This window comes from Triticum dicoccoides, chromosome 1B, assembly GCF_002162155.2.
Source record: "Triticum dicoccoides isolate Atlit2015 ecotype Zavitan chromosome 1B, WEW_v2.0, whole genome shotgun sequence".
Taxonomy (NCBI): Eukaryota; Viridiplantae; Streptophyta; class Magnoliopsida; order Poales; family Poaceae; genus Triticum; species Triticum dicoccoides.
Window position 1 is genome coordinate 466,893,306 of NC_041381.1, and position 72,089 is coordinate 466,965,394.

Below are 72,089 nucleotides of genomic sequence, written 5' to 3' on the forward strand. Positions count from 1 at the left end.
CTCGGGAACATTTTCTTAGATTATCCACGGTAGATCCAAAATTATATTGTGTTGAGGTAATTCTTCTTTCTTCCGACTCGGACCCTGTGTCGGTTCAAAGAACTCGCCGTACAGTCTGGAAAATAAAACAATCTCACCCCCTTGCTCATTTGGATCCAAAATTTTCTTTGAAGAAACGGCAAGCAGAAGAACGTCGCACAACCCGGCATAGTGGTCAACAGATCACTTCGTCCAGTTTAGCTGATACGCCCCCCCGGAAACGCCGTCCAGAGGTGATTTGTTCTCCTAAAAAACAATACCCTTTTAAAGGTTTCTTCCGATGTCCTCTCAATCCGTCTGACCCGAATTACCAGGCTTCTTCTAGCTCGTCTGGCGGTTTGTCGACCACCCAATTACCTCCTCTCAAAGTAGTTATCGGGTAAGTGTTACCTGATTTATAACTTTATTTTGCCGGTTTGTCATACTCTAACCTTTGGTGTTATAGCGCCAAAGCTCGATTAAGTAAGAAGGCCAAGACCAGCGACCCTACTGTTAAAGTTGATCCGGAGAAGACACCCGAGCATCATAATGAAAACCCGGAAGTTGCCATGGACAGCTCTGCTGGGCCAAATCAAGATGGTAATGCTAACCCGCCAGAAGCTGAACCGACTGCAGAGGCTGATACTTTAAATCCTCCTGCTCCCCCGAGCCCAGTAATGGAACAACGGGACTCAATTGCTGATCCACCAAGTCCAGCTAACAAACCGCCAAGCCCTGTTCAGAACCTTGACTCTTCCAGCCCGGCCAAGGATGATGATGTTGTTTTTACAGGCACTGCATATACCGCCCCTGGTAATCCGGTTGCTCTGTCAAAGCATACTGCTAAAGATGATTTTGCTGCCATGAACAAAGGGAAGGGTAAAACTGATTTATCTGCTTATACCGATCTCTCTGCTCAAGACCTTCATTCCGGCTTTCTGAACCGGCTGTATACAAGCCGTGATTATGAAGCCGGTTTAGTAAATCTAATGAAGGATCGCTATGAGGTAAACATTGCACTTTCATTGCATTGTAGCCCCCAAGGGCCGGTTTGTGTTGAGAAAGTCAGACCGGTACTTTATATTCTTCATGCTATAATTTGTGAACTGTTCTTTGTCTTGATCAAATACACATTAGCCCCCAAGTGCCATGATTAAAACTTGTATTAATCCTTGGGACTTGAAGTATGCGCATAAAAACGATCCGCATTAGCCCCCAAGTGCTGAGTGTATAAATGGTTATACGCTTGGGACTTTGAAGAAAGATATTAACATGCTCTCTTACTGTTGCAGAGTGAAATAAATCAACAAACCTCACAAATTGCTGATCTTCGAGCAAACCTTGAGACCCAACAAGCAGAAACCATCAAGGCCAAGGATGAGCTGAGAACCGCTTTGACCACCATGGAGCAACTTAAAGAATGGTTTAAATCCGAGCAGGCCAACTGGGACAGCGAGAAGGCCGGACTGGTGAAGCGGACAGAGACTGCTGAATCGGCTTTTAAACCGGTGGCAGAAGAATTATCTGGACTGAAGCACCAAATCAATGCCATGGCCCCTGCCATATTTGGTAAGTAGTGGTTGCCAAAAGTTGTATCCTTTTGAAATTTCATCGGTTTAACATGTATTTCTTGAACCGATATAGGAAATCGCATCGCTCACCTGGGTTCTGACATGCGGAAGAAGCTTAAAGCAGCATATACACTGATTGAGAAGCTGTATACCGGCGCTCAACGGGTTATATGCGCAACTTCATATGATAATGCGGCACCAACACTTATCAAAGATACGCTGGACCGTCTTTCAATGACGCCAGCACAAATAGAAGAGCTAAAGCGATCCGCTGCTCGGGCCGGCGCTTTGCTGGCGCTAACTCGGGCCAAGGCATGGATAGCTGACCTTGACCCGGCTGATATATCCAAAGGCTTCCCCAGTGCCCAAGAAAATGGCGAAGAATTTGATAATGACGCCCTGAAACGGGTAACAAGGGAGATGCGTCCTTTGGCGAGTCAACTAGCCGAAGAGGCGAACCTGACAGTTCACCGAGCGTTCTATGATGCAGACAACAAATGGGTTGAAGCTGTGATTCCTGAAGTGTAGAGCCTCATTCCACCAATTCGTAAGCATACTTACGCTCCTGACGTTGATCCGGCTGAGCTTATAAGTGAAGAGGCTGTCTTTCAGGCCTTAACCCGGATTGACTGGACCACCAATGACTTCCAGTCAGTGGATGAAGAGGAGGTTGAACCGACGCCAGATGATCCATCTACCTCACATCAACCTGGTGATGAAGCTTAATCCGTCCAGGAGGTTGGTACATCAGGAATGATCAATGAATATTTCCATATTTTGGGCCTTGGAGTGCCGTGTAATAGGATAGCAAAAAACTTATGCTGATCTGCTTCCATCATGCAAGAGATATTTTGCATTGATCCGCCATATCAATATCAATGTTTGTTCCAAGGATCATAATATGTATTTCCTATATGCATAAAAAGACAAAGGGTCCTGGCGGTTTACCGCCGGACGGGTCATAATGCCCAAAATATGTCGGATTGATAATCAAATCATAATAATATGAATTTATACATACCAGTAGCACAAGATCCCTGGCTAGTTGGCGATCCAACTTGAATTGCGATAAGGGTGAAAAACCCAAATCTGAAGTATTTGTATCGCCATCATTTTTTGATGTCGTAGATTAAGTCATGCCGGGTGATGATTCACGCTAGACGATCCAGGCCATTGACAGGAAATCAATGCCAAGCCGGGTTAAGAAAACTCCGGTTTAAAATAAAAGTCTGTCAACGTAAAGTTTGCAAACCACGCCGGTTTAAGAAATGCCGGTCTTAGAAGACGGTTGAATAAGCCAAAAAATCAGTTTAAAATTCAGCCAAAGTTCAAATGAAAACCGTGTAGTCGAGGCTTTTTGAGGGCTGCCAGGCCCAAATGCGAGGCTTTTTGTGGGCTGCCAGGCCACTGAGTTGAACCATTTAACAAAGCCTTTTAAGATAGACCTCCAACTAGCCAGTCATCATTTTAACTTTGACAAGTTCAGGGTCTCAAGGAGAGTAACTGTCAAACGTTTGGAGGGCCGTGCCAGGATGACCTGGATAGGAGTGTGTTACTTGATGAAGGCAGGTTAACCCGGGGTTTTAGGTAAATATACCAAGCTTCCAAGCCGTGGGTCGATACCCAGCTACAAGGGTCCATTCAGACTTCTTGGTATTGGACCAAGGAGCCCCCAAGTAACATGATGACCGGTGCTCATTAGGTGCCTATGTTTGAGTTGTGCATAGCATCGAAACTCACTTTGGCCCTTTGGGTGTGAAGCTCCCAAGCTTTGTGGAGTGATAGCCGGTTCAAGGGATAATACTTCGCTTGGTCAGCTAAAGCCCATGTAACTCAAAGAATGTTTGAGAAAAAACAACAGAGGCCCCGCTTTGAAGCAAGGACGCTGATTTATTGATTGATGATAATATATACATCGTCAAAATATGTACATAAAGAGAGCCTATGGCTCAAGTGTAGTAAGGCCGGAGGAGAGCTATGTTCCAGGGCCGCCGGGTCTCCTCCTCAGATTTGCGTGAGTCATCTCGAATGTCAATGAGGTAGTACGATCCGTTGTGCAGATTCTTATTGACCACAAAAGGTCCTTCCCAAGGCGGGGATAACTTGTGTATACCGGTCTGATCCTGGATAAGCCGGAGCACGAAGTCACCTTCTTGAAAGGCTCTTGTCCTAACCCGACGGCTGTGATAGCGCCGCAGGTCTTGTTGATAAACCGCCGAACGTGCCAAAGCCATATCCCGCTTCTCATCTAGTAAATCCAGTGCCTCTTGGTGAGCCTGCTCATTGTCCACTTCGACATAATTAGCAACCCGGGGGGAATCATGACGTATATCACTTGGGAAAACCGCCTCTGCTCCATAGACCATGAAGAAAGGCGTATATCCTGTTGATCGATTGGGGGTGGTGTTGATACTCCACAACACAGAAGGTAATTCTTCCACCCGACAACCCGGCGTCCATTTCAATGGAATCATGAGACGGGGTTTAAGACCCTTTAAGATTTCTTGATTAGCTCGCTCTGCTTGACCGTTGGATTGAGGGTGCGCTACAGATACTAGATCAAGCCGGATATGCTCTCTTTGACAGAAATCCTCCATCTCACCTTTGGAGAGGTTAGTACCATTATCCGTGATAATGCTATGTGGATAACCAAAGCGGAAAATAATCTTTTTGAGAAATTGAACCGCCGTCGCTGCATCATAGTTGCTGACAGGCTCCGCTTCAACCCACTTGGTGAATTTATCAACTGCCACCAACAGGTGGGTTTTCTTGTCTCGGGAACGCTTAAAAGGCCCCACCATATCAAGCCCCCAAGTAGCAAAAGGCCAAGTGATTGGAATCATCCGTAGCTCCTGAGCCGGAACATGAGCTCTGCGGGAAATTTTTTGACAAGCATCACATCGCTTTACCAAATCCTCCGCATCAGCATGAGCTGTCAACCAGTAAAACCCATGACGAAAAGCTTTTGCAACCAGGGACTTTGAACCGGCGTGATGACCACTATCCCCTTCATGAATTTCCAGGAGGATCGCTTGGACTTCTTCCGGAGGAACACAACGCTGAAATACGCCTGAAACGCTACAGCGGTGTAACTCGCCATTGTGGATAACCATAGATTTAGAACACCGGACTATCTGTCGGGCCAGGACTTGATCATTTGGTAGCTCACCCCGGTTCATATATGCCAGATATGGAATCATCCAATCCGGCACGACGTGTAAAGCAGCCACCAGTTGCGCCTCCGGATCAGGAACAACCAGATCCGCTTCTGTAGGCAATTTAACAGACGGGTTATGCAATATATCCAGAAAGGTGTTAGGGGGTACCGGTTTACATTGAGATCCAAGTTGGCTCAAAGCGTTTGTTGCTTCATTTTTGCGCCGATCAATATGCTCAACCTAGTAACCTTTGAAGTGACCCGCCACCATATCTACCTCACGCCTGTAAGCCGCCATGAGTGGATCCTTAGAATCCCAAGTACCAGAAACTTGTTGAGCCACCAGATCAGAATCGCCGAAGCAACGAACTCGAGTTAAGTTCATCTCCTTAGCCACACGGAGACCATGAAGTAGGGTTTCATATTCAGCTGCATTGTTAGTACAAGGAAACATCAAGCGGAGGATGTAGCAAATTTTATCCCCTCGGGGGGAAGTAAGAACAACTCCAGCCCCCGAGCCTTCCAACTGCCTTGATCCATCGAAATGAATGGTCCAGTACGTATTATCCGGTTTCCCTTCCGGTGCTTGTAACTCGGTCCAGTCATTGATAAAGTCCACAAGAGCCTGCGACTTAATGGCTGTGCGAGGCACATACTTCAAACCATGTGGACCAAGCTCAATTGCCCACTTTGCAACCCGGCCAGTTGCTTCTCTGTTTTGGATGATATCACCCAAGGGAGCCGAACTGACCACTGTGATGGGGTGACCTTGAAAATATTGCTTGAGTTTCCGACTGGCCATAAAAACCCCATATACCAACTTTTGCCAATGTGAATAGCGTTGCTTTGACTCGATTAGGACTTCACTGATGTAATACACTGGACATTGAACCGGATATTCCTTCCCAGCCTCTTTCCGCTCTACAATGATAGCCACACTGACTGCTCGGGCATTAGCAGCCACATATAATAGTAAAGGCTCATGATTAACTGGGGCTGCTAGAACTGGTGGTTCAACCAATTGCCGCTTTAACTCCTCAGGCCGCATTGGCTGCATCACTCCAGACGAAATTATCCCTTTTCTTCAGCATCTGATACAAGGGAATAGCCTTCTCACCCAAACGACTGATGAACCGGCTGAGAGCTGCGATCCGGCCTGCGAGACGCTGAACATCATTGATACATGTCGGTTTGGCCAAGGATGTGATTGCCTTGATCTTTTTTGGATTAGCTTCAATGCCCCTGTTAGACACCAGAAAACCGAGCAGCTTGCTTGCCGGAACACCAAAGACACACTTATCCGGATTAAGCATCATTTTGTAAACCCGGAGGTTGTCAAACGTCTCTTTGAGGTCAGCTATCAATGTCTCCTTTTTCCTGGATTTCACCACAATGTCATCCACATAGGCATGAACGTTACGCCCAATCTGCGTGTGAAGACAATTTTGCACACAACGCTGATAGGTTGCTTGAGCACTCTTGAGCCCAAAGGGATAGAAACATAGCAGAAGGCTCCAAAGGGAGTGATGAAGGCTGTTTTCTCCTGGTCCTTAACTGCCATTTTGATCTAATGGTACCCTGAGTAAGCATCCAAAAAACTCAGGCGCTCACAACCCGCCGTCGCATCAATGATTTGATCAATACACGGGAGAGAAAAAGGATCAGCTGGGCAAGCCTTATTTAAGTCCGTGTAATCCACACACATGCGCCAAGTCCCGTTTTTCTTAAAAACCAGCACAGGATTAGCCAACCATTCAGGATGAAAAACTTCAACGATAAACCCAGCCGCCAACAGCCGGGCTACCTCCTCCCCAATTGCCTTGCGTCTCTCTTCATTAAAGCGACGAAGGAATTGCTTGACTGGTTTGAACTTTGGATCAATGTTAAGGGTGTGCTCAGCGAGTTCCCTCGGTACACCTGGCATGTCAGAAGGCTTCCATGCAAAGATGTCCTGGTTCTCACGGATGAACTCGATGAGCGCGCTTTCCTATTTTGTATCCAGGTTGGTGCTGATGCTGAACTGTTTGGACGAATCGCCAGGCACAAAGTCAACAAGCTTCATCTCATCCGGCGGTTTGAAGTGTTGGGTTGGGTCGTGCTTAGTGGTGGGCTTCTTCAGAGGGGTCATATCTGCCGGATCAACATTTTCCTTGTAAAATTTTAACTCCTCTGTAGCACAAACCGACTCAGCGTAAGCCGCATCACTCTCTTCGCAATCCAAAGCGATTTTCCGACTTCCATGAACTGTGATGGTTCCTTTGTGACCCGGCATCTTGAGCTGCAAGTAAATATAACATGGCCTCGCCATGAATTTTGCATAAGCCGGTCGCCCAAACAGTGTGTGATACGGGCTCTGGATTCTCACCACCTCAAAAGTCAATGTCTCAGACCGGGAATCATGCTCATCTCCAAACACAACTTCCAAAGCAATCTTGCCCACTGGATACGCCGACTTTCCTGGTACTACACCATGAAAAACAGTATTGGACGGTTTAAGATTCTTATAAGTTAGTCCCATGCGACGGAATGTCTCATAATACAGAATATTAATACTGCTTCCTCCATCCATAAGTACTTTGGTGAACTTGTAACCTCCCACCTGAGGTGCCACCACCAGAGCCAGCTGACCCGGATTGTCAACCCGGGGCGGATGATCCTCCCTACTCCACACGATGGGCTGTTCCGACCAGCGCAGATAGCGTGGAACTGCCGGTTCAACCGCGTTAACTGCCCTCTTATGCAGCTTCAGATCTCGCTTGCACAAACTAGTGGTGAATACATGATATTTTCCACCATTCAGCTGCTTTGGGTTACTCTGGTAACCTGACTGCTGTTGATTCCCTTGATTACCCTGCTGGTTATTACCGCTTTGGTTGTTCTGGTTATTCTGATTGTTTTGAAATCCAGAGCCTGAACCGCCGCCACCATGAAAACCTGGACCTGAACCGCCTGATGGGCCCTGATAATATCGGAAGAGATCAGAGTTTTTGAATTGCCTCATAATATTACAATCCTTCCAGAGATGAGTTGCGGGGGCTTCTTTGGTTCCGTGCTTTGGACATGGCTGATTCAACAAATGCTCCAGATTCATCGATCCGCCACGCTGGGGCAGTTTACCTTTACGACGCTGCACATTAGCATTAGCCACAAAATCTGAATCCACTTTACGCTTACCATTATTCCCATGGCCTCCCTGGTTGTGCTGCTGTCCCTTCACACCACCATTCCTCTTTCCCTTCTCCGGTTTCTCATTATTAGAATCGGGATCCTTGGTATTATCAGAATCGGCATATTTTACCAAGGCTGCCATGAGGGTTCCTAGGTCATTGCAGTGACATTTGATTCGTCCCAGCTTCTCCTTCAGTGACTTAAACCGGCAATTACGCTCTAGCGTGATAATCGCTTGGCCGGCATTAATTTGGTCGACCAAGTGCAAAACTTCTGAGACCCGGCGCACCCAACGAGTTGTGGACTCGTTCTCGCCCTGAACACAAGCATCTAGATCTACAATGGACATGGGCTGTTTGCACGTATCCTTAAAATTGGCTATAAACCGGGCCTTCAACTGATCCCATGACTCGATGGAGTTAGCCGGCAGATTCTTCAACCAGGTACGGGCTGTTCCTTCCAACATCATCGTGAAGTATTTTGCACAAGCTGCCTCATCTACATCCAGCATCTCCATTGCCATCTCGTAAGTCTCGACCCACGCCTCAGGAAGCTGATCCGCCGTGTAATTAGGCACCTTGCGCGGACCCTTGAAATCCTTGGGCAGACGCACGTTACAGAGGGCCGGAATGAGGCACGGCACTCCCCAGGAACGGAAAGCAAGCCCGGTGCCTCTGTCAACCGATACTGCTGGCTGAACTGGGGCGGGTTGATGACGACCTAAAACACCATCCCTTCGTGCCCTGCCATGACCCACTACTTCCTGAGCATTGCGACGTCGCGCGCTGCTAGATACTTCCGGTTCATCCATCCGCCTGCTATAACTTGGGCTCGGACGAGGAGTTGAATGAATTCTATCCCGGCTGTATGAATAAGCCTGCTGCTGCATTACGGCGGTTTGAAGGAGGTCTCTTGCTCGCCTCGTCTCAACTGCCTCTATTGAATCTCCTTCCATCAGGATGGTGGCCAGGCGTGAGGCCGCAGCAATCATGTTATCCAGGGGGCTTGAAAAGTGACCCGGCGGCGTAGGCGTATACTGTGGCGGGTTAACCGTCCGTCGGGGTAACTCCATTGCTTGTGGCTGATCCGGGGCGATCCTAGGCGCCTCGTCTCGGTTTACGACAGCCGGATTGCTCGGCCCAGCGCCTAGTGTCTGAAAGAGATTTACCCCTTCGTAAACTGGTGGCAATCGTGACCGATATTTCCTTCACATCACATCCTCTGACGCAGTCCGATCTAACATGAGTCGGTAATTCTGTGCTTGTATCTGCTGTGCTTGAGCATTCAAAGCGTCCTGTTCCTCGGCCATCCTATTGTCCTCAGCTACCAAGCCCTCCTTAGCCTGCGCAATTTGCTCTTTCAGTCTTGCAACCTCTGCATCGTGCTGATTTCGTGTTTCCAGGGTAATTGTCGCAGTTAACAAGGCCTCCCAAGCATCCATTAAACCGGCGAGAACCTGCGCCGGCCGGCGCGCCGAAGTACCTGCCCCGGCCGCTGATCCGGTATCTATTGCCGCGGTAGATGAAGACTGCAAAATGGGCTGTGTGCCGGCCATATAAATAGCAACCCAGCTCGGTGCATCAAGGAGATCCGGAATACTGTTGCCATCGGAATACCCCTCAGGCACGCCGTCGTGAATCCGGTACAAGGACTCAGTTTCACCAGTGGATGATTCGCCATCGGAGTATACCGCCGTCTCGTCCTCAGACACCGGTTCAGATTCGATCCCATGGACACATCCTACGAACGCACGCTTCACGGCGGGCGTAACCTGGACTGGACTCGCACGCTGAGCCGTCTCGACGAGGTCGGTGCAGGTGTCCGGCTCAGGGCCCGGTTCGCCGATCTTGCCAATGAAGACATGAATTCCGCCGAAGGGAACCCGGTACCCGTACTCGATTGAGCCGGCTTCGGGGCCCCATCCTTTGTCGTCGATGTAGAGCTTGCCGCGACGACTTTTGGTCATCCGGCCTATCACGTACCCCTTAAGTCCTTCAGAGCAGCCCTTCAAGAACTCGATACCATCGTGCGATAGCCCCACGGTGGGCGCCAACTGTCGTGGAATTATCACGTCAGATGTCCCTGTGAAAGGACTTAGTCGTGGAGCCATCGCAATGGGTTAGCTTGAAGGGGTTAAACCGGACAAGGGACACAGGAGTTTTATACTAGTTCGGCCCCTTCGATGAAGGTAAAAGCCTACGTCTAGTTGTGATGGGATTATAGGGATCTCGATAACCAGGGAGCAAAACACGCTATGCTTGGATCTCGAGATGTTGTTTCTTGTCCTTGAACCGCGGCCGGGTCGTCCCCTTATATACACGGGTTGACGCCCAGCCGGTTTACAGAGTCCCGAGGCCGACTCATATAAGTGTTCGGCTCGGTCTCTCCTTTCCTTATCTTACAATACAAGCTATATGACTATGGCGGTTTACCACTATGGGCCCTAATCCGCCTTTGGGCTCTGGGCCTCTAAGCTTCATAGTAAAGCGCCACCTTCCGGGTCTTCGTGGGCTTCAATATGGTTGAGTGTGAACCGGCCCCCTCCTGGGGCGGTTTATACTCAGTAGTTATATCCCCAACAGCCCGTTACTGTCATTTTCTGCTTGTGGGCCAAATTCAGCCTGTGGTTACAGTTGGCCCATTTGTGGCCCGTTAATATGTTGGGACGTTTTCATAGCATCATCAAATACGGCCTATTAATGATGGCCCGTTATGGTTGGCCCATGAACGGACGATTCCAACTCTAGCCCATTTACGGCCATAATGCGGTCTGTTATTGGCCCATGTTTGGCCAATCGATCATACGGCCCGTATAAGGCCCATTGATGATACGACCCGTAGAAAGCCCATTGTTTCTACGGCCCGTAAAAGGCCCACTGTTTCTACGGCCCGTAGGAGGCCCAGTGTCACTATAGTAAATATTAGCCCATGGTTATTGTGGCCTAGTTTTAAAAAATAGGTTATTACAACCACTAGCAAACCGCGGAAAAAGAACTGCAATGACTACAAGCAAACAAATAAACAAGACAACAAGGAAATAAATAAGCAAGCAACTTATGCTAGGCTATCACAGCTATCACACATATTACATCCACTGGGCATCAAAGTTTGCCACCAGTTCAAATAAACGCGCCGACAAAAGAATATACAAAACTAAGAGCACTTCATAAGGCACTAGGCCTGGCCAGGTCGGCCCCCCTAAACAGCCGAAGAAGCTGAGTAGACCTCAGTTGTGTCAATGATAGATGCATCAATAGTAGATGTATGGCATGATGGTGCGCACGGCAGTCCTCTGACATCTTCATTGCATCTTTGACTTCAAGTCGGAGCTGAGCTAAAGCAAGCCTTTCCGCTTTAAGTTGAGACTGAAGAAGTCAAACTGATTGAGGCAGCGACTGCACAGAGGTTGTCTCACACCTGCTGGTGAGTAGCTTCAACTCACTGTCTTCATCAAGACAGGACCTTGGGGTCATCTCGCTGTCCTCAAGATGGTTTGGCTCACTATCTTCCCTAAAGTTCTGCCTAGCGTAAAAGATACGACTCTGAAAGAGAAACAAGGAGACACGTAACAGGTTTCACAATTATATAAGCAAATAAATGGATCTGTTCTACATAAGGAACATGTTTTTACAACTACAATTTGAAACTTGTAGTTGTTGCAAACATCCAATCAGATGTAAACAGCAAAGCAAACAGCAGTGGAGGAAATGATGCCTATCCAAATCTATACTAGAACAAAGTTTGAAGGCTTGAGAAGGATGAACTTACATTACATGTTAACACGGGCTGGACAAAGCCCTTCTCCATGTTGATGGAAGGATAATTCAATAAATTTCCCCAAAGAAAATTCTTTATAAGCGTTGCCATTATTCTACATTTTGCAAAGAGTAAATATAGATCAAATAATATTGGAAGAAACAGAGGATAATGAAGCTCAGGTGCAGGCCGGTGATACATAATCAAATAACAATTAATTAAGTACAACGTTACAAGGCAAAAGGGAGAGAGGTAATGACAAGAGCAATGCAGAGTCCAGTATTGTTGTGAGATCGTATGATCCTTTGAGCAAGGAGATTCATCTGAAATTAGTTTTCATACAAGAGAGAAGGTAAGGCACATGCAGAAATTTAGGAGTTCAAATTTTGAATTGATATCATAGACAGTACCTGACGCTGGGCTCTTAGCAGTTCTAGTAGGGGTTTGGCCACTGGAGTAGGGGTAAAGTGTGGTATAGTTGGGCCTGTGTTTCTGTGGCCGCTGATCTATCTGATTTAACAGGTATCACTACCTTTTCCAAATACCTAGTTTGTACTCCTTGACGATCTGCACTCACCCTCTTCCTTTTGGACATCTATTACGAAAGAACAACATTTGACTGGAAAAACATAGTGTGACGACACATGGAATAGGTACAGAAAATGGATAGGTATGGCATATACTCATATATGATGCTTAACTAAGCAGATGGTGTAACAAAGTAGAAGTAATGCAAGAGGTCAGATGCAAAATATGTGCGACCAATACAACTTTGCAAAGTTAGAGCAAGCACCTTGATGGGTGAATAAGATAGGCCATCCTCCACCATGCCAAGTTTTTTAGCCAGTGGATTGTTCCGCCATATTCCTCTCGTGCACCCATTCTCATATTCATTTTGATAATGTTCAATATCTGACAAGCATGACAACATAAAAACAAGTGAGATTTTCTTTGTAATGCAGAAGTGATTCTAATCCAGTACTGCCTCCCTGTAAACCCCTTTGTGCTATCTATGCAATTCTTTTAAGAGATGCCATGCATATTGTAATTTGGTGTGTGCATTAATATAATGTGGCATACTACCCAAAATATGAGAGCTCCACAAGTGATGACACTTTGCAGATGACAACTTCAACATATAGTAAAGAAGAACAAGTTGACCTGACCTGACAGATTCAAAATATACTAAGGGAGAACAACTCGACCTGACAAGTCGACCGCAAGAGAAGAGGATCATCTTAAAGAAGAGCAGAAGAGCAAGCAGATTGAAGATATTACAAGTCTTTCAATACAATGTTGGTTGGCCACCCATGATGAACCAGAGCGCACAGAGAAATACTATTCTTTCCGGTCTCTCCATATGTGGCTCACTTGCATTTCGAAACTAAAGTAGGAACATTTAGCTAACCAATTAAACATCTCTCAGTTTTACTAATATCAGCAATAATATAAGATATTAATTTGTACAACTAAGCTTGTTTAGCTCGATGGGTGGAGCAGTGCTATTACGACACGAACCACGTAGGCTGATTGTGGTCATCATAAAATGGGGAAACCATAAGCATGATGAGTATAGTGTTGACCGTGGCAGTGGGATGGCAGATCTGAAGCTGCAAACCGCGCAAAGGGTAGTTAGCAACCGATGTTTGCTTTGAAATAACAACTAAGATTTGGTATGGACAAGAAAGTACGGTCAACAAGTGACAAAGAAATGCAATTATGCTGTCTCTCTATATGTCGCGACATGCATTTGGAAACTCAAGTGGAACCTTTAGCTAACCAAATAAATGTGTCGGTTAACTAATATCAGTATCATATCACAATCATATTTGAACAACTAAGCTTTCGAGTTCTAAGTGTTGTGTTGTTTAGCTTGAAGGGTGGAGTAATGCTAGTACGACAGAAAGCACCTACGCAGATCATAGTAGAGTAGATAAAAGGGGAAAACCCTAAGCATTAAGAGAAAAATCAGGAAAGTGGAACTAGCTGGACCAGTAGGTGGCGCACATGCTTTTTGAAACGAGTATAGGAACATTAGGTGACTAATTAAACATTCTCTATTTTAGTGATATGAGCATCATATCAGATTCGTATTTCAACACGTAAGCTTTGGGTTGAGGTCTTGAGGAGCAGTCCTAGCACGATACGAAGCACCTACGATGATGGTAATGAATATAAAGGGGGGAAACCATAAGCTTTACGAGTATAGTGCCCGTGCCATGGCGGATCTAAAGGTGCAAATCGGACAAAGCTACTTCGCAACCAATGTTTGCTTTCAACTAGCCACTACGATTTGGTACGCACAAGAAAAGTACAGTAAACAAATTATGATCTATTTTCCGGGTGAGATCAAAAACTTAAACACGTATGGAAGAGTACCACCTCTCTTGCGACGCCGTGTAGGCCTATGCTGATACGTTGAGGGTGTTGCAGGTGTGATGGCTGTCGGGGGCGGGGAAGAAGACTTTAGACAGCAGATGGCCGGGTCGGGGGATAAATGCTGTTGCCGTGGACGAGGCGGTCCTAGGAGCGGCAATGGCAGGGTGGACGACAGTGCCGATGAAGCGAGAGGAGGCGATGAAAGGATCCTGGTCCAGCGTCGTGGATGAGAGACGTCCATATCTTGCAGTGGACGACGGGGTAGGGGTAGCGGCTCCGGCAAGGTGGAGGATGGGGTGGCGGACGAAGTAGGCTGGCTGCAGTGCGGAGGTTGTCGTGCCGCCAACGGTGTATGACTGGGGAAATGGAGGGGAGGGGGATCTCAAACTTTGGGACACGATTCTTTGAAATGTCAGAAAGTTACGAACTTATCCCCCATTTAAAATTTTGAACATCGCGTCGGTTGGGGATAGGATGATAATCTCGCATCTCCCAAATATTTGCCGGTAACTATTTCGGGCGAGGAGAGGGTGTTTTGCCGCCCATGATTGGCGCCCATGGTGTATGAACGGGGCTGACAGGTAAGGCGGTTGTGTCACGTCTGAGGGAAGTTACACATCTGCCCCTATTTAAAATATTAGCCTACATCAATTTCGGACAAGGAGAGTTTGTTTTGCCGCCCACCATGTATGAATGGGGAAATGGAGAAGAGACACATGTCTTTCAGACGAGCTTGAATCAAATGTGTTTTGCCGCCACATTTGGCGCCCACCGTGTCTGAATGGGCTCAGACGTCGTCGTGTCATGTCTGATTGAAGTTACTAGTCTACCCTATCGACAACAGTGTAAATCCGGTTGATAAGGATGTCAATTGTCAGGGGTAGACAATAATTTGCATCTCGCAAGTACTTGCTTTGGGAAGCCCACAAATTATAGTGGGTGTTTAGCCTCTTCGTTCAAAACTTGGGAGAATTAGCATTCACGTTTGCCCTGGGCCCTGGCAAACTAAATTGAAATCCAATTTGTATTCGATTACGAATATCCACAGATAATTCTATGTTTTGTTATTTATTTCTTCAAAACCACAACAAAGATTTATTCCACCTTTATATATGATTATGATTTAGAAATGCCGTGATCTTCGAATTCAGTAGGTTGGATACACTCTGAGTCAAACAGTTATTTCATCCAATACAATATGCTCACACGAAAAACAGTTCACCTTATGTCAATCATACAAGTACTGAGGATTACCTCGCCTAAAAAATTCGGATCATTACAACACATGGACATCATAGGGGGTCTTGCAACATAATCCATTCAGAGACATGACACAACATGGAAGTACAATAATCTAATGACAATTTCAACTGGTATCTAAAGAAGAACCGGGATTACCCTGGGCTTCAGATAGCAGAAACAGCAGGACCTCCTCTGTCTTCAAATGCAACATTCTTACTTCCTCCAATTCTTGGGTTGCTTGCATAATGTGTGCCGCTAATTTCGTAATTTCTAGCCTCAAGATAAAGATTACCTCATTCATGGCAGCCACACCATCTCTTTCTGCCTCTAGTAGAGCCTCAAGCACTATAGTATCTGAGCTCAGACTGCTCTCCAGCGGTGTTGCCTCTGAACTGCTACCAGCTGGTAACATGGATGGCGCACTGCTTCCACAAATAGATTTTGGGGTTGTACATTGTGTCCTAGTGTGAACAGCATCCTGAAAGGTTTCCGCTGGACATAAGTAAGAGATATTTATCGTATGATCCAGGCATAAGCTTACATGGTAAAGGACAGACGACTTATTGCCGAGCATGGCAAGCTATATTTAAATAGTTCAAAGCAGCATCAGCCAAAAAGAAATTAAAATGGTAAGATGACACTAGGGATGTAAGTGGCAAATAAACAACATCCGCTAGTCCCATCGAGTTAGTTTTTGCTAGCTCCCTAGTTCATTTTCCTCAAAAAACAAAAACTCTTTTGAACTATCATACCACTAGTGGACTTTAATCGGGATTAAACGGGACCCATTTGACATCCCTAGTTGAAAGGGAGTGTACCACCGCAATATTTAAGTTGCCAAGGCATCTAAGTAGTTGAAATAATCTAAGAAAGCACTTAACAGTGCGGCCTCATATAAACTACAAAGACAGTCTTGTGATGAAGTTGAGAGGAAAAGTTAAGGACTCAAATGAAATAGGCATGCATTTCTTTACAACAGTACAACAGGCACTGCTGACATATTGGCCAACTCAGGTATAGCGTAACAACGAACAAGCATTCGAATCAAGCAATACAGCAAAGTAGACAACTTAACTATTTGTAATTCGGTAGGATTACAGGTTGAGGGCACAAGCCAAGAAAGCAGCCCACTCGCATTACATTTCAGATGTACTAAAACACACTGGCTTACCATATGTTGATGTGAAGCCTCGCTGATGTTGCAATGTTCTTTGAAGATATCGTCAGCATCCCGTGGTTGCAAATCTAGTTATTGTAGTTTATTCTGCACCCTCTATTTAGGTAAAATTAGTTTTAGTCGCATGCACTGGTCCGAATTGATCATCAATGGTTCATCTAAACTAATGAAAGAAGGGTGTGTGCATACACGACAATATATCTGCTTCCCTCTATTTTTATGCTTGTTCGAGGTGCCAGCCCCAAAAGAACAAATATTTTGCTTGATGGGGTTGGCAGCTCCATAATTTATAGAAGCATCAAATTAGTCATGCAACTTGGGAAGATCAAGAACACACAAACTAGTAATGAATAGAGGCTCGGAGCAGTGATGTAATAGCTAGAATCAGAAAATGTAGGGTAGAACGAACAAAAAGCAGTGGAACCACATGCTAGTTTGCTGATGTGTAATTAAGCATAGAGAACATTAAGCACTCTGATGGAACCAACAGGTGGCATCAGAACAACACCATTATCATAAATATAGCATTCAAGAAATAAAATAGTAGGCAATGATATCTAGGAAGTACAGTAATACTCCCTCCGTTCCGAAATAGATGACTCAACTTTGTACTAACTTCAGTATAAAGTTAGTACAAAGTTGGGTCATCTATTTTGGAACGGAGGGAGTACTTAGGACAAAACTAAAGCATATTAACTATCTGTGCACTGGTATGTAATTTAGCACATGTAACATGTTCACTGCCGGAAGTATGTCCCTACAGGTGCAAGCAGAATAACGCATCTCATGAAAAACTGAATGATGCCCTAAAGAAATTCAAAGGTGCGGTGCTTATGCTAGGAAAGTGAACCTAGGCGCCGACCGTTGGATAATAGTACCTGATTCTCGGCGGCGTATGGGTGTCGTTGTCATACTTGATAGCTAAGGATCGTCGATGGTGCTCGTGTTGTGGTTGAGTTTGGGCCGGCTGTCGCCGTCACTGAAGCGGCTCCGGTGCTACGGTTGCGGCGCCTGTCGACATACAAGAAAGCTCATCTATGGTAAGTGAACAGTTGCACGATAAAGAGAAAAACCGAAGGAGTAAAAATCAAAATAACCTGATGAGGCTACAGCATCAGTAAAGCAGGGCCAGTGGAGTTGAATATGGCATCCGTGGAGCGGGTCCGGTGAAGTGGACGAAGGCTTCGGCGGGCGCGTTGTACAGTGCTTTCGGTGAGGCGGATCTGTTGCAGCGGACGAGGGCTTGTATGAAGGGCCAGCAAAGGGGCGGATGAGGGAGTCAATGAAGGGCCTACACTGTGGTGGACGAGGGCGCCGGTTAAGCAGATCCGATGCAGTGGACCATTATGGCGGTCAAGGAGATCTGGAGCGGTGGACAAGACAGTCCCTGAAGCGGCTCCGATGAAGTGGTGAGTTGGCAGTTGGGGGTTCCACGGTGCGGAAGGTAGATCCAGCGGGGTGTGAGGTCCACCGCTGCGGTGGAGGACTAGATTCAGCGGCTTGCCGTGGTTGGGGGTCGGGGAGGGCAAGGGAAGGGGCTCTGGGGAAGAGTGTTGGGGGCAAAGAGGGGAAAACAGTGGAGTTACCAAAGCAGCCCTTTTCCGTTCATGTGGCAGGGGTAAAAGAGGAATATCGCAGGGTTAAACTTTCGGGTGCGTGATATTTCGATGTGAGCGGGAAGTTTGAAAGCTTTTGGCGCCTAAAATTATAAGTGTTCTGCTCTTGTACGACCGGCTATGATATCATGGCCGACAATTTGTTTGTCTTGCACGCAAAAAAAAGTGCAAGTTTTTAAAATCAATGTCTCCAACTCGAAACTTAGATTGTCCATTCAATTTAAATATGGATCATTGAGCTACTACAAGCAAATACCATCATACGGTCCAATTCAAACAAAATTCCAAATGTGTTTATCCTAAATATGATGACAAAAGCAAAAATGTGTATGTGTATGAATAAAGTGGATGATTATAAAGTTTGAACATGCCCGTATGTGTATATCTCTAGGTTTGATATATGAATTTGAAATCACGAAATCCCGGCTTAAAAAATGTACCTCTGTTTAAATGAATTACAAAATCTAATGATGGAGTCGAATTCCAAAATTCCAATCTTAGGTTTGTAATTCTGGTACATCAAGGTATATCACGCATGTTCAAAAGTATCGTTATCTCATAGTCCAAACTGTGAAACAAATTGATCAACCATGAGTGCACAATATCTCAATTACGCTAAAGTCCCTCAAATATAGACACCTCACTCTTTATCTGAAGCCAACCCCCCGCCCCCCTCGCCCCCCACCACACACACATAGAGAAGTTGTTCTCTCCCCCAAACACCATCACACGAGCACATTAACACCCCTCTCTCTTCTAAAGTCCGGACCCCAATATAGGTCTCTATCACTTTGTCTCTCGGGCATGCACACATCTCTTCCCTCACTCTCTAGGTCTCCCGCTGTCTCTCTTTCCCAAGCACACGGACTATGTAGAGTGTATATTTCCCATACACACAAAACGTCGCCCCCAAACGTCTATCTCCCTAGTTATGTGGTTCTCGCGCACTCACCTCACACACCACCCCCACTGCAAACAAGCACACTTTGTCTCCTTGTGCACCACTCTCCTCTTTCTATCTCTCCAACATGCGGACCCGCCCCAGCTCCTTCCCTGTATACATATATGTAGCGACTCTTTCCATAGCTCCCTAATGTATCATCGTCTCAATTTCGCATATTGTTCTCTACACCATATATTCTAGATCTCTCATGAAGTCCCTATCACACACATGATGACTCGCTTCCCTTGCATCTCCATACATAGGCCAATTTCGAACAACATCAACATTGTCTCCCTATCTATACGCCATTTATGGACACAAACGACCCCTATCGCCCCCTCTCTTCCTCTCTATCTCTCTCTCTGTCGCTAGCTCTCTCTCTCTCTCTTGCGCTCTCACACCCCTCTCCCACACACACACACTCGATGTCTCTTCCAAATAGTCTGCTCCCCCCGCCCGCACCCATGCTATCCCGCTAATACACATGTCACACCATTCCCCCTTCCCTTATACTAGGTTTACATCGTTAGTGGTCTCTCTACTCCACATACACACACTCCCTCTCACACACAAACGCGTGCACAAACACACACAGACACGCACAAACACCCATTTATCTGGATCCCCATCTCTCCCCATGTCCGCATGTGTATCTCACACACTCACTCTCTAATTATGTATATGTGTCTCCACGTTACACAACACAAAGCCACATGTACATGTCTCTCTCTATCCTCCACACACATAGACACAAAGAATCTGTTATCATTGCCTCGATCTCTAACATATCACACACGCACACCGTCTCTTTCTCTTGCAAACACGCTCAACAAGGGTTTCCCTGTGAATAACTTACCGTCTATTCATCAACAGTCGTGGCAGTACGGCCAACACGAGACGTGAAAAAGAATAAATCTACACGTGCTTAGACCACCTAGTATGACTACTAGGACTAGAGCAAGCCAAAAAGCACGCCGCCGTCACCCCCTCCTTATCGGTGATGGGAAAATCTTTGTTTTACACAGTCAAGAAGTCATTGTGCTAAGGCCCCACATGCCGAGGCGTTGAATAGAATGTAGATGCTAGTTTACGGAATCAAGTATCGATAATACGTTTGTATCTCCATACTTATATTTCTTCTCTTCTTAAAAGCCTAGTTGGTGATGATGGTACGTGTGCCATCTTGCAATATAGACCGTCCGATCTATATCCGACGGATGGAAATTAAACTAAAAGATACCTGCATCCCTCTCCACATTTGCAGACCAGGCCTTCCCTCGTTCATCCTTATCTCCAACAAATCTCATTATTGAGCAATTAAGAAAGGAAGCCTCTGGAACAAACTGGCCTGGTAGCCGCTGCCGGCGTTGTCAATCCCCATGCCTCTGCTCAGTCCGACCACCAATCACCACCACACCCCCACTCCTCTTCACCTTATCTCATATTTCTTGAGATATCATTAGTTTTTACACATGGGATTACTCCCGCAAGGGTCAATCACAACAAGTGTTTTATAAAAAAATGCATCTTGATGTTCTGTGCAATGCACAAATCTTGCTAGTACTCCTATAGAAGACTAAGTTGGTGATGATGGTGTGTCTTCCATCCGTCGTTTCTGACCATTAGATCTACATCTAATGATTGTGAGGTAAGTTGTTTCATTTTCTCACCAACATCCCACTTGTCTACTAATTTGCAGAAAAACCCATAATTAGTATCTTAAAACCAACCACATCCCTCCCTGACCTCACCAAAATAGCCCAAGGAATATATTCTAATTGAAACATAATATATCTCTAGTGACATATGTATATCAAAATTAGAGTGTTTTGTATCAAGATTGTGAATAAGTATTATTCTAATTATGATTCATTGCAACGCACATGAACATTGCTAGTATTTCCAACCATGCATTTTTTTAGTATTCCATAGTTTTGAGTTTTCCATCAAGATATTAGTCACTCATGGTTGATATTTACTTTCAATCATGTACACATATGCACTATGTAACTAGCCTTGCTTATTGGCTTCCAAAGCTTAACTTTCACTCCTACTTACAATATGTAGAGTATTTAACAAAAAACTACCACTTTCAACCAGCCCTAGGAAGAATCTATTGTACAAAAAATAGCAAAAATATACCCAAAATTTCTTAATCCACGCCAAAAACTACTACCTAGTACTCCTACCGATTAGGTTCGTTTAAACCCATTTATGACAGGGTTGGCCCACACATCCGTGCTGACGAGGCAGCCTAAACCAACACATTTTGATTGACCGTTGACACGAGGGACCCACATCTGACCTTCTATCCTGTTATTCCCCCTCAAATCATTGTTTTTCCTGAACATTACTTCAAACAGTACTGATGAGCATTCGTCGGTGGCGCCGGTGATGAGCGAGTTGGCCGTCGCTCCGCCGGACGGGCTGGACGCCGCACTGGCCTCCGCACGGGTTGGCAGGCTGGCCCGAGCATGACTCATGAGCGAGCATGCCGCCGCGCTGGCCTTCACTCGAGCCAGATGCCTGGCCTTAGCGCGGCGCGCGCGAGCAAGCCATCGCGCTGCCTTGCCAATCTAGCTAGCAAACCTTGCTGAAAGTGCTAGTTATCGACTAGAGGGGGTGAATAGGCGATTTTTATCAAAGTCTTCAAAACGTGGAAGTTTCGGAGACAAAAATAGAAATGACCTAATTGATATGAAACGGAAGATAAACTACAACAAGCAAGCCATAGTCAAGTATGCAATAGTGTTAATGTACGAAGACTAATAGCAGCTAGGTAGTAAGGATCAGGATGGAAGATAGTATGAAGCCAATCAACAATAGTAGTCAAGCAATGAAGTCAAACAGATAAGACAGATAAGCAATGACTTCACGAAGACAAACTCAAAGTAAAGGAGGGAAGAGATAGAACCAGTCACTTGTTGAAGACACAGGATTTGTTGGACCAGTTCCAGTTGCTGTGACAACTGTACGTCTGGTAAGGGAGGCTGAGATTCAACTCAGAAGACCGCGTCTTCACCTTATTCCCCTTGAGCTAAGGACACACAGTCCTTGCCCAATCACTCTGGTAAGTCTTCAAGGTAGACTTCTGAACCTTCACAGACTTCGTTCATCGGCAGTCCACAATGACTCTTGGATGCTCAGAACGCGACGCCTAACCGGCTGGAGGATACACAGTCCTCAAGTGTAATAAGTCTTCAGGTCACACAGACAGAAAGACTTCAGTGATGCCTAACACTCTTTGGCTCTGGGTGTTTGGGCTTTGTCCTCGCAAGGATTTCTCTCTCAAAGGCTTCGAGGTGGGTTGCTCTCAAAATGACAAAAGCCGTAAACTAACTCTGAGCAGCCACCAATTTATGGTGTAGGGGGTGGGCTATTTATAGCCACAAGGCAACCCGACCTGATATGTCCGAAATGACCCTGGGTCACTAAGGAACTGACACATGTTCCAACAGTCAGATTTCAAACACACACGGCAACTTTACTTGGGCTACAAGCAAAGCTGACTCATCCAACTCTGGATAAGATTTGCTCTCATTGTCTTTGCTCGAAGACATAGGATTTGGGTTGAGCATCACTTCAGTCACTCTGACTTAGTTCACTTGGACCCCACTTAACAGTACGGTGGTTCCTATGACTCAACAAAGAAGAAAAGGAAACTACAAAACAACTCAGTCTTCGCGCTCCATAGTCTTCACACAATGTCTTCTCATGTCATAGACTTCAGTGTGAATATCTTCACACACCACCATTGTCCTCAATGTCTTCATACATTTTTAGGGGTCATCTCCGGTAGGTAAACCGAATCAATAAGGGACACTACCTGCGTTATCCTGCAATTCTCACAAACGCATTAGTCCCTCAACCAACTTTGTCGTTAATACTCCAAAACCAACTAGAGGTGGCACTAGATGCACTTACAATCTCCCCCTTTTTGGTGATTGATGACAAACTGGCTGAAGTTTTCAACGGGAAAGAAGTATGTGAAATTGTAAAGGATAGCGTATTGTCTTCATAAGTGGCAAGGGCTCCCCCTGAAGATGTGCATATAAATAATTTGCTTTTGGAGTGCAAATGCACATGGCAGGTTGTACTTGTGGAGATCCTCTTCAACTTATGAAGATAATTCATCATGCATGAAATGATATAGCTAAGAGAATGACATGCATAATGGAAAATGGACGTCTGCAGAATGATCTAAGTGCGGAAGTTATCATCGCACGTGGAAACGCAAATAAGTAGCAGACGACCATCAAGTTTAAGTGTTACAACTCAAAGAACGAAGTGTATCAAAAGCAAGAGTTGTAAGCACTAGGAAAAAATATAAAGCAACCGCCCTTATGAACTCGCTTGAAGACTATCAACTCATATGCTTCTCCCCCTTTTGTCAGTAATGACCAAAAAGGTTTGAAGACATAGAGCATCTACTCGTCTTCTTGAGGAGTAGGTGAAGCAGCAGGGTTGTCGTTGTTGGTTGGCGGTGCTGACGAACTTGGTGCAGTGTCGATGCGTGCAGAAGTAGGGGGCGATGAAGTTGCATCGTCTTCATCATCGATCACATTGGCATTTACAGTTGCCACGGAGGAAGAATAGTCAGAGTTTTCAAGAGATGGGGTTCTTCGTAGGACAGCATTCCGTGGAGGAGTGGAGTCAAACTTGAATCTTTCAGTGAAGCCATCGTCTTGAAGATCAGCTTCAGCACTGAGCAGGGTCAAACTCTTCCATGATCGCCGACAAGTTTTGTGAGTGACAAATGCATTCTTGGTGGCAAGTTTTCGAATGCGATTTACATCCACCAAGAGGCTTTGCATCTGACGCTTGAGCCAAAAATGATGCTTATCTTGCTTCTGATGCAGGGCCACAAGAATTTCTCGGTCATTCAGGACCCGAGAGCGCTTCCGAGGCCTTTGAGCAATCGTGCTCGCTGTAGCTTCAGTTGGCGCACGATGAGGTAGACGAATGTTACCAGTCATCGGATAGACACGCGTGACAGCTTGGACTCCTTCCATAGGCTGAGTGAAGCTTTGATGTTCAGCATTTTGAAGACAAAGAGGCTTCTTGGCAGGTTCAGGGTATATGGCTTCAACTGACATATCAACCTCGGGTAGAAAGATCACATGATTGCGAGCAGAGGGTTGATAGTTGACAGTAGAATGTTGCTTAATGAGGCGCATGACCCATGGAGCATAGAATTTCAGTCCGAAGAGGTCAGATCCAGATGCAGCCAGTTGCCTGATGAAGAAATCTTGCGCATTGAAGCTGATACCATTGAGGATGTAAAAGACCAATGTCTTCATGGCTCCTTCAAGTTTTGCAGCTGATGAATGTCCTTTGATAGGCCATAGAGTCCGCCTGATGATGTGAGATATGGTGCGCGGCAGATACTCAAGGTCATCAACAAAGAACTCCTTTGGATATTCAGCATCACGTGGCAAATGCTTCATCATGCTCAACATCTGGCTCATATTGGGTTCATGCTTATGGAAGATGCTCTCCAGTGCATTGCGGTGGTTTTGACAACCAGGTTCATATAGCTCTCCGGGAGTGGATAGGCTAGTAAGCTCAATGATGTCAAGAGCTTTGGCTTCATGATGAACATTTCCTGTCATCCACTCGAGAACCCATGTCTTCGTATCTCTGTTATAACCGCGAATGTGGAGCATAGCATAGAATTGAAGCAATAGCTCTTCATTCCAATGTTCTTTGTCTGTCACAAAGCTGAGCAGACCAGCATCATGAAAGCAGTCAAGTGCTTCTTCTAAGCATGGCAGTCCAGCAATGGCTTTAGTGTCTAGGTGCATATGAGGGAAAATGCTCCCTTGATCATACAGAACACAAGAGTAATAGCTTCGCTGCTGATGACTCCAGAGGCCTATGCTCAATGTGATAGTCAAATTGAGGACCAGAGACAATAGGCGGAGGGACCAGAACGGGCCATCTTACTGTGATTAGCTCGCCATGGTTGTATGCTTGCTCAATTGTATAGGGCCTTGGTGGTGGAACAGAAGCAGTGGCAACAACAGTGGCTTCGGGCTGCATAACAGAAGCTGCAGGAGCATTTTCAGCATTGATTTTTGGTACAGTTCTTTGGACAGGCTCCACATTAGCTTCAGCCATGACTATGTCATTGGCTTCATTGGTGTTGGTGGTGGCAGCCTCAAGGTTTTCAACCTCCACTTGCTGAGCTGGAGGGTCAGGCACAGACACGTTCACATCATGAACAACTTCTTCAGGAATGGGGGGAGTAGGGACACGTTCTTCTTGACGTTCGTCATCGGCTGATGCAGCCGGATTGTCTTCAGCAGCTGGTGCTTCAGACTTAGAGACATTCACAGCAGGAGTGGCTTCTGAAAACACTTGACGTGCAACAGGTTGATGGTGCACTTCTCCTTCTGGAATGCTCGGAAGAGGGGCTTGAGGCCTTGGTCCTTTGCGAAGCCTTTGTAGTACAGGAGATGCCTTTGGAGATGGAGTGGGCAGGTCCTCATCCTCTTCAACTTGCACGGATGGTGTCGGGGATATACCCCGCGGTATGGCCCGGCTGGAGTCGTAAACCGGCCGGGACTTGGTAAATCGGCAAGTGTTAAACCCGCAGACAATGTTAAACCGGCACACAATGTTAAACTGGCAGGTGTTGTTAAACCGGCAGACAATGTTAAACCGGCAGACAATGTTAAACCGGCAGACAATGTTAAACCGGCAGACTTTGAGAAGCCCAGGAAAGGAAGTCAAAATAGTTTAAGTTAAAGTCCGAGTTGGACTCCACATGTAACCCGCCCCTTCAACATATATAAGGAGGGGCAGGGCTCCCCAAAGAGGGACAAGCAAGAAACAATCTCTAGGGCTAGACACAACTAGAGGAGAGCCGGTTTACGGCGACTCCTTCATGATGATAATGAGATCTAGCCTCAAACAGCATGTAGGGTTATTACCGGATGATGTTTCCCGGGGCCCGAAGCTGTCTAAATCTTTGTCTTATGTGTTGATCCGACCTGCGTCTCTTGTCCCACTCAACCCCTCTCAAGCTACCACATAGATGCGTTGGCCTCGCGACTAAGTCCTCACACTAAGGACATCTGACGTGTTAATTCCACGACAGTTGGCGCCCACCATGGGGCCTGCGCACGGTGGTGTTGAGTTTTTGGAGGGAGCTCCTTAGGGTTTGAGAAACTCGCGATTGACTAGATGAAGAAGAACGAGACGACGATCGCGCGGGATGACCTAGCCTGAGCAAACTTGGATAGAGCCGGCAGATTCATTGTTTGACGATCAGATCTGTCTAATCCGCCAACCACAAGTTTCACAATCAGTCGGATGTGTTTCCCTGATTGAAGTTGACCACTAAGAGGACACCAGATCAAAAGGGGAGCAAATCTGAGCCGGCTATCTACGTCTGGTTCTTGTCCGGTCTAAAAAAAGGAGAAAGTACCAAGTGACCTGGGCATGGGTTATCCAGTTACCACGACCCGGACGGGGGTTCAGACCAAGCACGACCCGGAGGAGGTCTCGGTCAATCAGAGTCGGCCTCGCATCCACGCGCCGCATCAAGTCATCGCCGCGCCTCCGGGCCATTACAGCCAGCCTGGGCCCTGCCATCGCCGCTGCAGTTTTCACTGCGAGACGAGTTGAACATCTTCTGAATCGCGGACCTGTTCTCTATCGCCTCCTGAGCCGCCGCCTTGTCTTCGCGGAGAGTCGCCGCTACTGAGTCGCCTTCGAGTCAAACCTACCAGCTCCCCTTGCAGGTCCTCCTCCGCTGTGGCCGTGGCCTTGCACAGCGCCTCGCCGGTTCTCCTCGCAGGTCCTCCTTCGTTGTGGTTGTGGCCTTGCGCAGCCGGCGCCCATCCGAGTCACCATCGCTGCTGCATCAGACCATCACCGGCGTGAAGTAGGCATCCCTAAGTTGCCAGCGTGTCGCTCCGCCGTCAGGCGTCGAGTCGCCCTCGCGCTGACCCTCTGCCCGAAGCCTGCAGTGCTGCTGCATCCGCTAGTTCCAAGTGGCTTGCTGCGATGGAGAGAGGGAGCTGGCGGGTAGTATGCTGCCGCCTCCCGCGCGCGTCCTCCACTTGCGCGCGTGGAGATTTCGAATTGATAGTCACGGGTTGTTGCTGCTAGTTTCTGTGTTCATGGATGTTTGCTGCTCCTGAGAAGAAAAAGCACAAGCAAAGCGCACGCCTGTACGACTGCTACATGTCCAAAGATTAGTATTACTACTCTAGATCTCACGGAAATACAAGGATTATCTGACTCCACTTCAATCTGGCCTGCGACCTTGCCGCAGATGAATCGTCCCAGTCACTGAGTCGCCACTGCTGTCGCCCCGAGAATTGCCGCTACATTGCCGCGGTTTGCCTTGCCGACGCTCCTCCGGAGTCGCCGGGTTACGCCTCTGCTGCTTATGCGGCCTGATCCGCGGTTCGCCTCCGCCAGAAGCTGGCTGGCGAGTTGCCAGCGAGCCTCGCCCATGAATCGGCCCTTCAGGTCGCCGGATCACCCCGTCTCCGCTAAATCGCCGGGCGCCTCGAGCTTCCCTTGGTGAGAGCTACAGCGCGCTGAGTCACCCGAGTCCGACTGCCTCTGCCGTGGCCTCTCCCTGCTTGAAATCACCATGGACTCTCTGACCCGCTTCATCTTTGAAACGCTGGGGCGGAGCCACCGCATCATCGCCAGGGGCTGCCACAGAGCCCGCTTCAGCAGCTGCCATAGTAGCTTTCACTACGACCCGACTCTCACCGTCTTGGATTCGCCTATAAATCGGCATGCCGCTTTTACTGTCGCACGCCGGGCCGTTGGAATTTTTTTCTACCGTGGCTCTCTTGCCCGTAAACCACCGAATCACCAGCCTGCCGCCGGTTGAACAGACGCACTGGTCCCGCTTTAAACCGCCGCCTCTGCCTTGGTCGGCCCCAAGACTCCAAGTCGCCACCGCCGCCTCTGCCTTGGTCGGCCCCGTGTCGCCGGTCCGTCCCCTGCCTTGGTCTCGTCTTGAGACGCCACCGCCGCGCTTGGAGCCGGCCGAGCAACCGTGTGCCCTTGACTTGAGCCGGCCAGACTTCCATGAGCCGGCCACGTCTCCACTCCCGCGGCCTCGGTAACCCTCTGCTGCTGCTGTAACCCGCCGTTGGCCCCCACGGCTTAGCACAGGAACGCCAAGACGCCTCCTCGGCAGTCGGCGACAAGCCGCCGTCTCCGCGACCCATTTGGACATCACGGCTTTATCAAAATCGCCATGGACCATCGTGCCGCAACCTTGAGCCGGCCTTGCTATTTTAAACCGGCGCCCCCAAGCTGCCACCTCCAAGTCGCCATGGCCGCGCGCTGTTCCGAGTCACAAGTCGCTTCCCGCATTGAACCGGCCATGGCCGCGCGCCGCTCTGCCGCGAACCTTCCCCTTCTCTGACCCGGCCACGCGCCGGTCTAAACCGCCTCTCGTTCATCTGAGCTCTACAAGCCGGCCTCGTGATAAGATATGGGCTCGTTATGCTGGATTTTAGGCCGAAGAAAATTTTCACCAACTGCTAGACTTGCCAAAGGATCAATAGCGAAAACAGTGTGCGGACTAAGAATGCCATTGGAGATTGAGAAGGAGGTCTCCAGGTCCACTTGATAAGGTGTCATATCAGTGGCAGTATGTTGGATCGATTGACGTGTGGATTCCTCACAGTCTGATGGAAAATTACTAGTACTATTGCATGGCACAGCTCCCAAAGTTTGATGGAAAATTGCTCCCGTTAGAAGACAAAGGTACTAACACGCCAGTTAGTAGTACTATTCAGAACTTTTTGAGTGAAGTCTGAAATCAACCTTGTGGTTGTAGGCGCAGTAGCAAACGAACCCCGACCTCCAAATCCCGGAACTCCGTACCCTGAACTCTCTAATCCTGGACTTTTTTACTCTTAAGCTCATTTAGGCCAAGATCTGCTGATGTGGCACCATTAGAGGGTGGGATTGCAAATTAATAATGCCACCTGTGCTCGGGCAGTTCTCTTTTTAACAGCGGACGGGGGTGAGGAAATTTTCTAGGGTTCGACAGCGAGAGAGGAAAGGGGGCGACTGCGATCCAGAGCAAGGCGGAGAGAGGGCGGAGGTTGTCGGCGGTCGGGGCATGTCATCATCGTCGATTGGTTCCGCCTGTTCATGCGGCGGAGCGATTCAACGGAGAGGCGCTGCAGCGAGGTCGCCGGTGCCGTATCGTGAGCAGCCGATGGAGTACGAGCCGGCGGTTTTCTGCGGCCGCTGCGGGAGGAAGGCGCCACGGTGGATATCATGGAGTGTGGTGAACTGTGGATGATGATATTATTCATGCGTCGAAGCTCAGGTATGCTCTGTTCTTGTCTGTGCTCTGTCCTCCTATGCTCTGCTCAATTTCTCTGTCTTATGAACTTATGTATTTTGAACTACATGGGTTCATACAGTGGCATGACGACCCAACATCTCCATTCCTGCGTGTATTGCTGGGAGATCTTCGAGATAGAGTATGGAAGCTAGAGGATGATGTTGCAGCATTATGTACAGATGGAGATGCAGGTGCTGGTGCATTGCGTGTGGAAATGCAGAAGAGAACAGAACAAACTGCAAGAGATGGTGGAGCTGGTGCATCAATTAGAGACAATTTAGTAAGGAAAGGGTTGATGTTGGTGTGTGGCTTTCTGATATTTGTATCAGGTTTAGTTCTAGGGATGATCTTATCCTAGTTCATTTTCTACAAATGGATGTGAGGCAATGTACTGTATTTTGTCAGGAAATGTATTGAATGAAATTCAGTTTGCAAAATTTGCCAGACAATGTACTGAATATTTGAAAGGCAATGTACTGAATTCAGTTTGCAAAAATTGTGAGGAAATGTACTGAATTTTGAAAGGCACTGTACTGAATTCAGTTTGGAAAAATTGTGAGGAAATGTACTGAATATTCAACAAATAGTGTACTCGATTCAGTTTGCAATTTTTTGTCAGGTTTGAAGTGCCATTTTAGACAACAAGAATTTTTTTTAAAGAAGAGCAACATTTACTCATAGAAAATAAATTGGGTTCACAGTAATGAACTGAATTCATGCTCATTTTTGGCAGAACTAGAGAATCCATGCTCATTTTTTAACAGTAACAAAATTAACTGAATGCAGGATCATTTATGACAGCAACATAATTATTTGAACCCATGCTCACTTTTGACAGCAACTACATAAACTGTATCATGCTCATTTTTGGCAGCAAAATAATAAACTGAACCCATGCTCATTTTTGGCAGCATTGAAATAGAACATGTTGACAGGTTTAGTTCCCATAGCACTTAGCATAACACATAGTCACAAGTTCACAAGGACACACACAATCCAAAATAAGAGTAGTTCCACACATCAGCAAGGGTTGCATATGGATCTTAATAACCACATATCCAGTAGTACACAACTTCAGTAGTTCCCAGAAGCAGTGAAGAAGGGCATGAACCCTCTCCCTCTGCCAGCAGATGTACTTCCTCTTCCAGCAGATGTACTTCCTCTTCCTCCTCCTCTGCCTCTTCCTCTACCAGCAGATGTACTTCCTCCAGGTGCATCATTTCCACTTGGTGCTGACCTTCTGGGAGGTCTGAAGCTTGAGCTTGCAGTGGCTGCAGGTTCAGAGATTTGTGGAGCTTGAGTCCTGGTTGCAGGTTGAGAAGATCTACCCGCAGTTGCCCTTCTTTTGGCAGCCTCAGTCTCTGCTTGCTACAAACAGAAAAAAGAATAAGCACTGGTCACCTGCATATTAAAGGGTCAATAGAGGAAACATTGTGAATGATTAGTTGCAAATTACCTTTGTGTCCCTCTGTTTTCTCCCTCTCTTCCCAAGAAATGATTTTGTCTTTTTGTTTCTATCACCATTCTTTAAACAAGATCCTCTGTTGTGTCCCATACCCCCACATGATCCACAAGTAATTTGAATCCCATGCTTGCTTAATTTCTTTCCTTTGGGAGCTTCCCCTTCTTCTCTCCTACTATCATTATTTTTCTTCTCTGTTCCTGAATTCTGGCATACACCTTCTTCCTTATCATCTCTTGTTGTGATATTATGGGGTAAAACCTTGATTCTATGATGGCATTGTTGAAAGACTCGCAAAGGTTGTTATCCACTGACTCACAGTTTGATCCATATGGGAAGAAGGCCCTAGCCCAATGCACTGGTTCTGTCCTCATAATGTCTTTTGCACCTTCAGGAGTTTTTTGAGCAAGTCTGGCCTTGTTGTAGTTGAAATCTTGTTTGTTTGAAGCCTTGGCAATTGCCCAAAATCTTTTTTGCAGTTCATGGTCCCTGTGCTTCTTCCTCCAGTTGGCATAAATGTGCCTTGCACACATCCTGTGTTGTGCCCTAGGCAAATAGTCTCTCATGCTATTAATTAAGCCCTACAAAGAAAATAGAAATAAATGTTAACAACACATAAATGTTAACAACAAGAAGATATAAATGCCTACTACCTACCCTTGTATTATCGACAACTACCTACCCTTGTCTTATCGACAACTACCTACCCTTGTCTTATCGACAACTACCTACTCTTGCCCAACCGTTGCCTTATCGACAACTACCTACTCAAATAAAAACAATGCAACATACTAAGACACATATGATTTTTTTACTTTTTGTTGGTCTGAAATGAAGACCCAGCCAGCTCCTTCATCATTGATATCCAAATCCTTAATTAGCAGCCCAATGAACCACTTCCATGTGTCAGTATTCTCCTTTTCCACAACGGCCCAAGCTACTGGATACATTTGGTTGTTTGCATCCCTAGCAATTGCAGCAAGTAATTCCCCTTGGCATGCTCCTTTGAAGAAGCATCCATCTAGCCCTATTACTTTCCTGCAGCCAGCTTTAAACCCTTGTTTCAGAGCATTGAAACAAACATAGAATTGTTGGAAAACATTCAGTTCCATTTCTTTTGGGTCCAAGCAAACAACAACTGTACTTCCAGGGTTACTTCTAAGCAACTCTAACTGATAGTCAAAGATTTTAGTATACTCACTCTTCATACCAGACATCAACTTATCCATGACAATCTTCTTTGCTGCCTTACACTTTGAAGTGGACACATCAGCAAACATATCTTTCAGGACAGTGGCTCTGATGCTATCAATTTTCCACATTGGATTGGCAAGGATGAAATGTTCATATCTTTCTGCTATGACCTTTGCAGAAACAAGCCTGTTTTCCCTGTTCTGTGCACAGTGGTGCTCATCCTCATATGTGATGATTTGGAACCTTGAGCACCTACTAGTCTTCGCACCATACACCAACCATGGACAACCAGGCCATCCACATTTGGCTCTAACCCTGACCTCCTCAGACTTTAAGAAATTGATGCTTCTTTTGGTTGCAAGACCATATCTCTTAATTGCTTTCACAAATTGATTTTTGCTTCTGAAAACCATCCCCAAACTAAAGTGTGGAATATCAGTATGAGGGTCAAATCTAGGGTATTTGCTCTTCCTTCTAACTACCTTCCCCTCCTCATCTTCATCATAGGAATAATCTTCATCACTTGACTCAAATTCCATTTGCTCAACTACCTCTTCAACATTTGCAATGAAATCAATGGGCACAACACCTGATGCATCTGAAGTAACCCATTTCCTTGAGTCTTTCATTTTTTTCCTGAACTTCCTTGCATGATTTCTGAGCTCAACTACCTCTGATTCCTCACCACTATCATCAGTATGTGGAACATAGTCATTGTCCTCTGAATCATCTGAATCAGAATCCTCATGTGCTTGCTCTGCTCCTTGTTCTGTTCCTTGTGTTGCTGCTCCTTGTTTTGTTCCTTGTGCTGCTGCTCCTTGCTGTGTTTCTTGTGATGCTGCTGCTGCAAGTTGTGCTCCTTGTGTTATTGTTGCAACCTCTGCTGCTTGATTTCTTGCTGGATCTGTTGCTGCTGCTGCTGCTGCTGCTGCTGCAGGCATTGTTGCAAATTGGAAAGGATTGCACACTTGAGAACTCTGAGAAAAATTGCAAACTTGAGAACTTTGTGAAAAACTGCAAACTTCAGAACTTCTTTTCTTCAATGGGCTACTTATGATTGCAGTAATAACACCAGTACCATTGGGGACAAGCACCTGCTCTAGTAATTCTTCATCTCCATTGACATTCACATGTTCTAACTACACATCTTCAGCACTGATGACTGCAGGCATATCTTCTTCACTCCCACTGTCCATGTGATCCTGAATTTCATCTTCAAAATCTGAGCCAGTTTCCTGCTCTCCTTCTTCATCTTGTTCTCCATTGTACTCCACAAAAATGTCTGCAACTCCACCTTCTATTGTATGATCTGACATACTCATGCAACCAGCATCATCATGTAGAAACAGCAGCCCATCAATCAAGTCTCTGCTAGGCATAAGAAAGTAAAACTTCATGCTTTCCTTTACTGTCAAGTGATCTGCAAGAAAACCTTTGACCTCCTGCAATGACAACTTATCCCTCTCAATCTGAGAGTAGGCCACATCTCCCCCAACATAGTCCAGATTAGGACCAATTCGAACAAATTTCCCTCCTATATGAAATATGACGTTCAAAACCTCTGTTGGGTCCATGGATTCAACAAAAAGAGCCTACACTGCAAACATCACAACTATTTAATATAGTGGACAACATAAACCACCAGCAAATCAACTGATTAAGACCCCAAATTTCTACAGCTTCACCATTCAAAAACCCTAAACCTAACCAAGACAAAACAAAGAAAAAAACTGAGATTGGACAGGGGAGAAGGACCAGGCGTACCTTGCTCTCTTGTGCTGGAGTGGTCGTCGGCGGCCGCCACGATCATCCGCTCGTCGCTGTCGCCGCCGTGGACGAGGAACAGAGTCGCCTCGTGCGGGAGGAACGGCCGAACTGGAAGACGAGGAGGCCAGCGAGTTGGTTCGGCTCGACTAGGTGTAGCCTCAGACCCCACCCGCAGGTGCTGACTCAGCGGGTTCCCAGCCACGTACAGATCCTACCGTTTGGGTACGCACACAAGGATAAAAAAAGCCGGGATCAGAGAGTTCAGGGTACAGAGTTCTGGGATTTGAAGGTCGGGGTTCGTTTGGGACTGCGACTACAACCAAAAGGTTGATTTCAGACTTCACTCGAAGTTTTTCTATGGGTTCGCTTCCAAATTCTCAAAGACGCCAAGGCCAAAGCTTCAAGCATATGCTCCAGCGGATGAAAAAAAGTGGATTGGTCAACACAACTCGAAGGATCTGGTTCAGAGTCATCCAGTTCCGGTTCTGCTGTGTCTAATCAGCCGCCGTTTTGCCTCAAATGGAGAGAGTGGCTTAAAAATGGCGCTATATATGGATCATCCGACAAAAAATACCAGGTGATATCCATTTCAGTCTGTTTTATCAGCACATATTATTTTCTTCAAAGAACAATTACTCTGTCCTGTAATATTTTTATACAGGACAATTTTTATGCCATTCACGGATACGCGTATCACGGTCCGGTTTACATCAATGCGCCGGCCGACTCGCCCGTCCGCACCACCTTACAACACCACGGACGACTCACCCGTCCGCCTGGCCACTGGTTCATGCGTTCGCACTGGTTTACAACGCGGAGGACAACTTGCTCGTCCACACAGGTTTAAATTCATCCGTCTGCTTGACCGTGCGAATTACCCAATAACGCGTGCACAGGCCGTCGTCCCCCGCAGTCTGGTCTACATCAACATACGGGCGATTTTCTCCGTCTGCACCGGCTTACAATGCCGCGGCCGACTCATCTGTCCGAGCTGCCTCTGATGATGCGATCATCCTTGTCATCCATTTTTTGCAGCCCGGTCTACATCAACATACCGAGCTGCACGTGTCTGCATGGGCTGTTTATTGAGTATGAGCAAGTCACAGCTTGGGTAGCCTGGTTTTTCTTTCAACAAATTGGAGAAAAATTATCATATTCTATCAACCGTCGTCTGCACTGGGTGGCTCAATGGGCAAGCGCACAAGTCGCTGCCACTACAGTTTGGTTAATTTCAAATCGCCAGTTGGAAGGAACCATTGGCCGAGTTACTGACACGGCTCGTACGGGATCATTTATAATCCGCCACAGTCACCTCAACTTTCTGTGGATTCAAATCGCGTTATCAACATCAATGATATACACCTTCTGTTATGGTCAAGAACGGAGAATCTCAAGACAACTCCTCGAGTTGTCTTAAGACTCGGGGGCTACAATTACATGACTCAACAACTCTTGCCAGTTTCGGCAGGCTTAAGAACTCCGGATCATTGGAGGGAAGATAACCCGGTCCCGGAGGCTACGTTATATTGATGAAAATTTAAAGGCCATCAGAAATATCCGGCTCATAGTGATGCTTCCGGTTTATAGTCCGGTTTAAGGGAAATCCCGTCTCCCACACAGCGCTGAAGCTATTAGTATCTGGTTCAAATCCGGTTAAAGAGGAAGCTATCTCTTGCAAAGCTCTGACGCTCTCAATATCCGGATCAAAATCCCGGTTCAAGAAGAATTTATCTCTTGCAAAAAGTTAAAGGTTGCCAAAGAGGACCTGCTGCCCTAACGCATGGTTCAAACATGGGTATCCTGCCTTATGGGCTCATCTTCATATGATCACTTGGGGCTCCCTGTTCAAACATAGGTGTGTTCACCAAAGAAAACATAGCGTTACTACCCTCTTGAGGCAGCTATCAAGCCAATATTATCATAAGGGGCCAAAGAGAGTTTGTTGCACAGCACAACTCAAACATAGGCACCCGGTGAGCATAGCTCAAAAATATAGTACATGGGGGTTTCAGTTGACAAAGCGGAGTCCTGTCCATTAATCCGGCTATCACGCCACAACACAGCTTGGGAGCTTCACACCCAAGGGGCCAAAGAGAGTCTTGTTGCTACGCACAGCTCAAACATAGGCACCCAATGAGCACAGCTCATCACGTTACTTGGGGGCTCCTTGTGTCAAATACCAAGGAGTTTGAATGGACCCTTGTAGCCGGGTATCGACCCACGGCTTGGAAGCCTGGTATATTTACCTAAAACCCTGGGTTAACCTGCCTTCATCAAGTAAGACACTCCTATCCAGGTCATCCTGGCACGGCCCTCCGAACGTTTGACAGTTACTCTCATTGAGACCCTGCACTTGTCAAAGTTAAAACGGTGATTGGTTAGTTGGAGGTCCATCTTAAAAGGCTTTGCTAAATGGTTCAACTTAGCGGCCTGGCAGCCCACAAAAAGCCTCAAATTTGGGCCTGGCAGCCCTCAAAAAGCCTCGACTACACGGTTTTATTTGCCTTTGTCAAGATTTTCCTCTTTTGACAAATTTTATGTTGAACCGGTTTCTTTGACCTGGTATGACTTCTCAGTCATCAAATCAACCCGATGTTCATTAACCCGGCTCGACTTTCAACTACAAGTTGTCAGTACATAATCACTTATAATCCGGTGTTTATTGACCCGGCCTAGCTTTGGACTATAAGTCGCCAGCATATATTTGGATTGCGCCATTGGAATTATGCGCTTATAAATCATTGGGTATATTATTCAAATAGCCAACATGGCTGGATTTCTATTATGGTTATCAATAACCAGTATTATGATTAAGGTTTTCAAAGTCGCTTTAGCGCAATGGCTATCATATTATCAATGGATATGATTTATTCTACAATTGAAGGAATAGTCCCGAGTTGCTGCAGGCTTACAACCCGGCACTTGGGGGCTACATTATTTAAGTTGAGATTACATCAAATATGCAAGTCTCATGTCGCTGCAAGCATGCACCATGACACTTGGGGCCTAATGCAAAGTCATTCTTTGTTCATCTTATTGAAGACCCGACTCATCACATTATAATGAGTCGGCCCTTGGGGGCTACACCGTTATTGTTCAAAGATTACATGATTATATTTACAAAGTCCCTGCTCATTATTGCATAATGACCCGACCCTTGGGGGCTACACTGGTTGAAGTTTTTATGAGCATCAGGAAATTACAAGTCCCAGGTTGCTGCAAGCATGACAACCCGGCACTTGGGGGCTACATATGTGGAATACTCAATTCTGACTAGTGATTGAGATGAACAAACTGGATTTCTTCAAGCTTGTGACATTCATATTGAAGCAAATCTTAAGCTATTACTACGTTACCTTCTTAAGATTTGAGGGCTACAGGTGATGGGTATATAAGAGGTATATTTTCAAAAGCTGATGTCAACAAACAGTTATGATCCGGTGCCATCAATATTTGTAAACCGGCAAGTTCTACATTCTTAAACCGGCTGAAGATCAGATGAGTATTTCAAGGACCAATATTGTTGTTAAGCATTAGGAGCTGAATCAAAGGAGTTATTCTTCACAATATATTTTCTATGAGAAACCAATGTCAGCAGGTTGATTATGAAGCTGGCCTATTAAACAAGATTTTCTAGAAGAAGGAAGTGACAAGGACTTAAGGATGATCAGGATCAGTTTAACATGGATAAATCCAAATTAAACTGGGGGCTAATGTCGGGGATATACCCCGCGGTATGGCCCGGCCGGAGTCGTAAACTGACAAGTGTTAAACCGGCAGACAATGTTAAACCGGCACACAATGTTAAACCGGCAGGTGTTGTTAAACCGGCAGACAATGTTAAACTGGCAGACAATGTTAAACCGGCAGACAATGTTAAACCGGCAGACTTTGAGAAGCCCAGGAAAGGAAGTCAAAATAGTTTAAGTTAAAGTCCGAGTTGGACTCCACATGTAACCCGCCCCTTCAACATATATAAGGAGGGGCAGGGCTCCCCAAAGAGGGACAAGCAAGAAACAATCGCTAGGGCTAGACACAACTAGAGGAGAGCCGGTTTACGGCGACTCCTTCGTGATGATAATGAGATCTAGCCTCAAACAGCATGTAGGGTTATTACCGGATGATGTTTCCCGGGGCCCGAAGCTGTCTAAATCTTTGTCTTATGTGTTGATCCGCCATGCGTCTCTCGTCCCACTCAACCCCTCTCAAGCTACCACATAGATGTGTTGGCCTCGCGACTAAGTCCTCACACTAAGGACATCTGACGTGTTAATTCCACGACAGATGGTGTGGCTTGTTGTTGTTGGGGAGTACTAGGGGAGTCTTGTTGTTGCGGGCGATCAGCCCATGAAGCATACTGAGCAATTGGCGTCAGAGGACAACCAATGCTGATGATTTCACTGTTTGTACGAACAGGCGATGATACCACATTGTATTCAATTTTAGGAAGAACTTCATCATCTTCAACATTGTCATGATGACCAATGTCTTCAGCAGTGATGGGATCAACTGCTGGAATCTCTTCAGCTTCAGGAGCCTCTGTGGAAGCAGGCTCATGAACAGTCATTCGAAGTTCTTGGGTTGCAGATGCAGGACGAACCACTGAGATGGGTTCAACAACAAGGGGCTCTATGGGAGCAGCCCGATTCTTCTTGGTCTTGCGCTTCTTCTTGGAGGGAGCAGCATCAGAGGCTTCGGAGGTTTTCCTTTTTCTGGCTTCAGCCTCTGCAGCCCTCGTCTTCTTCTGTTCTGAAGCGGTTGACGTGACCTTTGGCTTCGAGCCAGTCATGCTCCTTGGGAAGACAATGCAAGGTTCATCTGGCCTTGAAGGTGCAGATTGGACGGTCGATTTCTTCTTCTTTGCAGCCATCCTGGGGTCGATGCCAGGACGACCAAGAGCCTTGCGCTTCTCAGCCTCATTGTAGGCAAGCACACACTTGTCAGCCAGACTTTTCATGCGCTCTCTGGAGCCTTGAGCTTCTTCACGCTTCTTGTGAAAGGCTTCTTTGAGCTCGTGCAACATGATCTTGAAGTTCTTGACATCTTGCACATTGAGCGTGGCCACATGCTTCTTGAACTAAGCCTTTTCATAGTCAAACTTGTGCTTCAGTTCGACGATGCGCTGAGCAATAGCTAGCTCAGAAGCAATGGCACCATTGAAGGCGACGCTGAGGCCAATTGGAAGTTGCAAGTCATCAAAGCTGAGATTTGGTGTGTCAAACCACTCATCAATGAAGTTATGTATGATTGCCACGTCAAAAAGAGGCAAGTTGTTGAAGATCTCTACTTCTTCTTTGCTCTTGATCAGTTGCTCAAGAGCATCATCTGCAAGATCGTCATTGCTAGACAGATCAATGTGCTCTTCACGCAGAATAGCAGCAGGAGTCAAAGTCTGATCAGTACTCTTGATGATTTTCTTTTTCTTCTCTGTCTTCTTGGAGATGCGTGAAAGATCTTCAGACTGCACACTGTCTTCAGGAGGTGCAGTTGCCAGTGGCTTCACACGAGAAGCTTTTGGAGGTGCAGCTGATGTTGAAGCCTTAATTTTCTTTGGCTTCTGTGGCCTTGGAGGAGGAACTGGGGCTTCATCAGAATCAGCATCATTATCAGAATGATCAACTTTGGCACCTTGCACCAAGATGTAAGAGATGAGGCCATCAAGGTTTGCAAAGGGGCCAATTCTATTTTCTTCAGCTTCACGTGTGCCATCATCACAGGGAGCAGAGGGACCATGATTGAAGTCTAATCCCCATGACTTCTTGTTTTCCTTTGTCGAAGCCTTAGCATAGTATAAGTTGCGCTTGAAGAGATTGTCGTCACGACACCAGAGCAATGATGATGGGTCGGCATCTTCAGGCTGTGGTCCATGGACCATGCAAGGATAGAATTCTTACGCAATGGCTTCAGCTTTGTTCTTGGGGGGAAGGCCTCGATAGAGAATATCCCCCCAAGGACTCTTGATAGCATTCTTCTCAGCGTACTCCTGGGTCACGAATTTGTACTTGAACCATTGTTCAGCCCAATAGCATCGAATCCATTGGATTCGAGTCTTGCGTTGATTATAATCCTCTTCAGGATCTGTTTTGTAGATTTCTACAAGATCATCAGGCAGATCCTTTGATGTTCCCCCACGACGCTGTCTGCCACCCTTCCTTACTGATTTCTCTGCAGCCATGAACTTCAAACTGAATGGTTTTAATAGGTTCAAGGGCTTCAAAGGCTTTCGCTTGCTGGTCAGACAGGAACTGGCTTCAGGAGATTCAATGTGTTGCTGTACGAATTCTGCAAACGAATGCAGACTATGAGAACCTAGGGATTCTCCCACGGACATGTACCTGTGACAGCATTAGAGATGCGAGGGAAGGGGAAGAGGTCATATGCATTCTCAGAAGAATTTGAAGATAAATCAGTTTGAAGCCATTGACCTCATGTTGCGAAGACATTCACTTATATGTTGAGAGTCGGTTCCAGATTTGTATGAATCCGTGAATAAGTACAAGTGAGGAATCTAACTAGATGTGAAGCTTAAGTGAATATACTAGGCAGTATGAGATGCAGACAGAATAGATCTAACTTTGTATAGACAGAAACCAATTTTGGTAAATTGGATGAATCATCGAGGATCAAAAGGCTGGTAAAAATAGAGTTATATTTACCACACGAAGAACTGCTAGATGGGATGAATAGGAGACCGAGCAGTTCAATCCACCATGCCCTAACTTGGCGACGGAGGACACCTACGGCGGCGGCGGAGAGGACGATGCCCGCGGCCGGCGTGAGGACGGCGTCGGAGAAGTTGCGGCAGCTAAGCGCTTCGTCGCCGGCGTCGTCGAGAGCTAGCGGTGGCGCTAGGGTTTTGACGAGGTGGAGAGGTGGAAGAAGGTTTTCTTGACCACAGGGGACACGTATTTATAAGTAGGTGTGCAGCACAGCGCAATTACGCAGGTGCCCCTGTCTGTTCACATCCGTGGGACACATGGCAAACATGCAACATACTCAAAGTTGTCCCACATTCCCACGCCCGCCAAGTTTGTCGGATGGTTGTTCCGTCTTCTCAGGATATCGATAATAAAGATGAATCATTTAAAGAGGACTTGATGTTTGTCTCTGTGTCTTCCGCTAACAAGGATGTAGAGAAAACATTCGACAGTTTCAACAGAATGCATATGATTTGGACAGATAGAGTTTGAGATAGTAAGCATAGAGAGATTAGGGTCCGATCACATTCACTTAGTTCAAAAGATTCAATAATGAAGACATAGCTATAAGTGAATGCTGTAGAGGACAGAATACTGGTATATATATATATATATATATATATATATATATATATATATATATATATATATATGAGAAAGCAATCAACTCAACATAGTGAAGTAAATCATGAAGATAGATAAGTTGAAAGTTGAAGACAAATCAATATGCGAAGATATTCAACAATAACGCCATGAGTGAAACACTTCAAACCAAGAAATTTGGTGGTGGCGTTACCCACCGTATAGGAAGTATTAGACCCAGACACGGTGCACAATTATCGTGACGCTCCGAAGTCAAATCCACATTAATGTATTCACACTTAGAATGTAAGTCTTCATTGATTGAAGATATACTTTACTTCGTGTGTTGCACATCTAAGTCATCAACATGCATAAGTGTTAGGATGTGTGCCTGATCACAGGACATTTGAGGATTCCAAGATATTTAGCTCATACCGTAACTTGCAAAACCTTTTCTCATCCAAGGTCTTTGTGAAGATATCTGCCAGTTGCTCTTCAGTGTTGACGTGAATGATGTCAATATCTTTCTTCATAACATGATCTCGGAGAAAATGATGACGAATTTCAATGTGCTTTGTCTTCGAGTGCTGAACTGGATTGTTGGCAATCTTGATGGCGCTTTTGTTGTCGCAGAAGAGAGGGACTTGTTTCAGATTGACGCCATAGTCCTTGAGAGTTTGCTTCATCCACAGAAGGTGAGCACAACAAGATCCAGCAGCAATGTATTCAGATTCAGTAGTTGAGAGTGATACACAGTTTTGCTTCTTTGAAGACCAACAGACAAGTGATCGTCCCAGAAAGTGACATGTTCTACATGTAGACTTGCGATCCACCTTGTCTCCAGCATAATCAACATCCAAGAATCCAACCAGATCAAACCTTGAGCCCTTTGGATACCATAATCCGAGTGTTGGGGTGTAAGCCAACTATCTAAGAATTCGCTTCACAGCTAAGTGATGCGATTCCTTTGGTGCCGCTTGGAATCGAGCACACATGCAAACACAAAGCATAATATCTGGCCTAGATGCACATAGGTAAAGTAAAGAACCAATCATGGAACGGTATACCTTTTGATCGAACTCTTTACCATTGTCTTCGGGACCAAGATGATGTTTGGCTGGCATTCGCGTCGTGTAACCTTTGCAATCTTGCATGCCGAACTTCTTCAGACAGTCTTTGAGATATTTTTCTTGAGATATGAAGATGCCATTTCTTTGCTGACGAATTTGTGTAAGTGCATCTAGTGCCACCCCTAGTTGGTTTTGGAGTATTGACGACAAAGTTGGTTGAGGGACTAATGCGTTTGTGAGAATTGCAGGATAACGCAGGTAGTGTCCCTCATTGATTCGGTTTACCTACCAGAGATGACCCCTAAAAATGTATGAAGACATTGAAGACAATGGTGGTGTGTGAAGAGGTTCACATTGAAGACTATGACATGAGAAGACATTGAGTGAAGACTATGGAGCGCGAAGACTGAGTTGTTTTGTTGTTTCCTTTTCTTCTGTGTTGAGTCATACAAACCATCGTACTGTTAAGTGGGGTCCAAGTGAACTAAGTTAGAGTGACTGAAGTGATGCTCAACCCAAATCCTATGTCTTCGAGCGAAGACAATGAGAGCAAATCTTATCCAGAGTTGGATGAGTCAGCTTTGCGTGTAGCCCAAGTAAAGTTTCCGTGTGTGTTTGAAATCTGACCGTTGGAACACGTGTCAGTTCCTTAGTGACCCAGGGTCATTTCGGATATATCAGGTCGGGTTGCCTTGTGGCTATAAATAGCCCACCCCTACACCATAAATTGGTGGCTGCTCAGAGTTAGTCAACTAGTGTTTTTGACTCAGGGTATGTTTTTGCTATTTTTTGTACACGCCAACTAGTGTCAAAAAACGTCTTACATTATGTGACGGAGGAGTACGTACTCGTACTGTAGCAGTACTAGTACTACTTTTTCTCAACTAGTAGTGCGATGTACTATACTTCTAGTCTAGTCTAGTATAGTGCACCAGTTTTGATCTCTTGAATCTCAGGGCCAAGGAGCTACAGTTGGAAGTGGAGGGTACTACTGTTCTCTAGAACCATTGCTGTACTATCAATGCAGGGAAAGTACACCTGCGTAGTGGCCTAGTGGGTACTCTCGGTGCTATATTCAGCCGCTCCTCTGATGTAGCTGGCGACTCAGCCGCTCCTCTCACGCACACACTAGCAGTCTGTTTATCAGCGACGGTTACTGTAGGGGCAGAACATTTGAGTTATTTGATACAACGAGACTAGGCTTTTCGCTTCCATTTGTGGAGGTGTAATGGATCTCGTCGAACTTTGTTAGTAGTTCCTTCTTTATGAATGAGATGAAGCGAAGCTTTTCCCCCCGTTTCAAAAAAAACACGTCAAGAGGAATTTCTTTTATAGTAGATAATGGAGTTAAGTCCATGCGTGCAACGCCACAAACTACAAAGTAGTAGTAGAGCACTTTACGTACATAGCCATATTGCACAGTTCCCAATGCCCCGCCGGGATTTTCTGGCTCCTCGGGCTTAATTGGGAGGCGCTAGTTTAAATATGCTACTAGCTGATGAGGAAGCTGCAAGCGAGGTGCGGCTAGGGCGAGCACGTGAGCCACGGGATGCTGGGAAGGAAAACCCGTCACGTGGCTAGGCTATCCAGTGCACCCAGATTGTGGTGCCGCACGTCCATTTGACTTCAAAACTCAAACTACCCGTGTAAAATATTGGCTCGCAGCAAAGTTACTATTTAAAAAAAAGGCCGCCGTGCGTTCGACCGGGATCGAACCCACAAAACGAGGTATACACTCCCGCGACCACTAGTAGTACTCGTTGGAGAACAATGCAACCTAGAATTGCCTTTTGTCGCTAGTAGTACGTACATTGTTCCTTACAAGAAACCCTTACTAATGCAAGAAACCACTAAAATGCCAATAAACCACTACCACGTGCATACGTGGAAGACTTAAGATAAGACTACCTTTCAACCATTGTACATGCTCTTACCAACCAACCCTACTAAGAAACGACTACTCTACAAAGTGTTGTTATAGGCACGTTTCAACCCATGGCTCTGTTTGGATACATTTGTTGTCAATCTAACCCTGCCATCCAAACACCACTTTGGTTAGAGTTAGTTCAGGTTTAGAATCTAACTCTAACCTCTGACAGGGCCCATGTCACCCATTAAGTCAACGCCTTCTATTCGACCGGGTATTATGACTTGTGGGACCTACATGTCAGTCTGCACAAAAATCCCCGAGTGACCTCCTACCTCTGGATCATCCACCTAGTCATCCTCGGCCATGGGACGCAGCTACCACCGCCGACAGAAGGCGAGGTCAAAACCGCCGGCGTGCGGAGCCCATGTTGCGGCAGCCCAGATGCCAGCTCCGTCCGGCGCTCGCGGTCGCTAGCTAGCCAAGATAGCTCCGTCCAACTGCTTGTCTACAAGTGTAAGTGCATCTAGTGCCACCCCTAGTTGGTTTTCGAGTATTGACGACAAAGTTGGTTGAGGGACTAATGCGTTTGTGAGAATTGCAGGATAACGCAGGTAGTGTCCCTCATTGATTCGGTTTACCTACCGGAGATGACCCCTAAAAATGTATGAAGACATTGAAGACAATGGTGGTGTGTGAAGATATTCACACTGAAGTCTATGACATGAGAAGACATTGAGTGAAGACTATGGAGCGCGAAGACTGAGTTGTTTCATAGTTTCCTTTTCTTCTTTGTTGAGTCATAGGAACCACTGTACTGTTAAGTGGGGTCCAAGTGAACTAAGTCAGAGTGACTGAAGTGATGCTCAACCCAAATCCTATGTCTTCGAGCGAAGACAATGAGAGCAAATCTTATCCAGAGCTGGATGAGTCAGCTTTGCTTGTAGCCCAAGTAAAGTTGCCGTGTGTGTTTGAAATCTGACCATTGGAACACGTGTCAGTTCCTTAGTGACCCAGGGTCATTTTAGACATATCAAGTCAGGTTGCCTTGTGGCTATAAATAGCCCACCCACTACACCATAAATTGGTGGTTGCTCAGAGTTAGTTTACGGCTTTTGTCGTTTTGAGAGCAACCCACCTCGAAGCCTTTGAGTGAGAAATCCTTGCGAGGACAAAGCCCAAACACCCAGAGCCAAAGAGTGTTAGGCATCACTGAAGTCTTTCTGTCTGTGTGACCTGAAGACTTATTACACTTGAGGACTGTGTATCCTCCAGCCGGTTAGGCGTCGCATTCTGAGCATCCAAGAGTCATTGTGGATTACCGGGTGAACAAAGTCTGTGAAGGTTCGGAAGTCTACCTTGAAGACTTACCAGAGTGATTGGGCGAGGACTGTGTGTCCTTAGCTCAAGGGGAATAAGGTGAAGACACGGTCTTCTGAGTTGAATCTCAACCTCCCTAACCAGACGTACAGTTGTCACCGCAACTGGAACTGGTCCAACAAATCCTGTGTCTTCAACAAGTGACTGGTTCTATCTCTTCCCTCCTTTACTTTGAGTTTGTCTTCGTGAAGTCACTGCTTATCTGTCTTATCTGTTTGACTTCATTGCTTGACTACTATTGTTGATTGGCTTCATACTATCTTCCATCCTGATCCTTACTACCTAGCTGCTATTAGTCTTCGTACGTTACCACTATTGCATACTTGACTATGGCTTGCTTTGTGTAGTTTATCTTCCACTGCATATCAATTAGGTCATTTCTATTGTTTGTCTTCGAAACTTCCATGTTTTGAAGACTTTGATAAAAATCGCCTATTCACCCCCCCTCTAGTCGATAACTAGCACTTTCAATTGGTATCAGAGCAAGGTACTCCCTTGTTCTGTGTGATTTGGTTTAACCACCTGGAGTTTAGCTATGTCGATTGCAGGGATAATCAAAGTCTCTGCTGCCTACCCCATGTTCGATGGAACTGAATATCCCTACTGGAAGAATAAGATGCGCCTGCATCTTGAAGCCATTGATGTCAACCTCTGGTATGTCGTCAAGAATGGCGTTCCCAAAACTGGTGATGGTGTCACCCCTACTGATGTCAAGAAGGTCATTCAACTGGACTCGACTGCAAAGAACATCATCTGTGGTCATCTGACCAAAGGACAGTATGGCCGTGTGAGTGCTCTGGAAATGTCAAAGCTAGTATGGGACTGGCTGTCCAAGGTCAACGAAGGCGTCTCTACACAGAGAGATCAAAGGATTAGTGTTCTTCGCAATCTCTTCAACCGCTTCAAGAGAAACGACAATGAAAATGTCCAGCTCACGTTTGATCGCCTCACTGACATCACAAATGAGCTTCAGGCTCTTGGCGCCACTGAGATCACCAAGCATGAAGTCGTCAAGACACTACTGAGATCACTTGACAGCTCCTTTGACACCCTTGCCCTCATGATACAAGAACGTCCTGACTTCAAGACTCTTGATCCGTCTGATATACTTGAGACGCTCAACACACATGAGTTCCAGCTTTCTGAGAAAAGAGATATCTATGGCCCCAACTATGGCCGAACTCTTGCTTTGAAGGCAAAAGTTGTTTCCTCATCTGAAGAAGAAGAATCTGACTGCGGTTCTGATGATCCTGAAGACATTGGAAGGGAACTTGCTATGCTTGTGAAGAAGTTCCAGAAATTCACAAAGAAGAAGGGCTTCAGAAAGTCTTCACCATCCAGTTCAAGAAATGATGATGCTTCCACTCAAGCAACAAGAAGAGAACATGTCACAAGTGTAAGAAGCCTGGGCACTACATCTCTGAGTGTCCTTAGTGGGACAACGAGAAGAAGAAGAAGAAGAGCAAGGAATATGAATCTGATGACAAGAAGAAAAAGAAATCTTCAAAGTCTTCTTCCAAGTCCACGTCAAAGTCTCCATCTCATAAGAAGAGCTCATCCGGCAAGGCTCGTGCTTTTGTTGGCAAGGAAATGGATTCAGAGGAGGAGTCTGCTTCTGAGGAGGCAGAGGTAGAATCTGAAGCTGAGTCCGACTCTGGCGTTGCAAGTCTGGCTCTAGCCACAGCCTACGTTGCCAAGTCCATCTTCAACAATGAAGACAATGACTCCCACACCAACGCTGATGCTGACAAGGATGATCCTGCTCCCACCTACTGCTTCATGGCACGCGGTGCCAAGGTAAAATCATGCGATGCTTACTTTCAAACATCAAGTGAAGATGACTCTGATTGTGAATCTAAACCCAGTACAAAACACTTGCTAAAATTGCTACTGAACAACAAAGGGCTATGGAACATACTCAAAAACTGTTAGACAAAAGCGATGACCTGTTGGACGCGGAAATGACACGTTCATAGTCCTTAGTTGAAGACATAAAAAATCTTCATGCTAAGTATCAAGAACTTGAAAGTCTTCATGAGACGCTCTCAACCACTTATGAAAAGCTCTCCTATGATTATCTTCACAGGAAGCAAGAGCTTGAGAAATTGAAAGTGACTCATGAAGATCTTCAAAAAGAGAATGAGTCATTTCGCGCTCAACAGATCAGTCCCGCTCAGGATGGATTTGAACCACCATGCTTAAAATGCATTGAGCGTGATAACGCTGCCTCTATTGCTGAATGTTCCACTGCTGCTACTGTTGCTCTGTCTTCAACTACTGATGTCGTAACTAACCCCTCTTCTGAGGATACCACTGCTATTGTTGATGAAAATGCTAGGTTGAAGACATTGCTTGAAACAGGGATGTACAAAAGTCTGAAAGGGCATCAGACACTTTCCGATGTCCTCAAAAAGCAGATTCTGAACCGAAACCCTAGGAAAGAGGGTGTTGGGTTCGAGAGGAAAATGAATGCCAATGGTTCCTACTGGAAGCCTGAGCAGTATCCCAAAACCACATGGGTTGCTGCAAAGGAACCTTCAGTGGATCCATCCACTTTATCTGGTTTTACCTGTGCTAATCCTATTCTCATTGATGAATCCTTTGATGCAAACTATAAACTGTTCAAAAATCAGAATGGTGAAGTGTTTGCCAGGTATATTGGTACTAACTGCAGGAATGGACCGCCAATGAAGAAGATCTAGGTTCCTAAAAGCTGTCTTGAGAATCTTCCTGTGAATGTGGTCATGACACCACTAGGGAAGAAAACAAACCCCAGACAAAAGGCGTCACATGGTCCAACGGCTTCATACGAATACAGGACTCACTTCAGTCACCCTAACGCCAATGTTTTGCAGGGAAATCATGCTCAAACTTATGAATATGAACGTGTGTCCTCAAACAGCCATGTTCATAGGACTAAGAACTTTTCTGCTTATTCATATGAGTATCATTCATCTCCTGCAAGGCTATTTGCTAGGGCTCCAAAGCCGAAACTCTCAGATGTTGCACTTAGACTCATTGCTTCTAAGCCACCCCTAAAGATGTGGGTGGTGAAGAAGAACTAACTCTCTTTTGCAGAACATGGTCTCCAGCCAGCAATCAAAGGCGTCCGATATAATTGCTGGGGACCTAAAACACAAAGGGACGCATGATAAAATGACTCACTATGTATTCCACATATGAATCGCTTACCTGTCATACTGTGTGCTAACTTTCATCTATGTTGTGATAATCCAAGTGTGCATCAAATGCTTATGCTTCACAACATACCTTGTGAAGCCTATCCTCCTAACTGCACTGTAGGGTATGACACCTCGTGCTTCAGAATGGATTATGGACAGCGGATGCACTAATCATATGACTGGTGATCGAAATCTTCTCATGGACTCAACCTTACGTCCATCCGACAAGAGTCAAATCACATTTGCTGACACTGGTAAAGGCAAGGTATTGGGTCTAGGTAGAGTTGCAATCTCAAAGGATCAACACATGGATAAAGTGATGCTTGTTGAATCCCTTGGATTCAACTTAATGTCTGTCTCAATGCTTTGTGACTTAAACATGATTGTGATATTTGGAAAATATCGTTGCCTTGTACTAATGGAATCTCACAAGTCTCTAGTCTTTAAAGGGTATAGGAAAGGTGATCTATACATGGTAGATTTCTCAGCAGGTCCACAGCTTGCCGTATATCTTCTTGCAAAAGCTTCAGAATGCTGGCTCTGGCATCGAAGGCTGGGGCATGTTGGCATGAGGGACTTACACACTCTCGTCAAGAAGAAGCATGTCATAGGCATCGAAGGTGTCAAGTTCAAGAAAGATCATTTGTGTGGTGCCTGCGAAGCTGGAAAGATGACGAGGGCCAAGCACCCCTCGAAGACTATCATGACAACATCTCAACCCTTCGAGCTGCTGCACATGGACTTATTCGGTCCTACTCACTACTCCATCCTCACAACAACGGCGTGTCTCTATGGATTCGTTATTGTTGATGACTACTCAAGATACACATGGGTGCACATAATTCTCTACAAGACTGAAGTACAAGATGTCTTCAGACGATTCGCCAATCGAGCAATGAACAATTATGGCGTCAAGATCAAGCATATCAGAAGTGATAACGGCACTGAATTCAAGAACACCGGGCTTGATCTTTATCTGGATACAATGGGAATCACTCATGAATTTTCTGCTCCATACACACCTCAGCAAAATGGCATTGTTGAGCACAAGAACAGAACCCTCATTGAGATGGCTCGAACAATGCTCGACGAGTACATGACACCAAGAAAATACTGGCCTGAAGCTATTGATACAGCTTGTCACACCATCAACCGTGTCTACATCCATAAGCTTCTGGGCAAGACATCCTATGAGCTCCTTACTAGCAAGAAGCCAAATGTCAGCTACTTCAGAGTCTTTGGTGCTAGGTGCTGGATCAAGGATCCCCATCACAAGTTAAAATTTGAACCCAAAGCTCATGAAGGCTTCATGCTCGGCTATGGAAAGGATTCGCACTCTTATAGAGTCTTCAACCTCTTCCACTACAAAATCGTTGAAACAGTGGATGTGCGATTTGATGAAACCAATGGTTCACAATAAGAGCTCCTGCCAAGCACACTAGATGAAGCTCCTTCCAGTGAATCTATTAAGCTGATGGGAACTGGTGAAATCATGCCCTCTGAAGCACAGCCTGAAGAGGAACTTATCATTTCTGCACCAAACCAACCTGAAGACAATGCTCAGACCGAAGACAATCCTCCCAATGATGACAATGATCAACATGAGCAAGGGCTTCGTCCAGTTCATCCTCGTGTTGCAAATGAAGTACAAATTGAGAAGATAATTGATAGCATCAACGCACCTGGTCCGCTTACTCGCTCAAGAGCAACACAGTTAGCAAATTTCTGTGGTTATTTTTCATTTGTATCAATATCTAAACCCAAGAAAGTTGCTGAAGCCTTTATGGAACCTGAATGGATTCAAGCTATGCAAGAAGAACTTCAACAGTTCAAGCTGAATAATGTTTGGGAACTTGTCAAGCGCCCTGACCCTCGCAAGCATAACATTATTGGCACTAAATGGATATATTGGAACAAGCAAGATGAGCATGGTCAAGTCATCAGAAACAAAGCACGTCTAGTGGCACAAGGATATACTCAAGTAGAAGGAATTGACTTCGATGAAACTTTTGCTCCTATAGCTAGGCTTGAAGCTATTCGCATACTGCTAGCCTATGATAATCACCACAACATCTTGCTATATCAAATGGATGTGGAAAGTGATTTCCTCAATGACAAGATTGAAGAAGAAGTGTATGTTGCTCAACCACCTGGCTTTGAAGATCCAAAACATCCTGATATGGTGTACAAACTAAACAAAGCACTGTATGGCCTCAAACAAGCTCCTCGCTCCTGGTATGATACAATCAAAGACTTCCTGAAGAGCAAAGGCTTCAAACCAGGATCCCTAGATCCCACACTCTTCACGAAGACATATGATGGTGAACTGTTTGTGTGCCAAATATATGTGGATGACATAATCTTCGGCTGCACCAACAAGAAGTACAGTGATGAGTTTGGATACATGATGCAAGAGCAATATCAGATGTCCATGATGGGTGAGCTGAAGTTCTTCCTTGGTCTTCAAATTCGTCAGCAAAGAAATGGCATCTTCATATCTCAAGAAAAATATCTCAAAGACTGCCTGAAGAAGTTCGGCATGCAAGATTGCAAAGGTTACACGACGGTGATGCCAGCCAAACATCATCTTGGTCCTGACGACAATGGTAAAGAGTTCGATCAAAAGGTATACCGCTCCATGATTGGTTCTTTACTTTACCTATGTGCATCTAGGCCAGATATTATGCTTAGTGTTTGCATGTGTGCTCGATTCCAAGCGGCACCAAAGGAATCGCATCACTTAGTTGTGAAGCGAATTCTTAGATATTTGGCTTACACCCCAACACTCGGATTATGGTATCCAAAGGGCTCAAGGTTTGATCTAGTTGGATTCTCGGATGCTGATTATGCTGGTGACAAGGTGGATCGCAAGTCAACATCAGGAACATGTCACTTTCTGGGACGATCACTTGTCTGTTGGTCTTCAAAGAAGCAAAACTGTGTATCACTCTCAACTGCTGAATCTGAATACATTGCTGCTGGATCTTGTTGTGCTCAGCTTCTGTGGATGAAGCAAACTCTCAAGGACTATGGCATCAATCTGTAGCAAGTCCCTCTCTTCTGCGACAATGAAAGCGCCATCAAGATTGCCAACAATCCAGTTCAGCACTCGAAGACAAAGCACATTGAAATTCGTCATCATTTTCTCAGAGATCATGTCATGAAGAAAGATATTGACATTATTCACGTCAACACTAAAGAGCAACTGGCAGATATCTTCACAAAGCCCTTGGATGAGAAAAGGTTTTGCAAGTTATGGTGTGAGCTAAATATCTTGGAATCCTCAAATGTCATGTGATCAGGCACACATCCTAACACTTATGCATGTTGATGACTTAGATGTGCAACACACGAAGTAAAGTATATCTTCAATCAATGAAGACTTACATTCTGAGTGTGAATACATCAAAATGGAATTTGACTTCGGAGCGCCACGATAATTGTGCGCCGTGTCTGGGTCTAATACTTCCTATACGGTGGGTAACGCCACCACCAAATTTCTTGGTTTGAAGTGTTTCACTCATGGCGTTATTGTTGAAAATCTTCGCATATTGATTTGTCTTCAACTTTCAACTTATCTTCATGATTTACTTCACTATGCTAAGTTGATTGCTTTCTCATATATATATATATATATATATATATATATATATATATATATATATATATATATATATATATATATATATATATATATGTGCTAGTATTCTATCCTCCACAGCATTCACTTATAGCTATGTCTTCATTGTTGAATCTTTTGAACTAAGTGAATGTGATCGGACCCTAATCTCTCTATGCTTACTATCTCAAACTCTATCTGTCCAAATCATATGCATTCTGTTGAAATTGTCGAATGTCTTATCTGCATCCTTGTCAGCAGAAGACACAGAGACAAACATCAAGTCCTTTTTAAATGATTCATCTTTATTGTCGATATCCGGAGAAGCCGGAACAACCATCCGACAAACTTGGCGGGCGTGGGAACGTGGGACAACTCTAAGTATGTTGCATGCTTGCCACGTGTCCCACGGATGTGAACAGACAGGGGCACCTGCGTAATTGTGATGTGCCGCACACCTACTTATAAATACGTGTCCCCTGCGGTCAAGAAAACCTTCTTCCACCTCTCCACCTCGTCAAAACCCTAGCGCCACCGCTAGCTCTCGACGACGCCGACGACAAAGCGCTTAGCTGCCGTGACTTCTCCGACGCTGTCCTCATGCCGGCCGCGGGCATCGTCCTCCCCACCGCCGCCGTAGGTGTCCTCCATCGCCAAGTTAGGGCATGGTGGACTAAACTGCTCGGTCTCCAAATTCTTCCCATCTAGCAGTTCTTCATGTGGTAAATATAACTCTATTTTACCAGCTCTTTCATCCTCAATGATTCGTCCAATTTACCAAAATTGGTTTCTGTCTATACAAAGTTAGATCTATTCTATATGCATCTCATACTGCCTAGTATATTCACTTAAGCTTCACATCTAGTTAGATACCTCACTTGTACTTATTCACGGATTCATACAAATCTAGAATCGACTCTCGACATGTAAGTGAATGTCTTCGCAACATGAGGTCAATGTCTTCAAACTGATTTATCTTCAAAATCTTCTGAGAATGCATATGACTTCTTCCCCTTCCCTCGCATCTCTAATGCTGTCACAGGTACATGTCCGTGGGAGAATCCCTAGGTTCTCATAGTCTGCATTCATTTGCAGAGTTCTTACAGCAAGACATTGAATCTCCCGAAGCCAGTTCCTGTCTGACCAGCAAGCGAAAGCCTTTGAACATATTGAAGCCATTCAGTTTGAACTTCATGGCTACAGAGAAATCAGTAAGGAAGGGTGGCAGACAACGTCGAGGAGGAACATCAAGGGATTTGCCTGATGATCTTGCAGAAATCTACAAAACAGATCCTGAAGAAGATTATAATCAGCGCAAGACCCGAATCCAATGGATTCGACGCTATTGGGCTGAACAGTGGTTCAAGTACAAGTTCGTGACCCAGGAGTACGCAGAGAAGAATGCTATCAAGAGTCCTTGGGGTGATATTCTCTATCGAGGCCTTTCCCCCAAGAACAAAGCTGAAGCCATTGCGCAAGAATTCTATCCTTGCATGGTCCGTGGACCACAGCCTGAAGAAGCCGACCCATCATCATTGCTCTGGTGTCGTGACGACAATCTCTTCAAGCGCAACTTCCAGTTTGCTAAGGCTTCGGCAAAGGAAAATAAGAAGTCATGGGGATTAGACTTCAATCCTGGTCCCTCTGCTCCCCGTGATGATGGCACACGTGAAGCTGAAGAAAATAGAATTGGCCCCTTTGCCAACCTTGAGGGCCTCATCACTTACATCATGGTCCATGGTGCCAAAGTAGATCATTCGGATGATGATGCAGATTCTGATGAAGCCCCAGCTCCTCCTCCAAGGCCACAGAAGCCAAAGAAAACTAAGGCTTCAACATCAGCTGCACCTCCAAAAGCTTCTCATGTGAAGCCACTGGCCACTGCACCTCCTGAAGCCAGTGTGCAATCTGAAGATCTTTCACGCATCTCCAAGAAGACGGAGAAGAAAAAGAAAATCGTCAAGAGTACTGATCAGGCTTTGACTCCAGCTGCTATTCTGCGTGAAGAGCACATTGATCTGTCCAGTGATGACGATCTTGCAGATGATGCTCTTGAGCAACTGATCAAGAGCAAGGAAGAAGCAGAGAACTTCAACAACTTGCCTCTCTTTGACGTGGCAGTCATTCAGAACTTCATTGATGAGTGGTTTGACACACCAAATCTCAGCTTTGATGATCTGCAACTTCCAATTGGCCTCAGCGTCGCCTTCAATGGCGCCATTGCTTCTGAGCTAGCTATTGCTCAGCGCATCGTTGAGCTGAAAAACAAAATTGACTATGAAAAGGCTTAGTTCAAGAAGCATGTGGCAAAGCTCAGTGTGCAAGATGTCAAGAACTTCAAGATCATGCTGCACGAGCTCAAAGAAGTCTTTCACAAGAAGCGTGAAGAAGATCGAGGCTCCAGAGAGCGTATGAAGAGTCTGGCTGACAAGTGTGTGCTTGCCTACAATGAGGCTGAGAAGCGCAAGTCTCTTGGCCGCCCTGGCATTGACCCCAGGATGGCAGCAAAGAAGAAGAAGCTCTCCACTGCCCAACCTGCACCTTCAAGTCAAGAAGCACCTCGCATTATCTTCCCAAGCAGCATGACTGGCCCGAAGCCAAAGGTCACTACTACCGCTTCAGAACAGAAGAAGATGAGGGCTGCCGAGGCTGAAGCTAGAAAGAGAAAGAATACTGAAGCCTCTGAAGCTGCTCCCTCCAAGAAGAAGCGCAAGATCAAGAAGAGTCGGGCTGCTCCCACAGAGCCCCTTGTTGTTGAACCCATCTCAGTGGTTCGTCCTGCATCTGCATCCCAAGAACTTAGCATGACTGTTCATGAGCCTACTTCCACAGAGGCTCCGGAAGCTGAAGATGTTCCAGCAGCTAAACCCACCGCTGCTGAAGACATTGGTCAAGATGACAATGTTGAAGATGATGAAGTTCTTCCTCAAATTGAATACAATGTGGTATCATCACCTGTTCTCACGAACAGCGAACTCATCAGCATTGGTCGTCCTCTGACGCCAATTGCTCAGGATGCTTCATGGGCTGATCGCCCGCAAGAACAAGACTCCCCCAATACTCCCCAACAACAACAAGACACACCATCCGTGCAAGTTGAAGAGGATGAGGACCTGCCCACTCCATCTCCAAAGGCGTCGCTTGTACTACAAAGGCTTTGCAAAGGACCAAGGCCTCAAGTCCCTCTTCTGAGCGTTCCAGAAGGAGAAGTGCATCATCAACCTGTTGCACGTCAAGTGTTTTCAGAAGCCACTCCTGTTGTGAATGTCTCTGAGTTTGAAGCCCCAGCTGCTGAAGACAATCCGGCTGCATCAGCCGAAGAAGAACGTCAAGAAGAACGTGTCCAAACTCCCCCCATTCCTGAAGAAACTGTTCATGAAGTGAACGTGTCTGTGCCTGACCCTCCAGCTCAGCAAGTGGAGGTTGAAAATCCTGAAGCTGCCACTACCAACGCAGGTGAAGCTTATGACATTGTCATGACTGAAGCTAATGTGGAGCTTGAACCAAACAGTGTGCCTGAAACCAATGAGGCAACTGCTCCTGAAGCAACTGTTGTGCAGCCTGAAGCCTCAGCTGCTGCCACTGCTCCTGTTCTGCCACCAAGGCCCTATACAATCGAGCAAGCATACAACCATGGCGAGCTAATCATAGTAAGATGGCCCATTCTGGTCGCTCCGCCTACTCTCTCTGGTCCTCAGTTTGACTATCACATTGAGCATAGGCCTCAGGTCCAGAAGCCAAAGCCAAGACTGCCAAGATTTCTAGGTACTGCCACATCTGTCGGGTCTTTCAATGCAAATGGCTTCAAAAGCCACAACACATTCTTTGACAGCTCAAAGAACCCCTACACAAAGCCAAGATAACATCAGATCGGTTCTGGAGTCATCAGCAGCGAAGCTATTACTCCTGTGTTCTGTATGATCAAGGGCGCATTTTCCCTCATATGCGCCTCGACACTGAAGCCATTGCTGGACTGCCATGCTTAGAAGAAGCACTTGACTGCTTTCGTGATGCGGGTCTGCTCAGCTTTGTCACAGACAAAGAACATTGGAATGAAGAGCTATTGCTTCAATACTATGCTACACTCCACATTCGTGGTTATAACAGAGATACGAAGACATGGGTTCTCGAGTGGATGACAGGAAATGTTCATCATGAAGCCAAAGCTCTTGACATCATTGAGCTTACAGGCCTATCCACTCCCGGAGAGCTATATGAACCTGGTTGTCAAAACCACCGCAATGCACTGGAAATCATCTTCCATAAGCCTGAACCCAATATGAGCCTGATGTTGAGCATGATGAAGTCTTTGCCACGTGATGCTGAATATCCACGTGACCGCGCACTATATATCATATCATCAGGCGGACTCTATGGCCGATCAAAGGACATTCATCAGCTGCAGAACTTGAAGGAGCCATGAAGACATTGGTCTTTTACATCCTCAATGGCATCAGCTTCAATGCACATGATTTCTTCATCAGGCAACTGGCTGTATCTGGATCTGACCTTTTCGGACTGAAGTTCTATGCTCCATGGGTCATGCGCCTCATCAAGCAACACTCTGCTGTCAGCTATCAACCGTCTGCTCGCAATCATGTGATCTTCCTACCAGAGGTTGATATGTCAGTTGAAGCCATATACCCAGAACCTGCCAAGAAGCCTCTTTATCTTTAGAATGCTGAACATCAAAGCTTCACTCAGCCTATGGAAGGAGTCCAAGCTGTCACGCGTGTCTATCCGATGGCTGGGAATACTCGACTGCCTCATCGTGCACCAACTGAAGCTACTGAGAGCACATTTGCTCAAAGGCCTCGGAAGCGCTCTCGGGTCCTCAATGACCGAGAACTTCTTGTGGCCCTACATCAGAAGCAAGATAAGCATCATTTTTGGCTGAAGCGTCAGATGCAAAGCCTCTTGGTGGATGTAAATCGCATTTGAAACCTTGCCACCAAGAATGCATTTGTCACTCACGAAACTTGTCGGCGTTCATGGAAGAGTTTGACCCTACTCAGTGCTGAAGCTGATCTTCAAGACGATGGCTTCATTGAAAGATTCAAGTTTGACTCCACTCCTCCACGGAATGCTGTCCTACGAAGAACTCCATCTCTTGAAGACTCTGACTATTCTTCCTCCGCGGCAACTGTCAACGCCAATGTGATCGATGATGAAGACGATGCTACTTCACCACTCCCTACTTCTGCACGCATCGACACTGCACCGAGTTCGTCTGCACTGCCAAACGACAACGACAACCCTGCTGCTTCAACTACTCCTCATGAGGACGAGTAGATGCTCTATGTCTTCAAACCTTTTTGGTCATTACTGACAAAAGGGGGAGAAGCGTATGAGTTTCATAGTCTTCAAGCGGGTTCATAAGGGCGGTTGCTTTATATTTTGCCTAGTGTTTACAACTCTTGCTTTTGATACATTTCGTTCTTTGAGTTGTAACACTTAAACTTGATGGTCGTCTGCCACTTATTTGCGTTTCCACGTGCGATGATAAATTCCGCACTTGGATCATTCTGCAGACGTCCATTTTTCATTACGCATGTCATTCTCTTAGCTATATCATTTCATGCATGATGAATTATCCTCATAAGTTGAAGTGGATCTCCACAAGTACAACCTGCCATGTGCATTTGCATTCCAAAAGCAAATTATTTACATGCACATCTTCAGGGGGGAGCCCTTTCCACTTATGAAGATAATGCACTATCCTTTACAATTTCACATACTTCTTTCCCGTTGAAAACTTCAACCAGTTTGTCATCAATCACCAAAAAGGGGGAGATTGTAAGTGCATCTAGTGCCACCCCTAGTTGGTTTTGGAGTATTGACGACAAAGTTGGTTGAGGGACTAATGTGTTTGTGAGAATTGCAGGATAACGCAGGTAGTGTCCCTCATTGATTCAGTTTACCTACCGGAGATGACCCCTAAAAATGTATGAAGACATTGAAGACAATTGTGGTGTGTGAAGAGATTCACATTGAAGACTATGACATGAGAATACATTGAGTGAAGACTATGGAGCGCGCAGACTGAGTTGTTTCATTGTTTCCTTTTCTTCTGTGTTGAGTCATAGGAACCACCATACTGTTAAGTGGGGTCCAAGTGAACTAAGTCAGAGTGACTGAAGTGATGCTCAACCCAAATCCTATGTCTTCGAGCGAAGACAATGAGAGCAAATCTTATCCAGAGCTGGATGAGTCAGCTTTGCTTGTAGCCCAAGTAAATTTGCCGTGTGTGTTTGAAATCTGACCGTTGGAACACGTGTCAGTTCCTTAGTGACCCAGGGTCATTTCGTACATATCAGGTCGGGTTGCCTTGTGGCTATAAATAGCCCACCCCCTACACCATAAATTGGTGGCTCCTCAGAGTTAGTTTACGGCTTTTGTCGTTTTGAGAGCAACCCACCTCGAAGCCTTTGAGAGAGAAATCCTTGCGAGGACAAAGCCCAAACACCCAGAGCCAAAGAGTGTTAGGCATCACTGAAGTCTTTCTGTCTGTGTGACCTGAAGACTTATTACACTTGAGGACTGTGTATTCTTCAGCCGGTTAGGCGTCGCGTTCTGAGAATCCAAGAGTCATTGTGGATTGCCGGGTGAACGAAGTCTATAAAGGTTCGGAAGTCTACCTTGAAGACTTACCAGAGTGATTGGGCGAGGACTGTGTGTCCTTAGCTCAAGGGGAATAAGGTGAAGACACGGTCTTCTGAGTTGAATCTCAGCCTCCCTAACTAGACATATAGTTGTCACAGCAACTGGAACTGGTCCAACAAATCCTGTGTCTTCAACAAGTGACTGGTTCTATCTCTTCCCTCCTTTACTTTGAGTTTGTCTTCGTGAAGTCACTGCTTATCTGTCTTATCTGTTTGACTTCGTTGCTTGACTACTATTGTTGATTGGCTTCATACTAGCTTCCATCCTGATCCTTACTACCTAGCTGCTATTAGTCTTCGTACGTTACCACTATTGCATACTTGACTATGGCTTGCTTTGTGTAGTTTATCTTCCACTGCATATCAATTAGGTCATTTCTATTGTTTGTCTTCGAAACTTCCATGTTTTGAAGACTTTGATAAAAATCGCCTACTCACCCCCCCTCTAGTCGATAACTAGCACTTTCAAAGACCAAGGAAGAACTTCAGCTCACCCATCATGGACATCTGATATTGCTCTTGCATCATGTATCCAAACTCATCACTATACTTCTGATTGGTGCAGCCAAAGATTATGTCATCCACATATATTTGGCATACAAACAGTTCACCATCATATGTCTTCGTGAAGAGTATGGGATCGAGGAATCCTGGTTTGAAGCCTTTGCTCTTCAGGAAGTCTTTGATTGTATCATACCATGCGCGAGGAGCTTGTTTGAGGCCATACAGTGCTTTGTTTAGTTTGTACACCATGTCAGGATGTTTTTGATCTTCAAAGCCAGGTGAGCAACATACACTTCTTCTTCAATCTTGCCATTGAGGAAAGCACTTTTCACATCCATTTGATATAGCAAGATGTTGTGGTGATTAGCATAGGCTAGCAGTATGCGAATAGCTTCAAGCCTAGCCACAGGAGCAAATGTTTCATCGAAGTCAATTCCTTCAACTTGAGTATATCCTTGTGCCACAAGACGTGCTTTGTTTCTAACAACTTGACCATGCTCATCTTGCTTGTTCCGATATATCCATTTAGTGCCAATAATGTTATGCTTGCGGGGGTCAGGGCGCTTGACAAGTTCCCAAACATTATTCAGCTTGAACTATTGAAGTTCTTCTTGCATGGCTTGAATCCATTCAGGTTCCATAAAGGCTTTAGCAACTTTCTTGGGTTCAGATATTGATACAAATGAAAAATGCCCACAGAAATTTGCTAACTGTGTTGCTCTTGAGCGAGTAAGCGGACCAGATGCGTTGATGCTATCAATTATCTTCTCAATTTGTACTTCATTTGCAACACGAGGATGAACTGGATGAAGACCTTGCTCATGCTGATCATTGTCATCATTGGAAGGATTGTCTTTGGTCTGAGAATTGTCTTCAGGTTGGTTTGGTGCTGAAATGATAAGTTCCTCTTCAGGCTGTGCTTCAGAGGGCATGATTTCACCAGTTCCCATTAGCTTGATAGATTCACAGGAAGGAGCTTCATCTAGTGTGCTTGGCAGGAGCTCTCGTTGTGAACCATTGGTTTCATCAAATCGCACGTCCACAGTTTCAACGATTTTGTAGTCGAAGAGGTTGAAGATTCTATAAGAGTGTGAATCCTTTCCATAGCCGAGCATGAAGCCTTCGTGAGCTTTGGGTTCAAATTTTGACTTGTGATGGGGATCCTTGATCCAGCACCTAGCACCAAAGACTCTGAAGTATCTGACATTTGGCTTTTTGCCAGTAAGGAGCTCATAGGATGTTTTGCCTAGAAGCTTATGGATGTAGACACGGTTGATGATGTGACAAGCTGTATCAATAGCTTCAGGCCAGAACTTTCTTGGTGTCTTGTACTCGTCGAGAATTGTTCTAGCCATCTCAATGAGGGTTCTGTTCTTGCGCTCAACAATGCCATTTTGCTGAGGTATGTATGGAGCAGAAAACTCATGAGTGATTCCCATTGTATCCAGATAGAGATCAAGCCCGGTGTTCTTGAATTCAGTGCCGTTATCACTTCTGATATGCTTCATCTTGACGCCATAGTTATTCATTCCTCGATTATCGAATCGTCTGAAGACATCTTGTACTTCAGTCTTGTAGAGAATTATGTGCACCCATGTATATCTTGAGTAGTTATCAACAATGACGAAGCCATAGAGACACGCCGTTGTTGTGAGGGTAGAGTAGTGAGTAGGGCCAAATAAGTCCATGTGCAACAGCTCAAAGGGTTGAGATGTCGTCATGATTGTCTTCGAGGGGTGCTTGGCCCTAGTCATCTTCCCAGCTTCGCAAGCACCACACAAATGATCTTTCTTGAACTTGACACCTTCGATGCCTATGACATGCTTCTTCTTGACGAGAGTGTGCAAGTTCCTCATGCCAGCATGTCCCAGCCTTCGATGCCAGAGCCAGCATTCTGAAGCTTTTGCAAGAAGACATACGGAAAGCTATGGACCTGATGAGAAATCTACCATGTATAGATCACCTTTGCTATACCCTTCAAAGACTAGAGACTTGTCAGATTCCATTAGTACAAGGCAACTATATTTTCCGAATATCACAATCATGTTTAAGTCACAAAGCATTGAGACAGACATTAAGTTGAATCCAAGGGATTCAACAAGCATCACTTTATCCATGTGTTGATCCTTTGAGATTGCAACTCTACCTAGACCCAATACCTTGCCTTTACCAGTGTCAGCAAATGTGATTTCACTCTTGTCGGATGGACGTAAGGTTGAGTCCATGAGAAGACTTCGATCACAGTCATATGATTAGTGCATCCGCTGTCCATAATCCATTCTGAAGCACGAGGTGTCATACCCTACAGTGCAGTTAGGAGGATAGGCTTCACAAGGTATGTTGTGAAGCATAAGCATTTGATGCACACTTGGATTATCACAGCTTAGATGAAAGTTAGCACCCAGTATGACAGGTAAGCGATTCATATGTGGAATACATAATATGATCATTTTATCATGCGTCCCTTTGTGTTTTAGGTCCCTAGCAATAACATCGGACGCCTTTGATTGCTGGCTAGAGACCATGTTCTGCAAAAGAGAGTTAGTTCTTCTTCACCACCCACATCTTTAGGGGTGGCTTAGAAGCAATGAGTCTAAGTGCAGCATCTGAGAATTTCGGCTTTGGAGCCCTAGCAAATAGCCTTGCAGGAGATGAATGATACTCATATGAATAAGCAGAAAAGTTCTTAGTCCTATGAACATAGCGGTTTGAAGACACACGCTCATATTCATAAGTTTGAGTACGACTTCCCTGCAAAACATTGGCGTTAGGGTGACTCTGGTGAGTCCTGTTTCCGTATGAAGCCGTTGGACCATGTGACGCCTTTGGTCTGGGGTTTGTCTTCTTCCCTGGTGGTGTCATGACAACATTCACAGGAAGATTCTCAAGACAACTTTTGGGAACCGATATCTTCTTCATTGGCAGTCCATTCCTGCAGTTAGTACCAATATACCTGGCAAACACTTCACCATTCTGATTTTTGAACAGTTTATAGTTTGCATCAAAGGATTCATCAATGATAATAGGATTAGCACAGGTAAAGCCAGATAAAGTGGATGGATCCACTGAAGGTTCCTTTGCAGCAACCCATGTGGTTTTGGGATACTGCTCAGGCTTCCAGTAGGAACCATCAGCATTCATTTTCCTTTCAAACCCAACACCCTCTTTCCTAGGGTTTCGGTTCAGAATCTGCTTTTTGAGGACATCGCAAAGTGTCTGATGCCCTTTCAGACTTTTATACATCCCTGTTTCAAGCAATGTCTTCAACCTAGCATTTTCATCAGCAATAGTAGTGGTATCCTCAACGGAGGGGTTAGTTACCACATCAGTAGTTGAAGACAGAGCAACAGTAGCAGTAGTGGAACATTCAGCAACAGAGGCAGCGTTATCACGCTCAATGCATTTTAAACATGGTGGTTCAAATCCATCCTGAGCGGAACTGATCTGTTGAGCGCGAAATGACTCATTCTCTTTTTGAAGATCTTCATGAGTCGCTTTCAATTTCTCAAGCTCTTGCTTCCTTTGAAGATAATCATAGGAGAGCTTTTCATAAGTGGTTGAGAGCGTCTCATGAAGACTTTCAAATTCTTGATACTTAGCATGAAGATTTTTTATGTCTTCAACTAAGGACTATGAACGTGTCATTTCCGTGTCCAATAGGTCATCGCTTTTGTCTAACAGTTTTTGAGTATGTTCCATAACCCTTTGTTGTTCAGTAGCAATTTTAGCAAGTGTTTTGTAGCTGGGTTTAGATTCACAATCAGAGTCATCTTCACTTGACGTCTGAAAGTAAGCATCGCGTGATTTTACCTTGGCACCGCGTGCCATGAAGCAGTAGGTGGGAGCAGGATCGTCCTTGTCATCATCAGCGTTGGTGTGGGAGTCATTGTCTTCAGTGTTGAAGATGGACTTGGCAACGTAGGCTGTGGCTAGAGCCAGACTTGCAACGCCAGAGTCAGACTCAGCTTCAGATTCCACCCCTGCCACCTCAGAAGCAGACTCCTCCTCTGAATCCATTTCCTTGCCAACAAAAGCACGAGCCTTGCCAGATGAGCTCTTCTTATGAGATGAAGACTTTGATGAGGACTTGGAGGAAGACTTTGATGATTTCTTATTCTTCTTGTCATCGGAGTCATATTCCTTGCTCTTCTTCTTCTTCTTCTCGTTGTCCCACTGAGGACACTCAGAGATGTAGTGCCCTGGCTTCTTACACTTGTGACAGGTTCTCTTCTTGTTGTCTTGAGTGGAAGCATCATCATTTCTTGAACTGGATCGTGAAGACTTTCTGAAGCCCTTCTTCTTGGTGAATTTCTGGAACTTCTTCACAAGCATAGCAAGTTCCCTTCCAATGTTTTCAGGATCATCAGAACCGCAGTCAGATTCTTCTTCTTCAGATGAGGAAACAACTTTTGCCTTCAAAGCACGAGTTCGGCCATTGGGGCCATAGATATCTCTTTTCTCAGAAAGCTGGAACTCATGTGTGTTGAGCCTCTCAAGTATATCAGACGGATCGAGAGTATTGAAGTCAGGACGTTCTTGTATCATGAGGGCAAGGGTGTCAAAGGAGCTGTCAAGAGATCTTAGCAGCGTCTTGACGATTTCATGCTTGGTGATCTCAGTGGCGCCGAGAGCCTGAAGCTCATTTGTGATGTCGGTGAGGCGATCAAACGTGAGCTGGACATTTTCATTATCGTTTGTCTTGAAGCGGTTGAAGAGATTGCGAAGAACACTGATCCTCTGGTCTCTCTGTGTAGAGATGCCTTCGTTGACCTTGGATAGCCAGTCCCAGACAAGATTTGACGTTTCCAGAGCACTCACACGGCCATACTGTCCTTTGGTCAGATGACCACAGATGATGTTCTTTGCAGTCGAGTCCAGTTGAATGAACTTCTTGACATCGGCAGGGGTGACACCTTCACCAGTTTTTGGAACGCCGTTCTTGACGACATACCAGAGGTCGACATCAATGGCTTCAAGATGCATCGAACACGGGGCAAGCAGCGGAGACTTTCATTATCCCTGCAGTTGTCATAGCTAAACTCTAGGTGGTTAAACCGAATCACACAGAACAAGGGAGTACCTTGCTCTGATACCAATTGAAAGTGCTAGTTATCGACTAGAGGGGGGGTGAATAGGTGATTTTATAAAAGTCTTCAAAACATGGAAGGTTCGAAGACAAACAATAGAAATGACCTAATTGATATGCAGCGGAAGATAAACTACAACAAGCAAGCCATAGTCAAGTATGCAATAGTGTTAGCGTACGAAGACTAATAGCAGCTAGGTAGTAAGGATCGGGATGGAAGATAGTATGAAGCCAATCAACAATAGTAGTCAAGCAATGAAGTCAAACAGATAAGATAGATAAGCAATGACTTCACGAAGACAAACTCAAAGTAAAGGAGGGAAGAGATAGAACCAGTCACTTGTTGAAGACACAAGATTTGTTGGACCAGTTCCAGTTGCTGTGACAACTGTACGTCTGGTTAGGGAGGCTGAGATTCAACTCAGAATACCGCGTCTTCACCTTATTCCCCTTGAGCTAAGGACACACAGTCCTCGCCCAATCACTCTGGTAAGTCTTCAAGGTAGACTTCCGAACCTTCACAGACTTCGTTCACCGGCAATCCACAATGGCTCTTGTATGCTCAGAACGCGACGCCTAACCGGCTGGAGGATACATAGTCCTCAAGTGTAATAAGTCTTCAGGTCACACAGACAGAAAGACTTCAGTGATGCCTAACACTCTTTGGCTCTAGGTGTTTGGGCTTTGTCCTCGCAAGGATTTCTCTCTCAAAGGCTTCGAGGTGGGTTGCTCTCCAAACGACAAAAGCCGTAAACTAACTCTGAGCAACCACCAATTTATGGTGTAGGGGGTGGGCTATTTATAGCCACAAGGCAACCTGACCTGATATGTCTGAAATGACCCTGGGTCACTAAGGAACTGACACGTGTTCCAATGGTCAGATTTCAAACACACACGGCAACTTTACTTGGGCTACAAGCAAAGCTGACTCATCCAGCTCTGGATAAGATTTTCTCTCATTGTCTTCGCTCGAAGACATAGGATTTGGGTTGAGCATCACTTCAGTCACTCTGACTTAGTTCACTTGGACCCCACTTAACAGTACAGTGGTTCCTATGACTCAACAAAGAAGAAAAGGAAACTATGAAACAACTCAGTCTTCGCGCTCCATAGTCTTCACTCAATGTCTTCTCATGTCATAGACTTCAGTGTGAATATCTTCACACACCACCATTGTCTTCAATGTCTTCATACATTTTTAGGGGTCATCTCTGGTAGGTAAACCGAATCAATGAGGGACACTACCTGTGTTATCCTGCAATTCTCACAAACGCATTAGTCCCTCAACCAACTTTGTCGTCAATACTCCAAAACCAACTAGGGGTGGCACTAGATGCACTTACACTTGTAGACAAGCAGTTGGACGGAGCTATCTTGGCTAGCTAGCGACTGCGAGTGCCGGACGGAGCTGGCATCTGGGCCGCCGCAACATGGGCTCCGCACGCCGGCGGTTTTGACCTCGCCTTCTGTCAGCGGCGGTAGCTACGTCCCATGGCCGAGGATGACTAGGTGGATGATCTGGAGGTAGGAGGTCACTCGGGGATTTTTGTGCAGACTGACATGTAGGTCCCACAAGTCATAATGCCCGGTCGAATAGAAGGCATTGACTTAATGGGTGACATGGGCCCTGTCAGAGGTTAGAGTTAGATTCTAACCCTGAACTAACTCTAACCAAAGTGGTGTTTGGATGGCAGGGTTAGATTGACAACAAATGTATCCAAACAGAGCCATGGGTTGAAACGTGCCTATAACAACACTTTGTAGAGTAGTCGTTTCTTAGTAGGGCTGGTTGGTAAGAGCATGTACAATGGTTGAAAGGTAGTCTTATCTTAAGTCTGCCACGTATGCACGTGGTAGTGGTTTTTTGGCATTTTAGTGGTTTCTTGCATTATTAAGGGTTTCTTGTAAGGAACAATGTACGTACTACTAGCGACAAAAGGCAATTCTAGGTTGCATTGTTCTCCAACTAGTACTACTAGTGGTCGCGGGAGTGTATACCTCGTTTTGTGGGTTCGATCCCGGTCGAACGCACGGCGGCCTTTTTTTTAAATAGTAACTTTGCTGCGAGCCAATATTTTACACGGGTAGTTTGAGTTTTGAAGTCAAATGGACGTGCGGCACCACAATCTGGGTGCACTGGATAGCCTAGCCACGTGAACGGGTTTTCCTTCCCAGCATCTCGTGGCTCACGTGCTCGCCCTAGCCGCACCTCGCTTGCAGCTTCCTCATCAGCTAGTAGCATATTTAAACTAGCGCCTCCCAATTAAGCCCGAGGAGCCAGAAAATCCCGGCGGGGCATTGGGAACTGTGCAATATGGCTATGTACGTAAAGTGCTCTACTACTACTTTGTAGCTTGTGGCGTTGCATGCATGGACTTAACTCCATTGTCTACTATAAAAGAAATTCCTCTTGACGTGTTTTTTTTGAAACGGGGGGAAAAGCTTCGCTTCATCTCATTCATAAAGAAGGAACTACTAACAAAGTTCGACGAGATCCATTACACCTCCACAAATGGAAGCGAAAAGCCTAGTCTCGTTGTATCAAATAACTCAAATGTTCTGCCCCTACAGTAACCGTCGCTGATAAACAGACTACTAGTGTGTGCGTGAGAGGAGCGGCTGAGTAGGCCAGCTACATCAGAGGAGCGGCTGAATATAGCACCGAGAGTACCCACTAGGCCACTACGCAGGTGTACTTTCCCTGCATTGATAGTACAGCGATGGTTCTAGAGAACAGTAGTACCCTCCACTTCCAACTGTAGCTCCTTGGCCCTGAGATTCAAGAGTTCAAAACTGGTGCACTATACTAGACTAGACTAGAAGTATAGTACATCGCACTACTAGTTGAGAATCTACAGTACGAGTACGTACTCCTCCGTCACATAATGTAAGACGTTTTTTGACACTAGTTGGCGTGTACAAAAAATAGCAAAAACATACCCAAAATTTCTTAATCCACGCCAAAAACTACTACACAGTGCCAAAATTTTCTTACTAGTGCTATTATTTATAGTATAATGCAATCCCATAACGTTCCATAATGCTAGTACTAGTAGTAAATAGTAGCCTCACCCCTTTGCTAAGGAACAATCTACAGTTGGAAGGGACAAGGCCCTGCGGTTACTATGCTCTTATCCCCTCCTCGCCAGTTCCCCTCCCCCGAAGAGAAGGCAGTTCGTCGCTGCTCCCATGGATTCACCAGGCGGTTCTCCTCCTTGTCGAGGCTGGGAGACCTTGGACGACAATCCTCTGGGAGAAATCGCACGCCGCTCTGACGTCCTCACCGCCGCAAGACTCGGTGCTTCCTGCACCAACTTTTCAAGACGGTGCTTAAACAGGCTTGGGAAAAGGCCATGCTTGTTGGTCTTCCATGCGTCCTCGAGGAGAAGGTTCTTCTATGGGACAATCCTTCGAACAGTCCACCGCTCCCTGCCATGGTTGCACGTTGACTCCGCTAGAGTTGTCGACATTGAGAGGTAGTCGGATTTTGTTCGATGAGCAGGTCAGTAATGGAGTTTGATCATGTAGTACTTAGTTATTCCATTTCCTTCCCGTAATTTCTCCGCTGCCCACCGACTTATATATAGGTCTGGGCCGGTGCCAACGAAGATTGGCTTGCATACCTCCAGCCGGATACCACCATCATTTTGCACAACATCCACATCAGTGCACCCGTTCCGGTAGACCCCTTCTCCACCATTGGGATCGGCCTTCCGGATTGGCTGGTCTTGAATACGTATGATGCTGCCTACATGAGATTGAAGAAGATAGCAATTGCGAACCCGCCAACAAAGCGACGTGGCTACGATGATTACTATCTCATCACGGTGTTCGACATAAGGATTGCCATCAATGCAAGAGGCAGTAACAGCAGAGGCTGGCGCATGTTGGCGGCGGCAGATTTGTACCCCTACACGTTTGAAGACGCCGTGCGCCATCTAGGCCGCATCTTCGCGGTGACAAGCCAGGGGACTTGTTTCATCTGGTTGCCATCCTACGGTACGGGAGATTACAAACGGAATGCACAAACCATCATTTGCATCCCTAACGGTACTCCATTATTTTGCAGGGACCAGTCATCCCCCAATCAAAATAAGATCACCGATCCTGGATCTGCATTTGCATCCGTAATTCGGTCTAACCTGGAACCTTGTAGCTGACTTTGGCATATTGGGATCAACTATCTTAGTAGTCGTTACCCATGGTACCACTGAGGTGCAACATGGTCACACAATCTACCACGATCGGACCGTCACCATCTACCCAAGTATTCCATTTTTTAACCCTCTCGGCTTCTCTTTCATTGTTGTACTAGTAGTATACTTAGTAGTACTAGTAGGAGTACTTTTTACCTTGGAGGACGCGTATAGCTAGCTAGGCCCTTGAAGACTTGAACCCACTAGCTGCCACCATTTTTGTCTTTCCATGTCTTACTATCTCATCCATGTAGCCAAGAGTGGCTATATATAATAAGCCAATTATTTTACTTCCTTTATACCGGAGTACTACTATTTGCTGCACAGTATTACTGACCGCCATATTTGAGCACAACATTATTATGCATGGACCTTGACTATGTACGTCACCATGTGTCCAGATCTGAGATGCCGCGTGTACCAGATGAACGGCGCCGAGTTCGACCCCTGTGATACTACGTGGGTGCCGAGGAACACTCTTGGAGAGTAATCGCTTTTCATCGGGGATAGCTACCCCATTGTGAAGCGGATGCCACCTTCCGTGCACGCACGGAAGGCTTGCCATTCATGAAGCATGGTTGTGTCTTCAGTGCGCACCGCCGGATGAATGACATGCTGGGACACGCTATCCCTGATTTATGCCGCTTCAGCTTGGATGAGTCTCCATCCTGTGGAACCGGACTAGAAAGCTACAACAATGATTCCCGTTGCCCACTGCTATGGATCGTGCCATCCATGAAGAACACCTGGGACTGGAACCTGGAGGAGGACATGTAGCCCATCTATAACGTGTAAGTGGAGTACGGTAATTGTGAACGGTAGCGTTGTGAATATATGTAGACTAGTCGTGCACAAATTTATCACATGAATTGGAGATGAACTTGTGTGGCATACTGGCATTTGTCCTTTAGAATTTATTACTAATAAATGTGTTATGTGTACGTGCAACTTGTGTGGTTGTTGCACGAGCTCCAACGCGCTCTTTGAGAAAAAAAAAAGGTGGCACAACTTTGGATATACGTGACGTGGCGGCATCATACAGTAGCATCATTCGCTATAGTTGTAGTACACTCCTACTAGGATGACAACTCCTATAAAACCTTGCGCTTGGCTCTTTGCCTCTTCGGGAGGTTCAACAGTTCATACTCGTGCAAACCTTGCACTTGGCTCTTCGCCTCTTCGGAAGGTCCAACAATGATGATACTACAGTACAATATGCTTCTGGCAATCTGACACCAATTGAACTGCTGCACATCCACCGCGAGGGCGAGGGCGAGGGCGAGGGAGAGGGAGAGGGTGCTGTAGTCAAAACCCTCTCCTCGTCCTGCGAACCACCGCGCGCATGGGCAAGGGACAGGCGTAGTAGGCAAGCTTCCTGTGGCACCCCGATCCGCATGGAGCAGGGGGCCTTCGCACGTCAGCCCAGGATAACACCTGACGCACGACAGGTCCATGATACATCATTCCAGGTACAAGAATATTCATCAAATACATGTGTATAAGATTACATCATTGATGAACACAATCTTCTGGCATAGCCCTAAGAGGGCTATTTACATGGCAGCGGAAGTCCATATAAATGGCGGTGGAAGTCTTGGTTTGGCAGCGTCTCCTCTAGGCTGGGCTCCACAACTCACTGGACTGGCAAGATTACGGCCTAGCACGATGGATCAAGCGAACAATTTGGGCACGACCTACAAAACTGGCATGACATGCTAGGTCAGTACATTGAATGTACTTGCAAGACAACCAAATACATAGCGTCCAAACAAACAGATGACAAAGTAAGAACCAAGCATATGAAACAACCTACCTCACCGCACAAACTAAGCATGGCAATGGCATAACAAACTTACTTCTAACATGGCTACCGCAAAACATAGCATGGCATTTCAATCATAACATGGCATACCAACGCATGGCACAAAATAAGTCAAAACATGACATGGCATCATGAAACTATGCTGAAAATAAACTACCAGTCATATCTGATGCAAACTTAACATTTTACTCTATGCAAAATAATAACTTACTACTCATGCAATGCAAGCAGAAATGTGCAACGAGTCCCTCGGACTCCCTTACCAGCGGGTTGCCTCGCAACCAGGCGATGATCACTCACGGATTACCAACGGAACCATACTTGGTTCAACACTCACTGAGACCTTGTCTCGTGATCATACCAACTCATCATCGTGATTACTCACGACTGTCTCATAGTCCAAGTCATCACATTATTTCACATGATTCATCAACTTAGTTACATTAGGTTTATCCTCCATTTCTATCGAGACCTGATAGTGTGACCTACTATGAACTTGTGCCCGTGACCGAGGACGCGGCTATCGATAGATTTAACACACACACACACACACACACACGCACACACACACACTATGCAGAGGTAGCGCACTGTACCCACACCACGAAACCCATGGCCTCGCACTCCCATTCGGGTGGACCAACGGTGTTCCGACAAAATCGATCTATTGCCATGACACTCTCCCGGCCACTCTGACCAACACCCCTTCTTGGGTTCAGTCCTGGGTGGACCATGCCTACCAAAGGTCTTGCGGCCACCGTCGTGGCAAAAACGGTCCCAAACGGGGACAAAGCACGCAAAGAACTCGGGCTCACAAGGTTCATGTCCACCTACCTAATCAGGGTAGCGCATGCCCATAACCTTCCCTATGTTGGAGGCACCGGCGAGAGGCATGACAATAGACCTATTAGGGCCTTCCCATACCAAGGCAAATGTGGATGCACTGGAAAAAGCCCGATTTGGTCGCACTATAACATCCCAATGATGACGGAGGGGGTTGGTTATTAAGTCATATGATTAACCTCTGCATCATCGATCATTATGCAAGCATTATTAAAATGAATGCAACAACTAACATGCAACATACCAATGCAGTAACAGTGATATCATATGAAACATGGCAATACTAAGTACTTGCAATCTTAGCAGTGCAACCGAACTATCATAGCATCGATACTACTAACATGAAACTAAGCAGAGGCATGATATTCTCAGTAACCACATCAAACTAGCATGTCAACTATTTCATGAAAACTTAAGCATGCAAGGCAGATAACAAAATCATACCATATGAGTGAGATATCAGCAGACGGAACAAACAAGAAACTACTGCAACTAAACACACACACGAGGTGCGAGCATAGTCAACATACGAGTTCGGGGCTCATGATAAGAGGTTGGCTTTCTCAAGGGTCGATGATTACTCCGGAAAAAGTGCGAAATGATCGAGGAAACAGCTGCCAGAAATAGTTCTCTCTAGGAGGGGGGCTGTTTACGGGCAAGGGCAAAGTGGTCATTTTTAATATGTCAAACCATAGTGAAAATGATGGGAACGGAATGGCCTCGGCGAAACAAAGACGTGGGCTTTGGAATCACCTGATTTGGAGCTACGGTTGAAAAGATACGGACGTT